The sequence below is a fragment of the Lontra canadensis genome, unplaced genomic scaffold (genome assembly GCF_010015895.1).
Source record: "Lontra canadensis isolate GAN:19392208 unplaced genomic scaffold, GSC_riverotter_1.0 scaffold39, whole genome shotgun sequence".
Classification (NCBI taxonomy): domain Eukaryota; kingdom Metazoa; phylum Chordata; class Mammalia; order Carnivora; family Mustelidae; genus Lontra; species Lontra canadensis.
Window position 1 is genome coordinate 422896 of NW_022631033.1, and position 71217 is coordinate 494112.

Sequence of the window (71217 nt, forward strand, 5' to 3'; positions counted from 1 at the left end):
TGGCGTTTCTCTTATTTTGTTAAACTGAGATATAATGCGCATATCAAATACTCTCCCCTTTTTATTTTTTATTTATTTCTTAGACTTTATTTATTTATTAGACAGACAGTGAGCACAAGCAGGCAGAGTGGCAGGCAGAGGGAGAGGGAGAAGCAGGCTCCCCACCGAGCAAGGAGCCCGATGTGGGACTGGATCCCAGGCCCTGGGATTATGACCTGAGCTGAACACAGCTGCTTAACACACAGAGCCACACGGAGCCACCCGGGCACCCCTCCCCGCTTTTAAAAAAGATTTTATTTGTTTGACGCAGAGAGAGAGAGACAGTGAGCACAAGCAGGAGGAGAGGCAGGCAGAGGGAGAAGCCCACTCCACACTGAGCGTGGGGCCCAACTCAGGCTCAATCCCAGGACTCTGAGATCATGACCTGAGCCGAAGGCAGATGTTTCACCGTGGGAGCAACCCAGGTGCCCCTCAGTTATTGTTAAAAAGTTGCCCATTGCCTCTTGTATTTCCCATAGAATTGCAGATATATTATTATTGTAGAATTATCATGGGTACTATAATTTTTCGTGTGTCCCCACTAATGTTTGAAGTCTTTGAAAGGAGGGTAGATGCGTTTTTTGCATTTCTGTTTTTGTTTCATAAATGTCTTATCCCACATCCACAGGAGCAAATGCAGCAACTAGTACAAAAGATATTTTCAGTGAATGTTTGTTTTTGCTTGGTTGAATGAATAAAAGACAGATATAGAAGTAGTTCCAGAAGACTCATATAGAGCTCCTAGCTGGCTCAGTTGGTTAAGCGGCTGCCTCCGGATCAGGTCATGATCCTGGAGTCTTGGGATCAAGTCCCACATAGGGCTTCTCTGCTTGGCAGGGAGTCTGCTTCCTGATCTTCCCCCTCTCATGCTCTCTCCCTCTGAAACAAATAAATTCTTAAAAAAAAAAAAAAAAGCTCACATATTTAAGGACTCATATATTTGAATATGAACATTATTTGCAAAGGGTTTGCATATAAACATTCAAGTTACTTTGAGTAGATTAAAACTATCAATAAAGTGGAAATAATATCTGTTGTGTTTTAATAAATGAGAATTTGAATGTTTATGCAATTTATTAGGGTTGATTATTTTCTGAATCTCAGGATTGGTATAAGTGAATTAAATATACATACATTTTACATTGACTAAGGTAGAACATTCTTGTAAAAACATTAGGAATCTGGAATGTGATCTTTATTTTTTTAAAGAGATTTATTTACTTATTTGACAGGGAGAGTGAGAGCCCAAGCAGGGGGTAGGAACAGAGGGAGGGGAGAAGCAGATTCCTTACTAAGCAGGGAGCCAAATGTAGGGCTGGATCCCAGGACCCTGAAATCATGACCTGAGCCAAAGTCAGATGCTTACCTGACTGAGCCCCGCAGGTGCCCCAGATCTTTATATTTTTAAAAAATTTTATTTTAAGTTCTCTCTACACCCAATATGCGGCTCAAACGCATGCCTCCAGATAAGGAGTTTCACGCTTGGGGCGCCTGGCTGGCTCAGTCAGTACAGTGTATGACCCTTGTCTATGGGCTGTGAGTTCAAGGCCCACACTGGGTGCAGAGAGGACTTAAAAAAACAAAACTGAGAAAAAAATTGCATGCTTTACTGATTGAGCCAGCCAGGCACCCAACTGTGATCTTTATTACAATTTAATGCCAAAGTATTTTTCACCTTGAGAAAACATTTATAAAGTTAAAAGAGAAATTTATCTAGAGAAAAGTATGTCAAGAAGGAAATCCTCCGAGAACCATTTCTAGTATCTGAACGTGTTTCATATGTGTTATCCACACAGGTTGTCTGGGACGTCAGCATATCCTTAACATGTCCCACTCCTGAACTTCCAGGAGCTTAAGATTTTTATGATTATTCCAGGAATAGCTGACTTTTTCATTTTCTTAAAGAAAAGAAGCTACTTTCTTAGTATGCCGAAAGCATCTGGGACTTAGTGAGCACTGCCCACCTGATGTAGGTGTTGCCTTATGTTTGTCTATACAGCATAGGAACTATCCAATGCAATACACCGTTCTCACGGCTGGTGGTCAGAGAACTCCTGAAGAGTTTAAAAACTTGTGCCATGTCACCTTTGTCTATGAAAACTGTGCTTTACACATCAAACAATGCATGTTAGTCATGTTACTTACCACTGCTTCACGTCTGTGGTCAAAATTAGGATCTACAATTCCATTTTATTGCCCAAGGTCTGTTATTTTTCCTAAATGTAATTAGCAGATATTAATGAAAGATCGCCGAGCACAATGGTCAAGAAAGAATTCTTGACATTTTATGGTGCAAAAAGGTGGTCTTATTAAAGCACGGGGACAGGACCATGGGCAGAACTGAAACTGAACTTGTGAGGGGAGCCCGATTATGTATTATATACGGCTTTCTATCCTATGGAGGCGAAGGTGATGTTACGGCTCTGGAAATGGAATCTGTAGGTTCTGGGAGGTCTGGCTACTATTAAGACTGTGTTTTTCTTGTAAATCATTAGACCGTTTCAGGTTATAGTGGAGTTTCATGTCCTGCATTACTGTAATTGGTGTGTTTAGATGTGGGGGTCCAGGAGCAAAGGGTCAGGATGGAATTCTTGAGATGTTTTCAGTGCCCAGAAGGTGGTTTTGATGAAGAAGGCAAGCTGAGGACAAAGCAGAAGCTGACCCCCCGGAGGTGGCATCTGTGTGACATTCCTCAGGCACTCCTGCCCACATGAAGCTAAGGGAAGGGTCAACACAAATGGTTACCGGACAGAGATCACAACCCTGCAGGACACGAGTCTCCATCAGCTTACCAACAGCCGTGATTTACAGGACGGAGTTCTGACAGAGAGCCTGACTTCCAGAGACCCACAGCTCCACTTCCTGCAGCCCCACCACCCTTCCCTCCAGAGTGATGTGGGAAACAGGCAGAGGGACTGTAAATAAAATCAAATGTTCTTGGAACCTGCACCCCACTGACAGTACTTAGAAATATGCAGAGTATAACAATCGTCCAGGAAGCTCCCCACTGTCTCCCCGTTAATGCCCCGCTAAGGAGAAAACCATCCTTGGGTTGACAACATCAGGCCTCCACGAGTTCCTAGGTCTTCGTTAGCATATCAAAGTCCTTTTGGACAATCTCCCTCTGTCCTTCCCTCCCCCAACTCCCAAGTAATCAGTCAGTCCTCAGAAACCAGGGGCATGGGGGAGGGAAGAGGCTCTTTGTGGCCATGGGTTCTGTCCCTGCGCCTTAATAAACAAACCACCTTTTTGCATGAAAAGAAGGCTCCAGAATTTTCTTGGCCATCATTGGCCCAGGACCCCAATCGTCCAAAACCACATCAGTTTCAGTAACGCATGGGGACAGGACACGCGGCCGGGGAGCGGCCAGCGCCGTGGGGGGAGGGGGGGCGTTGCGAGGAGCGACTGAGGAGGGAGTTGGGGGAGGTAAAGGCCAGGGACGTTTCCAAAAGGACGTGCTGTGCTGAAGAGGAGGCAGGGCTCCTGGGGCCCGGCTCTCGTCGAGCGCAGGCTGTTCTCCCTCCGGCGAGGCACCCACACGCAGACCAGGGCGCTTCCTCCGGGAGGGTCTGTCCTCCCCGCCCACAGCGCCGGGCCGGGGCGGCAGGCCGTGGGCCGCTCCCCCACAGGGTCTCTGCGCTGCGCACCCCGCCAGGACGGTTTCCACACACACCGACGTCCCCGCGGAGAAAGCCATTCCGGGCTTCAAGCGCGTCCGTGCACGTGCTTCCAGCCCCTGCGGGGCTCTAGGAGGTCGCCCTGCGCCGGCGGAACCCGCTTTCCGCAAGCCGGGGGTCACGGGCGTCCAGACGGGCTGGGGGCTGCGGCCGCGGCCCGCCGGCCCGGGGGAGCGCCTGCGAGCGACAGCGGAGGCGGACGCGGGTTGGGAGGGGAAGGAACCCGCGGGAAGGACGGCTCGGTGCGGGCGGAGCCGCGCTCGGGGCCGGGGTCGGCTGAAGCTCCGCGCGCGGCCCCGGAAATTCCACCTCCGCGGGGCGAAGGTCACATTCCTGACCCGCGCCCCCCGCCCCCAGCAGGCTCCGCCAGAGCCGGCCTCCCGCCGCTGGGGCTCTGCACCCCCGCCCTCCGCCGTGCCCGTCCGCGCCCCCCGCCCACACCCGGCTCCCGACCCCGCTCGAGCCTCCCCTGCGCGTCCCGACCCCGCCCTACCCCCAGCCCTCCTCCCCGTTCCTGCCGGGGTCCCCCCGCCCACAACGGGATCCCGACCCCGCCCGAGGCGCCCACTCCCGCCCGCACCCCCGCCCTCCTCCGCAGGCCCTCCTCCGTTCCCGCGAGGATCCTTCCGCCCACACCCTGGTCCCGACCCGCCCGCACGGGGAGACCCACGTCCAGCCCGCTGAGCGGCGGGCGGGGAGGAACGAGTCCCCGTAAAGCGGCCCCGTGGAGCGCGACGAGCCGGGCGCGGACGCCCCGGAGCGAGGCTCTCCCCGCCCCCAGCCGTGGCGGAGACGGGGTAGCTCCCCGCCCCGCCCGCGCAGCGGCCGCCTCCGAAGGCGCATGCGTCCTTCTCGGACCGGACCGTGCGGGTTCGCGCGCCGCCTGCCGGCCGCCGGGGGCCGCGCAGGAGCTCTGAGCCCTCGTGTGGTCTGGCGCCCCCTCCTGGTCTCTGTGTGCCAGGCGGAACTTCCGGCCTCGGTTTGGAGCGCAGGCTCCCCGCCCGGCGCCGACCGCAGCGCCGGGAGTCGCCAAGAATCGGAGCAGGAACCCGGTTTGGGAAGGTCGGCTGCTGCCTACGCACTAATAGTAAACGACCGGAACTTGGACACTGAAAAATGGTATTTTTTTTAGAGATTTTATTTATTTGACAGAGATCACAAGCAGGCAGAGAGGCAGAGAGAGAGGAGGAAGCAGGCCCCCCGCTGAGCAGAGAGCCCGATGCGGGGCTCGATCCCAGGACTCTGGGATCATGACCCAGCCGAAGGCAGAGGCTTAACCCGCTAAGCCACCCAGGCGCCCCTCAATACTCTTAAAGTGACAACTCTTCCGAAATGATGCACGGATTCGCTTCATCCCCACCAACACCGAGCAGGGCGGGCGCGGACCCGCGTGCACAGCCCCGGCGGAGGGACAGCGCGGGAGGCGCCACGCGCCGCGCCGGACGCTTAGAGAAGCAGAGTAACCGGGCGTCGGGGACCACAGTGCCCAGGCAGCGGTCCTGGCGGAGGACTGGACGCAGGGGACTAGAGCGCAGTGGGTCCCCCAGAGCCGCACGGGGGACGGGGGGAGGTGACCGTGGACACCAGCTCCAGGAGCCGCACGGACATGCGTTCCCGTTGAACAGACCGCGGCTTACGGTGCAAACCGTGACGATTCTGGAAGAAACCAGACAAGAAGATGTGTAGGAGCAGGACGCCTGGGTGGCTCAGTGTGTTAAACCTCTGCCTTCAGCTCAGGTCATGGTCCCAGGGTCCTGGGATCGAGCCCCGCACTGGGCTCTCTGCTCAGCAGGGAGCCTGCTTCTCCCCCTCTCTCTCTGCCTACTTGTGATCTCTGCCTGTCAAATAAATAAATAAAATCTTTTAATTAAAAAAAAATCTACAGGACTGCGGGTGTGCTGACAGTTTTATTTACAGCAACAAAAGCCAACCTACGCAAGACAAAAACCTGACAACATGGATTTTAGTAACATTTAAAAATGTGGATTTTGTACCCGTCAGTATAAATTTGTCAGAACCCCAGCAACAGTGACCCCTCAGGTCAGCCACGAGCTCCAGGTGGTATTGGTGGGTCCCTGTAGGTTCGCACGTTCCAGAGGAACTGTCTGGGTGACAACGGGGAAGCTGCGCATGTGTGGGAAATCGCCGCACAGCTCTCTCAAGGCGGGGGCGGGAGAAGGGCCAGGCACTTGGAGGGGCTGGGAGCGGGGCGCAGGCAGACTCGGAAAGGGGCCTGAAGGGACTGGGGGCGGTGTGTGGAGACCAAGACCTGCACCGAGAGAGTCAGGGTCTGCAGAAAGAGCAGTTCCCGGAGTGGGTACTGAGCACAAGAAGGTAGCCTGTGCTCGTGGAAATCCCACTGGGTTGCGTGACCAGACGAGGAGATCCAGGCACCAAGCAGCAGCTGTTGTAGGAGCTAAGGAGGTCCATGGTCACAGGGCATCTGCCCCTGAGCAAATGCAAGGTTGGGACGATGATACCCTCACAACCATTACTCAGAAAGCACTTCTTTACAACTCCAGGCTGAACTTGCTAGAAAAGGCCATCTTATGCATCTTCCCTTTAAAAAAAAAAAAATGCAATTATTGTATTCTGAAAGACCAGTTCAGTAAAATCAGGTCATGCAAAAGACAAGATGCCCCTCCTTCTCACATCAGAGTCACCTCAAGACAGTGAAGCTCTCCAGGAATCTTGAGGAACTTTTCAGTCTTTCTGGGTAACCTGCCCCTCACAGGGATAACAGGTGCTCTGCACACGGGACCCAAAGACTTCTCTCTCTCTCTCTCTCTCTCTCTCTCTCACACACACACACACACACACACACGGCTCCACCCAACACTTGCGTAAATGATTTAAAGTCTTGGCTTGACGTCTCATCTTCAGTATTGTCCTGCAGAACACGGGGTTTCTGGCCTCTGGACTGGTGTTACTTACTGAATTATGTATATGTTACATCTCTTGCAAAGGGAATTTAACGCAGTTAATTGTCATGATTTACATGCAAGATTTCCGAGGCTGCCTAGGGACCTTCCTCCCCAGCACTCCTCAAACTCAACACAGTTCAGGACCCCATGGACCTCATTCTGCTTGCTCTGTTTTCTGTGCGTCTCGTGGAGATCTGCCACAACCAGAGTGCTGGACGCAGCAGGCGACACGAAGGAGCCGAGGGAGTGCCGTGCATGTGATCATTCAGCTACCAGCGGCCAACACGGAGGGTTAAGGCTCAGATACTCTGACCCAGCCGTCTGCCCCCCATGACTTGGGTTCTGAACCCACTTCTTTCTGGGGGGGTTGTGTCTTGTGTCTACTGATGTCTCGGCTCCCTTCCCCAGTCACTGTGGAGTGTCAGGACTTCTTACCGATACAATAGTTTTATACACTTTCAAACTTCTGAGGGAAAGTTTTGTGTTTTCCTGAGGCCCCGCAGGATATGGGAGCCAGAACAAGCAGTGAGAGCTCTGTCTGATCCCAGAGACCACGTCACCCTCTGGGTGTCACCCTCCCCAGGTGTCCTTTGGACCACCTGCCAAAGCCTGGCCTCTTCATCCTTTGACCAGTGACCCGAACCCCCATGGCCCACTGCCAGGGGCTCTTACTCTCCTGCTCTGCTGGGAAGCTCCAGTCTCTGAGCAGCCTTTCCCTTCTGTGTAATGTTGGGTTTCCTTCCACTTCCCTCCCCTGGCCGAACCTCAGCCCGAGTTCAGTCCCCCCTGCACACTCCCCGAAAGTCCACGTCCCCTCACTGACGAGCCCACCGGCTCCCAGTGGCCACTGGTGCTGACCCTCAGCGTTCTGCTGGTCCTTTCTCTCGCTTTGGATGCTAGGTGACAATCTTGACCCCATGGAAGCAATCAGAGCAGGAATCCCTGGGCCCCCCCACTCTCGTGGGCCAGCTTCCGGTCCCTTCCCTGCTCACCACCCCAGAGGCCTCCAGACTCCACTGTTCACCGAATGCTTTACTGTTTTCTCTTTATCAGGTCATCCCTGTCTACGGGCGTGTGGGTCACTCCACCCAGGAGAACCCTGCCAGCCCTCTGTGGGTTCTGCACTCCCTGTCAGCGACTGTCCCATAGATGGGCCGTCTGTACTTGGTGTCTACTCCCCCCCTTTGCTCTGAATCCGATGGAATCAATTGTCCCTCCCACAGACAGGGTCTCGGCCTGGGGACCTCCACATCTGAGTGTGCGGCACAGCCAGCATTGGACCTGGCCATCTGTCCGTCGTGGGGGAAATCCCTTATGTCCCTGGTCTTTGGAACACAGCCTTCTTTGTCTTTGTCCTTTGGCAGCTGGCTCTCCCTGGGGCTCCTGGGGCGTCCCCTGACTTTGGATCTGCAACTCCCACAGCCTCCCCATCCCGTAAAGGGGAGCCCGGGCCTGTGGCAGGGTTTCTTCCCATGCAGACTCATCTTCATCCTGTGAAGGAACCTTGCAAGCCTGTGCAGACCCCCTGAGGCCGGACAGGGCACCGGCTGCTCTCACCGGATTCCTGACCTCCGCCTCTGACCTCTAGCCTGTGATCCAGCAGTGGTAGCGGAGAGCGGCTCTTTAAAAACTGGTCCCACTGTGTCTCCCCTTGACTCAAAACCCTTCCATGGCTTCGGTGTCAGCATCAAAGCTTTAATCCCGGGAACCACATGGGCCCCGCAGGACCTGGTCCTGACTACCTGTGGGTGCCCTCCGGGTCTAGCCGTCAGTAGGCACCGGGGATGCCTTCTGCACACTTTCCCAAGCCTCCCCTCTGCCTGCAGAGCTCTCCTCCCAGCGATGCCGGGTCCGCACACATGTCCAGGCCTGCAGGCCCCGAGGGGCGGCCAAGGGGTCACCTGCCCCTTCCCAATGCAGGACACTCCCATCCCTGCTTTCCTTCACTCGTGGGCACGGAGATTCCTGACACCCTGCACACCTCCTCATCCATAATCCATCCCCTGACCTCAGCATGGGCCCACAGGGCTGTGCGCAGTTCTCTGGTCCCGGGATCCGACGCCGCACTGAGAGGGGCGCGGGGGAACACAGGGGAGGACAGAGGCCAGCGCCAGGAAGGACGGCATTTGGCTCTGCAGGGGGGACCCTCTGAGCAGCCAACCAAGGGCTCCCCGAAGCCGCCCACTGGAGGGGAGGAGGCGGGCAGTGCTTCTCACCTGTGCATCCGGGGCGCATGAGTGGGGTGGTGGGGGCTGGGCAGTGACACCCCCAGGACACTGGCGGGGGCCTGCTCGGGGCGGCTGCCACAGGCGCACTGCATTAGCCAGGCTCTTCGGAGAACAAGAACCAAGTGGTCCAGGGAGGTCCCTCCTGAGGGACGAGGGAATGCCCTCCACAGGCCACGGGCCCAGCCAAAACTCTGTGGTCCCTAGCTGGATCCAGAGAACCGCCAATCGGAGACCCCATGTCTGAGGGCTCCCGGGGAACACCCTGCTCCTGCAGGACAAATTCAGCCGCCCCCGCCCTCCTGTCCTCCGTGGGCCCTCGGTGGTTGTGGGATGCCAGACTCTGTCCTAGTCGCCGGAGCACAGGAGCCGCTTTACTCCCCTCCCCACCCCTGCGCTGGGGTCCCTGTCCATGTCCACAGAAGAGGACACAATCTGCTAAGTGACTGGCTCCAGACGATTAGGTTTACAAGTGTCATCTGTCAGAAACAACACTGGACCCTCTCTCTCGCCAAAATTTCTGCTTTTTCCACCTGCGACAGACTCACACCGGGAACACCGCTGGTACGAATCAGCCCTCGTGTCCTGAGTGACTCCGGTGAGGCCCAGCAGAGACACCCGCTCCCTGCTCCGGCCTCTGTCCTCACGGTGCGATGCCAGTCCTCCAAGGCTGGGGGGCAGCCGGTCCTCCCAGGGCCTCGAAGGGACCGTCCCGATTTCCTCACACCTGCTGCAACGCTGGGACCTGGAGCAGGCTCAGAACACCCCTGAGCTCGCAGACACCTGGTGCGGCGGTCCTGCCGAAGGACAGGAAGATGCGGTCTGTCCTGCCTGAAGGAATCCGCCCCATATAGAATCTGAGGCGCAGGATGTCAGGTGTGAGCTGCGGCCCCTGTCCCAGAGGACTTCCACGCACTTGCTTCTGTTTCAGTGTACTTGGTTACATACTCAGCCTTGAGTTCTCTGGGGTGTTTTGTTTTGTTTTAAAGATTGTATTTATTTATTTATTTATTTGTTGAGAGAGAGAGAGATCACAATTAGGCAGAGAGGCAGGCAGAGAGAGAAGCAGGCTCCCCGCTGAGCAAGGAGCACAATGGGGACTCCATCCCAAGACCCTGAGATCATGACCTGAGCCGAAGGCAGTGGCTTAACCAACTGAGCCACCCAGGCACAACTGCTGAATCACAGCATTTGGACGCTCTGTTGTGCCTTATGAAAATGCTGTGATTCAGCAGTTGTGGATCTTATATAAGAATTGTGAGCATATTATTTAGGCTCTAATAAACCACTCAGAACAAATTAAACTTCAAATGAAAAGGTTTAATTTTTAAAATTTCAAAAATGTATTCTATTTTTTTTTTAAGATTTATTTATTTGACAGACAGAGATCACAAGTAGGCAGAGAGGCAGGCAGAGAGAGGGGGATGCAGGCTTCCCGCTGAGCAGAGATTCCCAATGCAGGGCTCGATCCCAGGACCCTGAGATCATGACCTGAGCCGAAGGCAGAGCCTTAACCCACTGATCGACCCAGGTATTCCCCCCGCCCTTTTTTTTTTTTTTTGAAGATTTTGTTTATTTATTTGAGAGAGAGAGATAACGAGAGAGAGCACAAGCAGGGGGAGCAGCAGGCAGAGGGAGAAGCAGATTCCCTGCCAAGCAGGGATCCCGACTCGGGACTCAATCCCAGGACACTGAGATCCTAACCTGAGCTGAAGGTAGATGCTTCACCACCTGAGCCACCCAGGGGCCCAAAAATGTATTCTATTTTCTAAATTGGTCCAGTGGGTTAAACATGGACACGCAGCAGACAAGGGGGAGATAGAGGAGCCGCACCTGACCTTCGCACTCAGCATTCACCTGAAACGGAAGCTGCGCAGTCATCCCTCCTCTGACCCTACCTCATCTTCCCGGAACAACACACACGAGAGGTGAGCAGTCGGCCAGTGGGAAGCGGGGGCTCCTTCCAAATGGCTGAGTTCTTCCTGAGACTTGGCTGCCTCTTCTGGCTCATCTGTCTCCTTCCCCTTCATCAGGGCCGTGTGGTAGCAGAACTACAGGCCCAGAGGGGACGGAGCCGCACGAGGCGATCGGCGCTGCACGGGGTGCTCGTCCGGATCTTCAGCCCCGGCTCTCTCCACAGGCGTTAGAAGAACACAGATCGAGTGTGGACTGTGCTCCTCCCTGTGCCAGCCACCATGGCAGAGCCCGCGCCTGGTTTGAGAATCCCTCCTCAGCCCCTTCGTCGGCTGCCACCTGTGGGGACACCGCCTGTGGGCATACTTGTTTGGTTCTGGAACCTTCCCACATTCCAGCCATGGCCCCCGATCTGCACGACCCCCACATGACTGAAACGGAACACCGGGATCCTTCCTGTCAGTGCTGTCACCCGCCGGGGAAGGAACAGCGTGCCCACACGCAGCGTTGAACCTGCCGGGCAACAACATGGATGCCCTGTGGTCCCCATGAAACATCAGTCCGTGCCCCGCCAGCTGCACACGTGTCTGTGGCCCCTGCACCAGGACACATGGCCCCTCCAGTGCAGGGACAGGGGGATAGATAGCCTGTCCCCTGGTGGGAAGCTGTGCTTGGCTTGGCCGCATGGACAACCTTATGTGGACTTGGAACTATGGTCACCGGATGTCAAAGCCATGTGAGATGTAGAGACAGGGGTCAAGCCCTCACCAGACCGCGTCCTCCCTTTTCTGTCCCCACTCTCGAGGGGCACGTCTCTGCTGTGGGGTCCTGCAGGCTCTGCTGCTATTTCTGTCTTGGCCGCCTTCCCGCCACCTGGCAGACCGCAAGCGGCTTAAAGCGGGGTGGGGGTTGTTTGCTTCACAACATGAAGCTGAGTGTACAGTTCAGAGCTCCTGTCCCTTCCCCCCGCTTGTCCCTCATGACTGTCTTGCACATGGTCACACAGCACACACTGACGTAGAGTGCACGGATTCTATACGTGAGAAAGCAAATGGAGGGTCTACATGAGTTTCGACCCAGGCGGGAGCCACAAATGTAGGTAAAGGAGAGAATATAGGCCTTGTCTTGCCAGCTCCCTTGGGCAGCAGGCCATGTCCCAGGCTGTTTCCTGACGTGGCACCCCGTGGACCCGGCTCCACTGTGCTGCGGGGGGAAGGCAGCTCCTCCAGCCGGGTGGGGAACGGCCTCCCAGACAGCCTGTGATGCACGGGGCCTTCATACACTTCCAACGAGAAACCCCCTTCCCACGACTCCCCGGCCAGGCCGGCAAGTTCCCTGCGGAATGGTAGCTCCCTCCCCTGGACAAGGATGCAAGGAGGGATGACAACTCAATTTTGGCAGATGCTTCCAGAAATTTTAGAGCCAAATTTGCAGCCCTCACTGTGAGGTTTATCCCTATCCTTACCTACTTTTCCTTCCCTCTTACTTTTTTTAAATTGTTTTTCATTTTTTTAAGTAAACTCTATGCCCCTCGTGGGGCTTGGGCTCACCACCCTGAGATCAAGAGGTACCCGCTCTCAGTCTCACTCCTTGCCCGCAGGTGGAGGATGGCCGGCTTCGTGCCCAGCAGGGGCCGTGCTCTGTTCCGGTGGCACCGCGAGCCCCGGAGCCCACAGCAAGGAAGGGTCACGTGCCAGGGGGCGCGCAGGGGACGGAGGACTGGTCGGTGGCGGCCCTGCTGGCCAGCGCGCAGGGACAGGGGCGACGAGGGCCGCCTCTCCGCTCCGCTTCACGTCCTCAGCCCAAGCAGCGCACCGCCCCCCTCCGCCCCTGCCCGCCCCGTCTGGACCCCGGGAAGGTGGCCTGCGCCGGCGGCGCCGCGACCTCCGCCACGCGGGGACCCCGAGCTTCCTCACGGGACAGCTCCGTTGGCGAAGGTTCAGAGACAGTAAGGCCTGGAGGGGCGACGCGTCGGTTCTGTCGCGACCCGTCAGCGAACCACCGACGACGACCACGCCCCGACGGGACCTGTGCGCGGCGCGGCCCGGAGCACCCCGAGATGCGGTCCCCACGGAGGCCCGGCCCACGCTGACCGCGCCTTCCTCCTGGGAGCAGCATAGCGGGGCGGCGTCTGGGAGGCGGAGAGCAGGGCCGGGAGACGCGCGGCAAGCGCGGGGGCTTCTCCGCTTCCAGCTCCCACCGGGCTGTCGGTGCGCGAAGATGGGGGACCCCCGGGCCGCACAGGTGTGCAGTCAGCATCCTTGCCTGTCTGGCCCGAGCAGCTCTTCTACCCCAGGACCCGCTGCAGGCACCACGGGGGAACCGCGGGCGGAGCGCCGTGGTCTGCACGTCGAGGGCCCCACACGCATCGGGCAAGCTTTCGGCCCAAGGTGATGGTCCTGGGGGGGCCTCGGGAGGTGATGAGGTCGTGCGGCGGCGCCCACAGATGGGATTAGGGTCCTCATGAGCAGAGACGGGGTGCTCGGCCCTCTCTTCCTCCGCTCTCTGCCCTGTGAGGTCCTGAAGGCGTCTGCAAACACCAGGCCGGCCTGCACTTGGATCTCGGATATGTGGCCTCTGGGACCGTCGGAAAGGGGCTTGTGTAAGCCATCCCGTCCAGCTGGACTAAGACACCTGCCCCTTCGGCCTTGGGGTTTTGGGGAGACAAATATAGCGTAAAAGCTGAGAAAATCTTTGAGCCAGGTGGGAATAACACCAGCCAGCCCACGAAGGATACATTCAGAGAAGAGTCGATGTACTCAGGATGGGGACATCTAGGGATGGCCCCCAACTGATGGCTGCCCGCGAGCCCTGGGGAGGCAGCTGACCTGGATCCAGAAGTGGCTTCAGTGTAGAAGATTCACAGAACCCCAAGAGTTGGTAAATGAAAAAAAAAGAACGAGAACATCCGGCTCTCCATTTTTGACACTTTGGGCAGACAGCCGTCTTCTGGGGGGGCCCCAGGTCAGACAGCACTAGATGCCAGCAGCTCCCCTCTCTCCACCGTGACAACCAGAATTCCACAGACATCACCCAAGCGCCCAGGCCCCCCGCTGCCCCCGGGGCTGTGACGGCAGCTGGTATCCCACCCTGGGGGCAGCAGGAAATGCAATAGGGACACTTTGGCAGAAAGTCAGATCTGTCTGTGTCTCATTGGGAGCTGTGGGCGTGGAGCGGTGGGTGTGGCACTGTGTGGGTGGGAGCGTGGGGTCTGCCGGTGTCCCTCCCTCCTGCTGTGTGTTTGTGATTGCTGAGCCCATGAGAGCCCAGGGGCCATGGTGACTCCTGCAGACAGGACTGCGCGTGGTGAGCTCCTGTCATAGCCGGGCCGGTGCTGAGGGTCCTCTGTGCACTTTCCCCTCTGCACCAACGTATGCAAGCCAGCATCATGCCTGTGTACCCAGGCAGGGACTTCGGTGCAGACGGGTAGAGGTTGTCTCCCCAAAGCACTGAAGGACACAGCCCAGATTCAAGCTCAGGTCTCGTCCTTCCCTGAGGCCGGGCTGTGACGGGGACCTGCACTGGTCCCTGCTGGCGGAGAGGAAGGAGGAAATAAGCCAGAGCAGGCAGAGAGCCCACGTGGGGGTAGGGGAGGCTCGGGGAGGGCAGGCAGTGGGAGGCCCCCTCCCAAACAGTGTGATCCAAACAAGCCCAGCAGACTCTCAGACAGGATTCTCATGCGGAGGCCTGCAGACTAGGGGGGGGGGGGGGGGAGAGGTCATTCAGTTGTGGGAAAATGTCCACGCGGTTCCTTCTCAAAGCCAGGCGCTTCTCATTTGTCAGCTGGGGTCCCGGCAGGCAAGTGCCCCTGGCAAAAGATTCATTTTTCATGCAGACTCCAGGCTTTTCCCAACATTTAAATCTTTCTCCAGCCCTTGGATCATAAGGCCTCATGGCAGGCCTTGGAGAGAGGGTCAGCACAGATGGGGGTGAGGACAGCAAGGGGAGCTGATCTGCTGCTGTTTACACAGCAAATTATATTTTTAAATAATGTCTCATAGCAGATTAAGTCTGAACAAATCATTCTTTCAGGCCAGTGAGCACTTTAAAGGATTATTAAGTCCGAAGGGGCTCCAGATGGCCCTGCGGTCCGGGTCAGGAGAACACACTCCCCCGGGCAGCTGCGCACATCCCAGTCTGGGCTGCGGCGCGGCCGGAAACCAGCACCCACACGTTTGCCAGCTCCCCAGGCTGGTCAGTCCCCATCTGCTGCCGTGCCTTCTTTCTCTAGGCAAGGCAACGAGAGCTTATTTAAAGCCAACAGCATGCACTCAGACCAGCAATTTTTGTTTTGTTTCATTTTTTTCTTTAACTAGAAATAACTGCAGGAGTTTGGGGCTTGGTTTTTCTATAGGAGTCGGACAGTCCAGCGGCTGGTCTTGTGAGCAAGTGCAAACCCGGCCCGTCCACGGAAACTAAGCATGTTCCCCAGTGAGGCTCCCTTGGGGTCCAGCATTGCAAGGGTTCAGGAGAGAGTGTGTCCCCAACAGCAACCTCAGGAGGAGGGACAGCCCGCTCCGAGGCGGGTCATGAATCTGGGGGCCAGGGGTGTCTGCGAGCAGTCCACAGGCGTTTGGGGTATTTGCCTCTCAGCTCCCACGGCACCAGCTGACTCAGCGGGCTTCTGCCCACAGCCCCAGGCCTCCCGTTTCTCATGTTGTTGACAAATGGTCCCAGGCTCAGGAAGGCCGCCTGGAGCCTCAGGTGCACTTTCTAACCCCCACACATGTAAAAGCACCGAAGGGCAATCTGTCCTTGCACTAGCGAGGCTCTGTAAGCTTTTTCTCAATAAAAACAAAAAAAGGAAATACTCTCCTGTCGGAGGGGTATCCATAGGAAGTTGCCCTGGGGTAACCGCAGGGCAGTGCCAAGGGTGGACGGTGGGCCCTCAGGGACTGTCCTCGAACCGGAAGGTGCCTTGTGAACAGCTGGGCAAGGTACCTCTGTCACCAGGGAGCGCCTGGCAGCCGGGGCAAGACGGTGAGCAGCCGGTGGTGAGCACGCGAGGACCCATGGAGTGTGCGGTCCAGGGCTCCTGAGAGGCAGACCCCACTCGGGGGAATGGAGAAACGGAAGGTCTGTGACCAGGACCTTCCTGGCAAAGGAGAAGGCATGAGCGGGGCTCCCAAGAAGGGAGGCGGCTGGTCCTCTTTGCAGTTCAGAGAGAAGCTTGGAAAGGCTGGAAGTCTGGGTGAGGCAGAGCTGGGGAGGTGCAGAGCGGCGGGCTGGATCACGCGTCTGGAGATTGGAGGGACAGACCTCATTCACCCCCAAGACCACCTGCCTCCATGTGGAGGGTGTGCTGGGCGCAGAGGGAAGACCACTGAGGCTCTGGCCACGGCTCCGCCGACCCGCGAGGCAGGGACGGATCACACATCAGGGCGTGCTCTTGGGCGGGAGATTCCGCAAGAGGCAGGGAGGAGAGGGAACTCTGGAGGGGTAGAGCCCACGTGGAGCTCACCCGTGCACCTCACATGCCAGGAGCTGGGGTGCGTCCGGCCCAGCTGTGAGGACAGGGTGCTTGTCTGGAAGACCCCCAGGTATTTGGCCCCTCCTGGGGGGAAGGGTACGTGGGCCTCCGCTCCTGTCCTGCATGTGGAGGTGTGAACAGGTGCGAAGGAGGGGGAGGGGGACCGGGAAGGAGGGGGAGAAGGGGAGAGGAGGAGGTAGTGGAGGGGGAGGGGAGCCCCAGTGGAGCCCCCCTCCACACCCTCCCTGTGCATGTTTCTGTGGGACGCCCAGGGGACTGTGGACGGTGCACGGAGCCAGATGCAGTCCTGGCCTCCACGGAGACATGGAGAGCTGAGCTGTCACCACATACGCAATACGGTGCTGTTAACCAGGTCTGGGCACTGACTCACCCAGCATGACAGGGGCTCTGCCCCCTTGGCCCAGCACCTCACCGTCCCCGCCTCCCGCCTCGTGCCGCTGCTCACCGCCGTCCACCTGCTGGCAAAAGTTTCTGGAGCTGAAGCCGCCGCGTTTGCCGTGGTGAGTCTGGGGGACTCTCTCCGCTGAGGCCTTGGCAAGGTGGAGGCTGTCCAGCTTGGGGTCAGGACTGCGTTCCTCCCACACACTGCAGCTCGGCAGCGGCCAGTCCCTTCATGCTCTCACTTGGATCTGTCCACGGCTTCGTGCCCATCTGTTTTGTCCTGTGGAAATCTACAGGCACGTGCAGAAGTAGAGCGCGATTTGCCCAACAGCCGGTTTGGGCAGTGATGGCGCCCGGCGAGTCTGGTCTGTCCTCACCGCCCCGTCCCTGCCCCTGCGGCCTCTCAGGGCAATTCCCGGTAGGGCACGATGTCGCCCACCCTGAGCATCGCTGAAGGGAGGGAACGCTCTGCAAATGTAATCGCTGCTCTAGGCGGAGTGAACAGGGATTGCCGAGCAAAGGGAGGCACCCAGCAGAGTCCTGCTGAGCTGCCGTGCGGCACAAGTGACCGGTGTCCCCTGGGGGCTGAGCCTTAAGGACCCACAGACTCCTGTTTGCCCCTTGTCGGCCTGACACCACCGGGGCCAGCATGGCCAGGGAGGGACCATTTGGGAACGGAGAAAGGAACAGCTCAAGGGCCTCAGACACCCCTGGTGTCCCCCGGTTGTCCGGCTCACGGGCCTCAGAGGCCCCTGGGTGTCCCCCTGGGTCTCCAGGTGCTGTGGGAGGGCCACACCTGGCTGGAAGGGTCTCCTGGGCAGTTCAGCCCCCGAAGACACCTTTGTCTCCAAACCAGCCGGCTGTGCCTGGCCCGGAAAGGGAAGCAAAGAGCGCGCTGATATTTCAGGCAGTAAGTTTACGGTGGCATTGTTTCACATCAGCAGAGGGGCAAAATCGTCCTCGATTCCTCAGATGGCTCAGAATTAGACTTTTTTGTTCAGTTCGGAGGGTCCCAGCTATGATGAGTTGGTATGTCTGGTGGGTCGCCTAGTCTGAAAGTCCCGGCCCCATCTCTGTCCTCCCCGCAGGGTGCCCTGCTCTCTCCCCAGCGTCTGCCTCTAGTCTCCTACTGACAGCATGCCTGCGGGGTCATTCCGGGACTGCACCATGTCCTGTGTAGATGTGGAAATTGGATGAGACTCAGGTTCCCACCCGATTTCTTGCCAAGTGAGGAAAGACAAATGTGGATGGCTGGATGCTCCTTTCTGTCCGTTTGGGGACTCAGGAGGAAACGGGCTCAGCTGGGCCCACTGCCTGTGGAAGCTGGAGGGTCTTGGGGACCCCACCTGTTCCCAGGCCCCGTAACAGACTGAAAGCTTGTGTCCCCAAGTTCTCCTTGGAATCCTGCATCTGTGTGTGTGGGGGGGTCCTTTGGGAAAGGAGGTCCTGAGGCCAGCCAGGCCTCGGTCAGTGCCCTTCACAAAGGCTGGAGGCCAGCTCCAGGGGGCATCTGACACCCACACAGGTGCTCCCCTGTGTGAGCGCATGTGTACCCTCGTCTGCGTGACGGTCCTGGGAGGTGGGCTCCTGGGTCCTGGGAGGAGGTTCTCTGGTGGCAGGGGGTCAGGTCCCAGGAGTTTCTTGTTGGGGAGGGAGCTTGCGAGTTGCTGCTATGTGGGGTTTGGGTGCTTCCGAGCTGGGGTCCCTTGGGCGAAGCTCTGTCTTCACTGCCCTGATCTGCCTCCCCTCGCCCTCCGGGTGGTCTCCCTACGCTTCCCTCTACGAGGCCGCCAGGGGCTCAGGGCCCTTTCCCATGCCCCTCATGGATGCCTCCGGCTGTGGTGGCTGGACCCTGACCTGCCTGCCCCCCGGGGCTCATGTGAGCACTCTGCCCTCCCGGTTCAAGGTGGGGATTGTCGGGGGGTGGTCAGTTTTGCTGCTCAGTCCAGTGTGTGTCTGTTTCTGGGAAATAAACGCCACCCACTGCCTCCATCTTCCCTGAATCTTCCTTGAACCCAGAATTCCCTCTCTAAGGAAACGTGGGCCAAAGTTGAGTAGAGAAAAGATCAGGTGCGTGTCGTGTCCACCTCTCTGCGCAGGCTCCAGCTGGGATATATTCCTGGGCGTGGGTGGAAAAGCATCACAGGGTCGCACCCGGCGATCACGCACACATGGGTTCAGTGTGCCTCCCTGGGCCCCGAGTTCTCTGCAAGTCCGATCTCCAGAGTTTCCGGGCTGCGGGCTACTCTGGGGGTTAGGGAATAATTTCCTGGCCAGAGCTAATGTGGAGCAAATGGACCTCTACCCCCTGCAGAGTAGGATATGGACATGCAGCCAGGGTCAGCGTTCACCACCAAGGGACCGGAAGCTGGAAAGCAGTTTGGAAGGAAATGCACGACTTAGGTTTCCATCGTGGCTGTGAAAAGTTACCAACCACGACTGGCTTAAAACGACCAGATTTTTTTCCAGTGCCAGCGATCAGAATCCTGGAATGAGGGCCAGTTCCTCCAGGGGCTCCAGGGAGGGTCTGTCCTCACCGCTGTCCACCTTCTAGAGGCGGTGGTGTTGCTCGGCTGGTGCCCCTCCTTCTTCAGAGCCAGCAGCACACTGCTGTCTCCCTTCTCTGGACTCTGTTCCCTTGCACTCGGAGCCTCCTGCCTCCCACTTACATGGACCCGGTGGTGGCCCTGGGCCAGGCAGATACTGTGGCCTCAGCCACCAGCGATCCTGAGAGAGAGCCTGTGGCCGGGGGTGTGTGAAGCATGGGACTCTGGCCAAGGTGGGGGCCCGGGGTCAGAGCAGAACGCCCTCAGCCCCACTCCTGCATCTGTGTCAGGCACTGAGCACCTTGTCCTTGCCTGTGGGATCGCAGAAGCAGAACTCAGAGGGCATGGTGTGGGCAGGGCAGGCGCGTGGTCCCCACAGAGCCATGGAGCCACGGCACCAGCCTGGCCCGTCCTGCAAGGGGGCTGCTTCGGAGCCCCTTCTCATGTGACTGCTGTGTAGGGCAGGGCTCGGGGTAAACAGGCTGCACTTGGAATAAGGGCCAGGTTTCCGGTTCCGACTGGTCCTTGGGGTCCCCCGGGAGGTGAGAGCTGGTTCCCTGCCCTGCTGGTCCTGCTGAGCTGTGGTCTGGGCCACCCACGAGGCCAACTGGAATTTGCCCCGGGGATCATTTCTGTTCAACACTGTTCACTGTTTTCAGCCTGCTTGTCTTACACAGCTCACAAAATTTTACAGAATCTGTTGCTTTATTGTGTGAAGAACCCAGATTGGCTTCCGCCACTTGGCGATGTGCACTTCAGGTTCCTCCGTGGCTTCCGTGTCCTGCTAGCTCATTTCTTTCTGGCCGAATCCTTTCCCTTACCTGTCCACCTACGGAAGGACGGATTGGCTACTTCCAACTTTTGGCAATTACGAATAAAGCTGCTGCAAACACTCACTGCAGGTTTTGTGTGGACGTGTTTTCCACCCCTTTGGGTAAATACAAAAGAGCATCATTGCTGGATTGTAAGGTGAAGAGCACATTTAGTTTTGTAAAAAAGCAACAAACTGTCCACCAAAGTGTCTGCATCGTTCCACACCCTGCCGGCTGAGCGTGGGGGCTCCCGCGGCCCACCCCCTCGCCAGCGTGGTGTGGTTGGTGTGGGGCGCTTGGGCTCTTCTCGTGGGTCAGTGGTGTCTCATTGTTGCTTTAATGTGCATTCCCTGATAACTGTGATGTGGAGCATCTTTTCCTATGCTTGTCATCTTTATGAATTTTAATTTAGTTTCCAGCGTTCCTAGGGGGGGAAAAGAGACAGTTTTTGGTTTGAGTTTTCTGGCAAATTGAAGAGGTAGCACTTACGTGTTCACATGACAGATGGTGTGGCTTGGGAACGAATGTGGGTGTGTGAGACCCCGCAAACATCTGGATAAGGGATTTCCATAAAGAGACAGCACACTGAGCTCCAAGTATTTTGACTTTAGCTAATCAGGAGGAGCTCCCCGAGGTTAGAGAGGTCGCGTGCTCTTATTTTAACCACAGGCAAAAGGAAGCTTCCTGCAGACTATCTGTAATAAAGAACTGGCGTATTGAGTGAAATGTGTTCCCTCCCTTTAACAGAACATCCTGCATTGAGAAGTAGAAATGTGTGTGTGTACGCAAGGACACCACTCCTCCAGATTTGTTCAAACTGGTCCAATCTGTTTCTTCTTTTTTGTTGTTTTTTAAAATATTTTACTGATTCATTTGACAGAGCGAGCAAGAGAGGGAGCACAAGCAGGCCAGTGGCAGAGAGAGAGGGAGAAGCAGGCTCCCCGCGGAGCAGGGAACCGGATGCAGGGCCCCATCCCAGGACCCTGGGAACATGACCCCAGCCGCAGGCAGAGGCCTCACTGACTGAGCCCCCAGGCGCCTATCAACACTGTGTCAGTTCAAGTCAAATGCTGGTTCGGAAGGATTTCTGGTGTCACGTGTCATCTACAGTCTAATGATCCAAGCTGATTGAACTTGAGTAAGAATTAATTTCTTTTTATATCATGTTTCCTTGTTGAAAGAAGAATTTTTTTTTAAAGATTTATTTATTTATTTGACAGAGATCACAAGTAGGCAGAGAGGCAGGTGGGGGGGGGGAGCAGGCTCCCTGCTGAGCAGAGAGCCCGATGTGGGGTTCGATCCCAGGACTCTGAGATCATGACCCCAGCCGAAGGCAGAAGTTTTAACCCACTGAGCCACCCGGGCGCCCCGAAAGAAGTATTTTTTAGAAGAAAGAAGGGAAATGCCACCCGTTTCGATATAAAATGTGAAATGGACGGGGCGCCTGGGTGGCTCATTGGCGTCTGACTCTCGATTTTGGCTCAGGCCTGATCTCAGCGGGTGGGACTGAGCGGGACGTGGGGCTCCCCCCGGCCGTGGGGTCTGCTCCGGATTCGCTCCCTCCTGCTCCCCAACACCGTGTTTGCTTAGTGAACGGTTCTCCCACCGACAGACACGGAAATGCGTGTTTCTTGCTCCGCACCCGCAGGACCGACGGGGCTGACCTAGCGTCTTGGCGTAGCCCGCGGTGGAGCAGCAGCGCGTCCCCCTGGGTCGGCCTGTCTCCGGCCTCGGACGCCGGGCTCTGACGCGCTCCGCCCGCGGCTTCCCCCCGCTCCCCCGTAAGTCCGCGAGCCCGCGCGGTCGGTCCGCCCTGCGCACTCGCTTCTAGGCCCCCGGCGCGACCGCCAGGATCTTCCGCGGCAGCAGCGGGAACAGGCCCGGGCCTGTGTCCACGCAGCTCTGTCCGCCGCCTTCGGCCTCAGACTGCTCCTGGGGGCTGCAGCACGGGCGCTTGTCCGACCTGGACGCATGTCCGACCTGGACGCAGCGCCCCGCGACCCGGACCTGGCTCAGGACACAGATCCTCGGCGCCCTCCGTGCCCGGCCCTGTCTCCGAGGCCCGCACCCCGGGGAGGACGAAGCCAGGACGAAACCAGGTGCTGGAGCGCGCGGAGCCTGCTCTCCCCCGCGGAGCCAGAACCGCGCCGCGAGGACTGACAGGTGGGCGCAGGGCCACGTCGCCGGCGGGGCGCGACCCGAGGAGGAGGGGGCAGGGCGTGGGGGCGGCGAGGGCGCGCGGGATGGGAGGGACGATCCCCGGTGTGCGCGGGGGTTAGAGAACCGGGAACCGCAGAGCCCACCGGGCCCCGGACCGACGTCCGCTCTATAAAGTGCGCGCGCCCTTGCGCCGGGGACGCGCAGAAGCACCGCGGGCACCGGACGGAGGTGACAGCGGGCGGATGCCGCGCGCAGCGGGGTCCCCGCGGGAGCTCGGTCTGCACCGCCCCCACCCCTGCTCCCTGAGCGGATCCGAGGGGCCGCGACGCCCGCGCGGGAAGGGGAGGGAGGGGACGCGCAGGCGCAGAGACTAGCCACCCTCCTGCGCGGCGACCGCGGTTGCCGGGGTAACCGAGACGCGGGCAGCGACGCCGCCAGGCGGGTGCGGTGTTCGGACGGGGGCGGGGCGGGGGCTAGTATTGGGGCCGACGGGCGAGGGCGGAAAGGCCGTCCGCGGGGAGGTCGGAGGCACAGCAGGGCACAGCAGCGGTCCTGAGCACGGTGGTGTTTACTTTCTAGAAGCACCTCGGCGCCTGTGTAGACGGTGGGTGCAGGGAGACCGCAGGGGAGTCAGGGGCCGGGGCGCCAACCTCCAGGAACAGACGACTGGACTCAGACCTGGGGAAGGGGTGGGGGACTGAGAAGTGGTCAGATTTGGGATCTCGGTGAAGGAAGAGTCAACAAGATTTGCTGCTGGACTGAATGTCCCCCCAGAAATCGGACTTAACAGAAAGTTCCTAAGGCGAGGGCCTCACCAGTGGCTGATTTCTCCTGCACAGAGCAGGGGCAGGAAGGCCCCGTGAAGATGTCCAGTAGGACCCTGGACCCTGAGCCCAGGGCACCGTGCTGAACCTACAGACGTGGGCCTCAGTCCGCGCGGTGTTGCGATGGATGCAATCACCCGAGGAGGGACAAGGGCTGAGTGCTGGGGTTCTCCAGTGTGTATGGCAGGAAGAGAGCAAGCGTCCAGCCCATGAGCCAAGGACACAGAAGGAGAACCAGAGAGGTGTGGTGTCTTGGAAGCCAAGTGGGAAAAAAAGTTTAGGGGAAAATCATTTAAAAAATGGATGCTGAAAGGTTAGCCGAAGCATCCCAATACCCTGGTGAGGAGGAGGCTATGGGCTGAGGCTGCCGTTGAGTTTTGCCCATGGGAAGTTGGCTGAGACTTTGTCAACAGTGCTTTCATGCGGGAACCGGGATGGAAGCCTGGTTGCTTCTGGAGAGAGCATAGGGGAGTGTGTGCAGGCCTCCTGGAGAGTCTGCAACAAACGGGAGCAGGAAAGTGAGCGGAGTTTGGAGGGAGGTGTGTGATCTCAGTGAGTAATGCCAGGTTTTTGTTTAATTTCTGCTTTAATTTGGACAGAGATCAGCATGTCTGCATAGAGATGGGTTGATCCAACAGAAAGAAAACAGTAAAGCCCTGGGGTTAGGGAAAGGCCTGCTGTAGATTCTCTTTAGTAAATGCAGGAATCTGCTCATCATCCCTTCTTCGGGGTTCTCACTGCTCTCTGGTTTGCCCCTCCTTCGAGCTGCTGACAGGCATCCGCGTAGGCTGTATTCAGACACCGTGCCTCCTTCTCGTCTCCTTCCCCAGATGGACTTGGGCTCTTCAGCACTTGGCACGAGCCTGGATGGCAGGGGCCAGCCTCAGACACACTTACCTCTATGTGCCTCCGCCTCGCTAGCACAGAGCTGTGTCTTGGACATTACTGCGGGCCTCGGCTCCAGAGTCATTTGGAGGAACATGTCCCTCGATAGCGGGGCATGCAGATCAACTCCGAATTCCCTGTCCGAGGGGAAGGAGGAGCGGGACCCAGGGCAGCCTTCCCAGTGGCAAGCCCCCCTCCCTGCCGAGACCTGCTGGCTGGGGTCTGGTTTCCTTAGCCCGACGCTGCCCTGGCTGCATGCAGACCATGGTCCTTGCACTCGGTGCCAAGAGGGTGGCTTGGAAAAGCAAACTCTGGAGAGAAAGTCAAAGTCGACTTCAAAGGAACTGGTGGTCTGTGCAGATGTGTTTTTCCCAGCGGACAGCCTCGAGAGGACCAAAAGGCCTCGATGGCGTCCCGTCTGCAGCTGACTGCCAAGAGGGGAGTTGTGCCAGACTATCCGCAGAGCCAGCTGGCCACCCAGACCACGTTCCCGGTCCAGCCTCAAGGGGACACTGGATGCTCATTTCTTTGTGCTTTTGAGGATTTGAAGGAAGGATGTTCTAATATTAGAGTCAGAAATGGTAAGAAGACATTTCAACAGCAGGCTTTTTACCTGCTGTTAAACTAGGAAGAGATCCATTGAAGGGAGATGTTTCCAAGAGAAGGAACTAGAGGGTAAGCTGATTCAGGATGGATTTAAGTAGCATATCAGAAACAAACAAAAACCAGAGGAAGGCAAACACAAATTGACTTTAAGTGACAAAGTGACAAGCAGAATGAGTGTCCTTCAACACGCCTAAGATTTGGAAACAAAAGCAAGTTGCTCTGCGTGTACATGAATTACGTTTGCGTCTTTTGCTTCTTGTCTGACCACGTCCCATCTCCGTCCGGCTGTGAGTCCTGGCGTTTCCTCAATGGAGGGGTCTGCAAAGGACACAGCTCCTGAACAGAAGCCTCTGTAATCCGCATGTATCCATGGAAACAACCCAGGAATTCGAATACTAATATTAAAATGAAATTGAATATTAATATTAAGCATATGTCCTTCTTCCCTCTTCTTCCCGCTCCCTAGCCCTGTCCCCAGGCACCACCTGCGGTGCCCCAGCACATGCATGCGCACGTGCAACACACATGCAGGCACACACTTGCACACACGCAGGCACACCACACATACACATGCACACACGCACGCACATGTGCACACACAGGCATACCGCACAACACAACACATATGTACACACATGTGTGCGTACACACTTGCACATATGTAGGCACACTGCACAACACACCACACATGTACACACAGGTGCACACATGCACACACGCACACTTGCACACACAGGTGCACACACGCACACTTGCACACATGCAGGAGGCAGGTGCATCTGGATACTGTTAGGGTGGCACCCCAGGTGCCAAGCCACTCCGTCCCTCCCGGGGTGATAGGTCAGCCCGCACATAAACACCCTTCTGAGTCTCAGGACCCCAGGTTGTAAATCTCATCAAAAATGTGCATCCACACACAGGCATCCAAGTTCAGCCTTTCTATCTCAGCTTGTCTGCTGCTAGAGGTTGGCACTGGCACACTCATTTCTAAAAGGCTGAGCTGTGCACAGTGTTAGGGACTGAATTAATGTACTGAGACCCTAACCCTCAAAAACTCAGTATGGGACTGGGTTTGGAAGTAGGGCCTTTATTTTATTTTTTTATTTTCTTTCTTTATTTTTTTTTTAAAGATTTTATTTATTTGACAGACAGAGATCACAAGTAGGCAGAGAGGCAGGCAGAGAGAGAGGAGGAAGCAGGCTCCCTGCTGTGCAGGGAGCCCGATGTGGGGCTCGATCCCAGGACCCTGAGATCATGACCTGAGCCAAAGGCAGAAGCTTAACCCACTGAGCCACCCAGGCGCCCCTCTCTTTATTTTTTTAAGAAGATTTTACATGTTTATTTGTCAGAGAGAGAGAGAGAGGGAGGGAGGGAGCACAAGCAAGGGGAGTGGCAGCAGGTCTCTGGGATCGTGACCTGAGCTAAAGGTAGATGCTTCACCCCCTAAGCTCCCCCAGGTGTCCTATGGAAGGGGGGGCCTTCAAATGGGTGCTTAGGGTAAACGGAGGCTGCCAGCGGTGGCACCAATCCAGCAGGGCCAGTGTCCTAGTAACAGGAGGAGGGGAGGACCCAGGATATACCATGTCTGCAGGGCAGGGAGAGGCCTTGGGAGGAACTGGCCAGGCCCAGAGCTCAGGCTTCCTGCCTGCAGGAGAGAGGGGCGGGTCCTGTTTGTGCCCTGTCTGTGCTCAGTGGTGGCAGCAGGGTGACTCAGATGGGCTGTGAAATCAGAACATCCTTACCGTGTCTTCTGTCTTCATTTTTCTACCTTACATTTCAGACTCCCTCCATCCCCCGTGCAGAGAGGGCGAGCAGGCAAGACAGTGCTGAGTGCTCTTGTGAACGGCGGGCAGGCAGCGTCTGTTCTCCTGGCTCCGGGGTCCCCAGGACATGCCACTTCCCAGTGACCGCCGAGGGCCTCCGCCCCGCCCAAAGCTGTCCTCCCAGGCTCCGTGACCGCTGCGTGCTTACGGGGGTTCAGTTACTCTGGCTGTTCCGTTGGAGTTGTCGTAGCCTAAAAATAAAGCCATCTGTCCACTAGGAAACACACTGGTCACTTTCATCTGCACACAGTCACAAGGAGCCCAAAGGAAATGTGAAAGTGAGTGAGCCTATCGCCGTTGGTGACCGGAGGGTTAGTCCTACCAGGCGTGTGCTGGCTGGCCCTCAAACTCTTCCGAGAAACAGGGAAGCTGGCATCGTCCTTTGGATTTCACAGCTGTGGGACCGGCCTTGAGGAGGCCAACAGCTTGCAAGGTGACGCAGGGAAGACAGAACAACCCATACTTCCCTGTGCCAGGCACCAGGTTGGTTCTCACCCCTGGCCTGGCAGAGACAGCACATGTCACACATTACACGTCTTCCAGCCAGGATGAGTCCTGAAGGTCATCCACAGACAGGACACGCACACGTGAGCAGGAGGGCCTTGTCAGAGAAGAGAGACGCATGCTGTCACCAGGTGCTGGCAAGCGGGTCCCGCAGACACCTGTGTGGAAGAGGCTGGGAGTGTGCTGAGGTGTTGGAACCCGGTTCTGTAGAAACAACAGGATGAGGAGGGAGGCCCAGAGTGGTAGATGTGCAGGGCAGGAGGAACCCAGGGTGGCTGGGTGGGTGGGCAGGATGGTGAGGATGCCAGTCAGGAAGTCCCAGTAGGAGACAAGGTTGTGGCAGAGCACAGCTGGAGGAAGAAGTGCTAGAGTGCTCCATGCGCAAAGCCGCAGGAAACATGCAGTTGAATCAGGTCCATTTTTAGCAGGTCTCCTAGCAATTACGCAGGTGTCATCCCAGAAAAAAATCAGTTATTTGAAGGGATCTTAGGTGAAAAGACAAAATAGCTCTCATGCCATCATTACCACTGTGGATTTTTTTAGGAAGCTCTTTATCCTGCAGTTAGAAAGCTTTTTCCCCTCGCCCTTGCTTCTGACTCGAAAGCCCCATCTGTGCGGATGGGGGTTATGCATGTTCTGTGCCGGGAGAATACACGGCATGAATAGGGCCAGCAATTTTAGGGCTGAGATGACGGTCTGCAGAAGGAGGCTTCTGTACAACCCAACCGGGCCGGTCAGGTGGTGTTCAGAACGGATGCCAGAAACAGCCTGTTGCTAGTGCCATCAGCTGCCACGTGCCCCTTTTCTCAAAAGCTTAGGGAAAGAGAGAGGCCTGCAGAGCCCCAAACCATCCTCTTCAGTCTAAGGTGCTTGTGCATGAGACCCAGACCACACCAGGAGGGAAGGGTTCCAGGACACGAGATGTGCCCGGCTGGAGCCATACAAACGGGTTCCCTGAATGAGACAGTGACCTTGTGTCCCAGCGTGAGCATGCCAAGAGGCGGGCCTCTCACCTGTGCAGCCTCTAGAACAGTCCTCCCCTCTCTGAGCACCTCCGCCAAGGGAGGCCATCCTTGGTCTGCTTGCTGCTGAGCCACGCGGGCCCCAGGCGTGGCGGAGGGAGGTGAGGGCTGCTGTCCCTCCGCGGGACACCCGGGCCCGCCCAGCAGCCCATTGCACAAGCGAGGACACAGAGCCTGTGTGCATGAACTGTGATGGCCACCCTCACCTGGGGGACAATATGCGTCCAGTTCTCCTCAGGGAAGATGTTCCCGCCACCCTGGTCACGCACCCACTGGAAATAGGTCCCCGTGTGTGTAGGGTGAGTTGGGGCCCAGCTCCTCACCCCGGAGGAACACAGAGACCACTCAACACCAGCGTCCCTCCTCCACCCCCATCCCTGCCACACACGTCCTGTGTTCCAGGCAAGTGATCCGGACTCATTCACAAAGATTACTGCCTCCCCCGAAGTCAAGGCCTCTGCTTACAGGGTGTACGGAATGTCATGTTCTTGTGACAGACTTGTGGAGGGCTAGGTGTCTGCCTTCCTCCGTTCACAGGCTGAGGCCCTGCTCACGGACCCTGAGCTCCTCTTCCTACATCCTCAACGCCTCCATCCCAGCCCGGACTCAGAGCTGCTGCGCACGGGCTTCCGGCTCTAGGACTGGCCCCACCCGTGGCCCTCCCTTCTGTCTGGTTCATCTCCGCCTTCCCCATTCCACAGGGAGCACCGCGGTAGAGGGAGAGCCTCGTGCGTCTGGGTGTTGTACACCACAGCGCTGGCACAGAGTGCGATTGCTAAGTTTGCTTGTTCTTTTTCCAAGAAAAGAAGAGTTCGGGAGGCACAGGGCTAATGGGTGACACGTGTTAGGAAACGCTAAGTGCAACGATCCTGGTGAACTGGTGGATGGCCCTCTCCCCCTCCCCTGCTTCCTACTTAGACCCGACAACCATAGGGACACCTGCTTCCTCTGCCTGTCCAGCCTCCCCTTGTTCTCCAAAGCACGAACTTGGGTGACTGGGTGACGTCTGCGCATGTGACTGGGACGGGGCTTCCCCACCTTGTGTTTTAGGGGAGGCACAGACGCTAGATCCACCCCAGGAGGGCTCTCCACTTCCTGACCCTTGAGAGTGGCTCAAGATGGGCAGCTAAACCTAGCAAGACCAGTATGTGTTATATCCAAATTTGTTAGAATCATTGAGGGAAATCCCCTCTTATTCTTTTCTTAAATTTTTTCTTTTTCTAATTTTTTAAAAAGATTTTTATTTATTTGACAGAAAGAGAGGTCACAAGCAGGCAGAAAGGCAGGTGGCAGGGCGGGAGCAGGGGAAGCAGGCCTCCTGTCGAGCAGAGAGCCCGATGCGGGGCTCAATCCCAGGACCCGGAGATCGTGACCTGAGCCAAAGGCAGAGGCCTTAAACCACTGAGCCACCCAGGTGTCCTTTTTTTAAATTTTTATAATTTTTTATTGTATTTATGTTAGTCACCATACAGTACATCATTAGTTTTGATGCGGTGTTACAAGATTTATTGTTTGTGTATAACAAACACCCAGTGCTCCATGTAGTCTATGCCCTCCTTAACGCCCACCACCAGGCCAACCCATCCACTCTCCTCCCTCCCCTCTGAAACCCTCGTTTGTTTCCCGGACTCCATAGCCTCTCATGGTTTCGTCTCCCTCCCTGGTTTCCTCCCCTTCATTTTTCTCTTCCTTTTCCTAATATCCTCCCTGCTATTCCTTATGTTCCACAAATAAGTGAAACCATATGGTAATTGACTTTCTCTGCTTGACTTATTTCATTCAACATAATCCCCTCCAGTCCCGTCCATGTTGGTGCAAATGGTGGATGTTCATCCTTTCTGATGGCGGAGTCATATTCCATTGTGTATATGGAATCCCCTCTTTTTCTGATGTCCTACATGCAAACTGTCACAAGAGCCCCGAGCTTCGGGCGTCATTGTTGCTGCCATGTGAAGAAAACCATCTTAGAAATGAGGCCATGTGAGGCCAAATGAGGTCAAAGATAGGGACACATTTCCAGATGATACAGAGCACCTGGATCCAGCCATGCCTGATGCTCACATCTGGACTTTCAGATGACATAGCCTGAGCTATTTTGAGTTGGGCTTCAGCCCGTTGCAAGATAAGCTGTCCCAACTCTCTGCTGATGGGTCTCCCTATCAGAACAGAATCGCTGCAGCAGTAGTGTGCTAATGGCAGATGAGAAGCCGAGAGGAGAGAGTGGAGTCCTTGAACCAAGGGGGCAATGACAAAGGAGCTGGCCATGGTCATGGCCCCCTGGGCTCAGGAACCTCTGGGCCTGAGGGTTCTGTTCCTCTTCTGGTTTTGCCCCATGGCCTATTTCAGCTGGGAGAACGTGGAAGGTGCGGTTTCCAGAATAGCAGCTGGTTTGTCTCCTGTTGGCTGTAGCTGGCTGACATGCGGTGCACTGCTGAAACTCAGACCCAGCTGGTACCATTCTGCGGAGCTGGGACGTCATCCAGACCTCACATGCACTGACACATGTATGTGTGTATATGGGCATGTGTGGGTATGTGTGTAATCATGTGTGTTCTAAATCTCTCAGCCTCTTTCTGGATTTCTGTCTCTCTACCTCTGTCTCTGTCTCGATAAAGGACAATTTCATTTTTTTTTTTAAGTTTATTTTTTAAAGTCTTTTCTATACCCAACGTGGGGCTTGAACTTACAATCCCAATGGAGTGTCACACGCTCCTCCAATGGAGCTGGCCAGGCGCCCCTGAAAGACCGTTTCTTGTTTCCAGATCTCCTTCTGGCCGGTGGTTTGCGCTTCCCAAGGCCTGTGGGTACCTGATGTGCCTCCGTCCAGGCCCAGGGCTCGCTCTGCCTGGTTCTCCCCATACTTTCAATGTAACACAGACAAGAAATAGCTCTTTGCTCGGTGAATTCTCCTTGTGGAAAGATTAGGAACTCTCACAGAGGGTTGGGAGAGGTATGGGGCCCCCTTAACCTATCCAAGTTGGAGAATGTTCTGGGGAGTAGGGTGTGACAGGGGCCCTGTGCATAGCATGTGCTTTCCAGGGGGCTCCCAGGAAGGGCAGCACAGCCATAGCACCACGACTGAGCACACCGGGGTGCGGGGTGCATGGACAGGCGCGGCGGGGGAAGTCCAGTGGAGAAGGGCGTCCAGGGAGCAGAGTGAACAAGGGGCAAGGGGAGAACGGGGGTGTGGCAAGCCACTCAGCGGCAGCGAGGGGGCAGACAGTGGGCTCCCATGTCCTTGGTGGGGGGACCGAATTTGTACCTAAGGGTCATCTGACATGTCAGACCGGTCCTCAGCATCCGGCAAAAAAGGAGGCAGAGAAGTTTCCAGTGTCGTTCCCGGCTTCCTTCTGATTTCTGGTGAGTCCCATGGGGTATTTTGCCTGGCGGGGAAGTTTTTTCCCGATAAATCCTTTGTAGTAAACAGCATGCAGGAGGTCCCCTGCACCCGAGACAAAGCGGAGTCCCAGATCCAGACCACGCGTTCCTGCGGGCATGGGAGCGCTGCTCGCTGTCCACAGTGCACTTGCCTTGCTGATTCCTGGAGAGAAGAGGTCATTAGGCCTTCGTCTTTCTCTCCGAAGCCACGTAATCCTAGAAATCAACATCCCTGAGGGACTAAGACAACTTGTCAGCTCCTCTGATCACTCCCGGAGGCTCCGAAGAAAAGCGTGCGCGCGCCCAGGAAGACTGGAGCTGCGGAGGCCATGGTGGGGGGACTCACGGACAGCAGCCTGGGCCAGTTACCTGACGAAAGCTTTAGGCAAACAAACTTGTCAATCAAGATGCATGGGGACCATTGACCTCTGACCTAGGAATCTCAGTTTTTAGGAAAGTAGACTAAGAGAATATTTACACCCGAAGATATTCGTAAGTGTCATCTATAATGGGAGAGTTACCGAACACGTCTCAGTTCAAAATGATGAATGAGTTAAATGTATATAAATGCAGTGAAATGCTACTTGGTCATTAAAATTGTCTCAAAAAAGTTGTATCAACCGGCGGAATGTTGAACAGAGGGGAATGCAGCATTCCACGCGACAGGTAGCCCAGCGACTGCTTCCTCCGGGGACGCATGAGCGCTGCACAGGGAAAAACCAGAAAAAAACCACCAACTCTACTTATTTCTGAGTTACATGTATGTTAGAGTTATGGGTATAGGTTATTTGAATTTTCTTCCTGTACTTTGCTGTATTTTCCTAAATTTTATTGAGACCGTATTACTTTTTTAATCAGATTTTTTTTTTTTACTTGAACGCGTCATTAACTACTGAAAATTTCAAATTTCTCAACTTAAGCCAGTCATTTTATTGACACCTTCGCATTTGTTTTTCTGTTCTGGTTAACGCAGCTGGTAACGTTGGGTTGAACGAACTCTAAAATCCTTTCGGACATGATGCTCTGGTACACATGTACTAGTGAAAACATCACCATGGTGAGCCGAGCACCGTTTCAACGTTCACACAGTTGCCATTTTCTTTGGTGATGAGAGCACCTGAGACGTCCCGTCTCAGCACATTTCCCCTGTTCAATACCATACTGTTCACTGAGTCACCGCACTGTGCACGGGGTCCCCGAACGTGCATGAGAACTGGGACGAGCCCTCCCTGCGCCCCCGGCCCGGGCCCAGCAACCCCCAGCAACGTCTGCGCTCTGCTTCTGAGAGGCCTCCTTTTCCGGATTCCACATGTAAGTGACAACACACGGCGTCCTTCTCTGTCCAGCTTGCGTCACTCACCATCATCTTTCCGGTCCTTCCCTGTTGTCGCAACTGGTAGGATCTCCATCTTCCGATGTGTGTGTGTGTCACATTTCCTTCATCCAACGACAGACTCGGGCCGTTTCACACCGTGGCTGTTGTGAATAATGCAGCAATGACCGTGGGCGTCCAGGGATCCTTCCGGGTGGGGACCTCATTTCCTCTGGACCAACAGTGGGAAGAGGGATTGCTGGACCACACGGCAGCTCTGTACTTAGTCTGACGGACCTCCACGCGGCTCTCCTGAGGGGCCGCCCAGCTCTCGTTCCCACCAGCAGTGTGAGAGGCTCCCCTTTCCCTGCATCCTTTCTTGTGCTGACGGGTGTGGGGGGTGGTTCTGAGCTGCGTTTCCCTGATGGGTACGATGTTGAGCCTCTTTCATACCTGTTCGTCATCTGTGTGTTTTCTGTGGAAGAATGTCTGTTTAGATCCACTGCTCATTTTTAAAAAGATTTTATTTTTTTATTTGACACACATAGAGGGGCTATAAGGAGGAAGGAGGAGACAGTGCTCAAGGAGGGTCTCCCCCCGGCTGCTAGTGCTCAAGGAGGGTCTCCCCCCGGCTGCTCCCCTGACGCCATGGTCCTGCCGCTCCTGGCCCGCCCTCCAAGACCACATGTGCCAACTGTCTATCTGCTCTGTACTCACCTTCCCACCGCCGGTTTTACCCTGGGGTTTATTCCCCTCAGCCCACCCAGACTTCCATCTCTTATCTTCCTGTTCTCCACAGTTTGTCTGCTTCTGCCCTGAAGCCATGAGCCCCTCTCTGGTCTCCCAGGTGCCACGTGTAGGGTCACCCCCCACCCCAGACAGCATCTTCCCTGGGTCCTCACATGGGGAAGGGGCTGGGGGCTCCCTGGGGTCCCTTTCCAAGGGCTCTGATCTGACTAACGGGCTCCAGCTTCATGTCCTCCCCTCCCCTCCAAGGCCCCTCCACCGCATCACCGCAGCATGGCCTTTGGAGGACCGACCAACAGCTCATGGCAATGTGTCCGGGACCCTCTATTTCTTTCTCAGTAGCGTCCAGACTCAGTCCTGTGGTCTGTACAGCTTCCCTGGATGGTTCTCAGCCTGTGGTTGTGAGGCTGAAGGGTTTTCCATCTTGGTCATTGTCTGGAGGAACCTCCATTGAGCTGTGCGACCGGGGACGGTTGGCTGGCTTCTCTGGGCCTCTCTTCCTTGGCCATAAAGTGAGAGGCTCAGACAGGAGCCTCACTGCTCTGCCCTCTGAGCCTCCTCCTGATGTTCTAATGTCACCGAAAACATCGGACAAGGTGTCCCTTCTGGGAGAGGAAGGAAACAGCAGACCAGCAGGTCGCCTCGGCCCAGCCTTCCCGGTGCGACGAGGACTGCAAGTTCTCACACAGGCATCCAGCGGACATGGCAACGGGTGAAGCCCAAAGTGGGGAGAACCTGTCGCAGGAAGAGAAGAGCTGCCCGGAGTCAGGGACGGCAGAGGACTGTCAGGATATGCAGAGCACTTTACCAAGCTCCTTCCTGTGATGGTTTCCAAAAAGGTTTGGCTTTTTCCCCTAATGAAACAATCGTGTTGAGAGAGCTTTACTTTGTTTGGGTTTTGACCCATAATATCTCCCAAAATGAATCAGAATGGTAGAATCAGATATATTGCCAACGAGTTATATGTAAGCACCTGGCTTTAAAATTTGTCATGAACAGAAAGCCCTCAGCTGGGTCCGTGTCCATGTGGACACCCTCTCCAGGCAGGCTTCCGGGAGCTGCACACAGGGTGGTGGGCCCGCCCATGGACAGAGACAGAGCAGTGAGGAATGCTGCCTCTCCGGACCCGTCCCAGGTGTGTGGTGGGCTCATGGATGTGGGCGAGTAGGGGGAGCTTCTGGGAGCAGAGAGTAGTCGGAGGGGCCCTGGGGTGAGACGATGGCGTTGGCCTCACTTCCAGGTGTGGGATGTGACCTGCAGCGCGGTGTAGCCAACTGTCCTGGTCCGCGTCCTTGCAAGTTGCTCCGAACGTCAATCCGCAGTGCTTTCATTGCCAAAGCAGAACAGAGGTGACACTGACCCCGGGACCTGACCCCAGTGTGCATGAATGCACACCCCCACGCTGCCTGCCCAGAATATACCCCCTATCTGTCGACCACACCTCCGGGTGCCTGGGGCTCTGTCGGTGCAGCATCTGCCTTTGGCTCAGGTCATGATCCCCGGCTCCCGGGACCAGCCGGACTGGGGCTTCCGGCTCAGATGGGAGTCTGCCTCTCCCTTTGTCCCTCCCCCTGTTTGTGTTCCCGCTCTCTCAAGTAGATAAACAAAATCTTTAAAAATAATCATACCTCAAGAAAGCTAACCAAACCCTTACAGAACAGTCGGTTTTATCTTTACCTTACTCTGCCCGGGGAGGGTGGCAGGGGTGTCAGCCGGGGAACGGGAAGCACCGGGCTTCCTGCCCCGCCCGCTCACCCCCCTGCAGGTGCAGCGGCTGTTAACAGGGCAGCATCTGTCCCAGCTGGTTTCCCGCTTAAGTCCCCTCCGGAGACCCCTTCTTCTTTACGAGGAGCACAGGCTAGGAGAGCACTGTCCAGGTGAAACCCTCTGAAAACTCGGGCAGGTGTCACAGGAGTGCGCACAGCCCGGGGTCTGGGACAGCACAGGCCGCCGGCTGACCCCGCACACACCCCCGCACACACGCGGTCCTCGCAGCGCCGCCGATCACCTGACCCGCCGCGGCGCGGGGGCCAGGAAAGATGGTCCGGGAGACTTCACCCCGCGCTTGGCTCTCCCGAGGGCGTCCGCGGCCCCTCGGGTCGGGGTTCGTCAGCAGCCGCCGGCCTCGGCCTCGCCTGCCCTCTCGCCCTCACAGAGCTGCTTCTGCGGGGGGAGCCCTGGGGATGGGCGCTCGCACCTGCCCCTCTGCACCCGCCGCTGCGCGGGGACCCCGTGAGGACGCCGCACCCCATAGCGGGGACAGGGGCTCCGGGGCACAGGGACACCGCCCGAGACGCGCGCGCACGAGCAGGGCCCGCTGCCCCGACCGCTGCCTGACCTCGGCGTGCCCCGGGGCCCTCGCGACGTGCGGCGTTCCCGGCGCCAGGTCAGCCCACGGGCGCTCTGGACGGTCCACGCGGACCCCGAGCGCGGGTGTAGCCCGGCCTCCCGCTCCGACGGCGTCTCCACCACGGCTGGTCACCGGCGGGAACGTGTCCCCGCAGCACGTTCGGACGCTCGGGTGCGAACCCCCCCGACCCGCAGGGCGGGCTCCGACCGCGTCCCTCGCTCGCAGGACAGCGTGGCTGCTTCACGGGCCGGAGTCCCACGGCCGCAACGGGCCGCGGTCGGCAGAGGGGGCGGCAGAGGGAGCCCCGAGCCCGCCCCGCGGCTGCAGGTGCGGGCCATTCCCCGCGCAGCCCGGCCGTGCCCGCCTGGACTCTCCCCCGCATCGCGCGTCCCGGCCGGGTTCGGTGTCCTCCTCGTCTGCCGGGGACGCCAGGAAGACGCAGCAGGGCCCCAGGGTCAGGGCCGCACACGCGACAGCCTGAACCCCGGCGGACTGTCCAGTGAGCAGGCGCCGCGCCCTCCGCCTTACAGCAGCTGTTCCTGCTCGCGGGGTCCCTTCGGGATACAGCGCCGTCAGGTGCCCGGGTCTGCTGCCGCTGCAGGCCCCGCTAACATCGCCAGGAGGTACACCGTCTTCCCCCACCAGAACCGAAAGGTTCTTGCACTGCAGGGCGCGGGGTGGCTGAGCACAGCACCTGGTGACTCCGGGACCTGGTGACTCTGGGACCCGGTGACCCCCGCACCCGGTGACTCCTGTGTTATGCCCCAATAATGGGTCGGTGATTAAAGGAGCACTACTGATACAAAGCGAAGGTCAAGCAAAGCTTTATTTCATGCCAAGCATCAAGAATCAAACTGACTGGCCAGGGCCGAGCCTCTTACAGAGAGGGCGACCCCGCTCTCCTTTACGGACTAGCTTTTAAGGGCAAAGGCCATGCGGTTGGGCCTGGCCATGCACAGGTGGCCAGTGAAATTGTAACACACAGAGAAAGCTGCACAGTGATGCTAGGTCACACACGGGTGACCAACTGAATTATAATTTACCCTATAGTAGACATTTGACCCAGCCTATTACCTTGGTCAGAATTGGCGCCCAAAAGGCTCCCAAAGGGCGGGGCCCATACTCTGGTAGCTAGGGAGACAGTAGGCAACCCCTCACTGATGGATGTCTCCACCTGGCCTGACCCATCCTTGTATCTGTGCTTTGTTACCTGAGGCTAGTTTCTGGGACTTGTTTTTAAGTAAATCCCCTGGGGGAAGGGGAGCAGGGACAGTTTAAGGGTTAAACAACAATGGAATGGAAGCCTCTGGTTAAATAGGTCCTTACATCCTGCACCCGGGGGTCCGCATTTTCCCCGCCTCTCCTGGGTCCTGAACACCCTCCCCAACCCGCTGCCTCCCGCAGCCGCCAGCCTGTTCTCTATGTGCAGCTGGCCTTTGTGTGCAGAGCCCGCGTGTAAGGGAGATGTTGTGCTCGTAATTTCCTGACCCATGGCGCCCGCTCACCGTTAACATCCCGTTGTGCACATCCTGTCCCTTCTCCTGAACGTGGCGCGGCTGCTTGCAAACCTTGGTACGGGGATAACGCTGCTGTCGACATAGTGGTGCACATATCTTCTCAGATCCTTGTTTCCGTTTTCTCTGGGTAAATGCCCACCAGGGGAGGGATGGATCATACAGTAACTGTCTTCTCAGACTCTTGAGGACCCTCCATGCTGTTCTCCAGAGTGGCCGCACCAGCTCGCATCCCCACCAACAGTGCCCGAGGGCTGCCCTTTCTCCGCATCCTCCTAGCATCTGTCCTCCCCTGACTTGCTGGTTTTAGCCTTTCTGACCGGTGTGAGGGGGTATCTCACTGAGGTTTTGATCTGTATCTCCCCATAAGGGGTGTTGAGCATCGCTCCATGTGTCCTTGGACCACGTGTTCTTCGGAGACAGGTCTGTTCAGACCCTCGGGTTTAAATCAGATTGCTTTTGCCCCTGACAGTCGTCGGAGCTGTTTGCCTATTAGCCCCTCCCTGGATAGGTCATTTGCAAATGTTTTCTCCCATGGGGTAGGTTGGGTTTTCATTTTGTTGATGGTTTCCTTTCTTGTGGAAAAGCTTTTTATTTTGGTGTAGACCCAATAGTTTATTTTTGCTTCTGTTTCCTTTGCTTTGGGGCCAACCCTAAGCTTGCTCTTTATGGAGCGGCAGGAAACAGTTCTGTGCTCACTATCAGAGGACACATGCAAACGTTTCACTTCTTTCTACTTACAAAGGGCGATTTGGTGACTGGCTCTGCCGCATTATTCTAGTGTTCCTGCTGAGAGTTCTTTGTGTGCTGGTGGTTTTATCCCAGCCTGCATCTGTGATGACCACAGTTAAAATCCTCACAGCATGCCTTTGGCAAATTGTGGTTGCATATTCGAAGTTTGAATAAACTTCGAAGTGTGTGTTTATCAGACATACCAGCAAGATCAGTTCTGGCCCCAGAGCACTTATAATCTCTCAATCTCATTCTAAAAAGGCGCATTTTCTAAGTGAAACAAAGTAAGAGTCCATTTGGGGTCCCTGATCTGCCAGAAGTTTGCTGCTGTGGGGAAATGGGCTGCCTTCTGGTTCAGGGGGGGGGGGGGGGGGGGGGGGGGGAGCGTGTCTGGCCTTGCTGCCCCAAGCGACCCCTGCGTGAGCACGCGAACACTGAGCGCTTCTTGTTCAGGCAAAAGCAGACCAGATTCTGACCTGCTCCAGCCCCTGCTGACGTCCTGCCTTCTCTTTGCTTTATTCTTTGATCTCTAATGCAGCATTGGTGACAATTATTTGCAATTACCTATTTCTTAAATATACACATAATAGTTTAAATTGCAAATGTCTGCTTCTGGGAATCCACTTAAGTACAGTTGTATAGGTTATTGTTACTTTAATCATGGATTTATCAAACTGGAAAAATATCACACTTCATTTAGTCTTAAATTGCTTTTTGATCACTTACCACTAAATTCTCTTGCTTGAAGGCTTAGGGACAGGTCAGGAGAGGGGAAGGGGGAGAGGAGAGGAGCAGGGGCTGGAGAACCGCCAGGTGGAGGCAGGCAGGTCCTGGCCAGGTGGCCAGCCTGGTACAGGGCGCCTCCAGGAAAACCTAAATAATGCAGGGCACGGTCCCAGCACATGCTTCCCCTAAATTAAGATTCTCCTAGTTTTAGAATTTAGATGACCTGAGGATCATCTGTGTTGAATCCCAACGTCCTGTACATTACAGATAAGGAAAACAGGACAGAGGTTGGTGTCTGGAGGAAGGTGTGTGGCCACTGGGAGGCCAGGAAGGAGCCGGGACCCACCTCTCCACACCGGCACTTCCTGTGCCCCGGGGCCTCTGTGATTATGTAGCAATCCCTCGTGGGTGTGTCCTGGGTCATTCACCACAGAGCTGATGGTCTTTCGTTTGTGACTTGGGAATTTTAAGTGGTAAACAATTTTTTTTTAAACGGACATAATTATTTAATGAGACAGGAAAATCACATGTTATGAAACAGGCTGGTTACAAGTAGGGGTGAAGAATGACTTCACTTCTGACAGAAAATTTTAGAAGTATGTATACAAAACCCCTGATGGCTATGTATGAAAATACTGAGTTTTTACTCTTGCTCTGTGATTAGAGTCTTCCCTTTGTTTTTGTGTATTTTTTGAGGCATGATTATTTCTAAAACAAAAACAAAAACAAAAACACAAGTTACTGAATGTCTTAGGTGAAGCATTCTTAAGTGTCGGGAGTCCAACAGTCAAGGCCTGAATCCAAGGACAGGTCCGGCCAGGGGATAAGGGTCGAGCCCAGATACAGAGGATCACTTTTTTTTTTTTTTTTTTAAACTACTGGGATGTGTTTGTGTTAGGCTGTTTGCTCCACATTTGATGTTCTCAGTGTACTTGCATTTAACAGGAGTCTATGAATATTAACTAGCACAACAGCAAAACAATGCCAGCAACTTTGGTTCCAAATTGATCAAAATGTAATAACCATTTTGTAGCTATAAAATGCACTGGAAATAAAACCGGACATACTAAACACTCTGGAAGTCAGGAGTTCTACCACAAAACCCCACGTGAGGAAACCCCCGTCTTTGCTGCTCTCTTTGGCCGCTGTTCATTCTCAGTCTTCATCATAAACCTATTTTTGTTTCACAGACCTGGAAGGGGCAATGTTTCTTCAAAAAATGTTTTGCCTCCCTGAGTACTCTGCAGAGCTGGAAGGGTTCACCAATATCCAAACCACTTGGAACAAAGCTGAATGAGCTGTGTCATCATTATGTGCCTTTTGCAAAAAGATTTTCACTAAGTTCTTAAAGGGAGAGCAGCAGATTATTACCCATATATTGGTGTAAATGAAGCTCAAAAATCTCAGGTTCCCACTGTTTCCAGCAAAGGGTGCTTTATTCAAGTAACAATGACAAATAAGCCACACTTTGAGCTCTCACAAAAAATGGGAAAGGCTCACTGCTTTCCAATCTGGCACTTCCAAAAACCAGCGCCACCATTAATGAAACGTGCTTTCTAGCCACAGCGGCATTCTCAGGGGAGGTCAAGAACGCTGGTGAAGGTCCAAGAAACAATCAAAACCAAAAAAAGAAAAGCAAAAAAACTGGGATCATCTTCTGCATCACCACCCCCAGTGCACCAGGTCACTGCCTTCTAAGGCAGGCTGCACGGGGTAGTGGACATTAAGGAGGGCATATGATGTCATGAGCAGTGGGTGTATAGAAGACTACTGAATCACCTAACTCCACCTCTGAAACCAATAATATATTTTCTGTTAATTACTTGATTTTAAATTAAAAAAAAAATACCTTGCCCCCCAAAACAATAAGTTGGAGGCAAAAGATTTAAAATACTCTGTTGTCCAACAAAATCCAAAGATCCCTTGCTTTGCTCTTGAACAACCTAGAAAAACTGAACTCTGTTTTCCATGCCCACATGAGAGTGGAATCTCCTGGAAGTACCAGTGCCCGGAGCTTGCAACCCACATCAACTCATACGGCTGTTCCATCGGTCCCAGTCCTGCAGTCACAATTCCTTGGTAGAGAAAGGTGAAAAAGATCCGTTTCAGGACAAAGCTATTCGAGACGAAAGGAAGGCGTGTCTTCAGTGGGAGAACTGCCGGCTGCCGGAGGACTTCTTGCTAATGTGTTTGAAGATTTTGGACTTCTCGATGTTCTTGGTTTTCTGGTGGCAGAAGCCACCGCCACCTCCTCTCTTTTTAAGCCGTCGTTGCTGTTCACAAAAGGAGGCACCTTGAGACCAAATGACAGAGCGACCTGAGGCAAATTTAAGTTATTAACATTGAAGATCTGTTTCAGAGAATGGGAATCATATGCTTGAGTATAGGACTTCTACGCTTCCTGAGCTGACTTATGAAGGAAGTAGTTCTTTGCAATCAATTTTTCAAGCTGAGCTGAATGTCAGAAATTTTGGATCAGGAAAACTCAAATTCACTTAACGGAACCCTGGATTGCTTGAAGTAACGAAGGAAACCCAATTCTTCAGGGCGCAAAATGAGCAAGTTGCGCCCTCTCCCGCTTAGGCCTCTGGCTGTTCTTCCCACACGATGAGTGTGTTCCGTGGGGTCGTCTGGAGGGTTCCACTGAGCAGCGCAGTCGACCTTGCTGCCGCAGAGGTCGGTGCAGAGCAGCGTCCCCAAATCTGCAGAACCCGAGGAACGTGGCCGCCCGCTCACTGCGCTTCTGCCTTCCCTGAATGACCAGGACGGGCAGATGGATGCAGCTCCCCCATCGTAGTGTATTTCATGGTCGTACGGGATGGAAAGACCATCAGCTTCTTCTTCCGGTTCTCCTCAAGGAGTGTGAAGAGCAGGAGGGTCTCTTTTCCGAGGACAAACAACACAGCCCCGCTCAAGACCGTCCTCTGCTGCGTTGGCTTTATGGCGGCCAACACCAACGTACAATGGCTCCTTTTTCAAAGAAACCCTTGCCAAGTCCTCAGCTTTTTGAGTTTGTGTGGCAGAAAAGAGCATGGTTTGCCTGTGTGTTGGCAGAAGTTTAATAATTAGTTTTAATTCCTCTCCAAACCCGACCTCCAAGATACGATGGGCCTCGTCACTGAGCAGACACTGCAGGTTTTTAGACACAAACGCTGCGGTATTCTGCACGTGCTCCGGGGGTCGGCCTGCGGTGGCCGCCAGGACGTTGATGCCATTACCGACTCTGGTGTTCCGGCCGACGTGCTGCGGCCGCCCGTCCTCAACGGCGGGTGTGAACATGGTGCGTCGTTAGCCCCGTAAGGACACCGAAAGTCTGCGTGGCCCGTCCCCTCGTAGGTGGGAGGGTGAGAACCCCAGTTGCGTTCCTAGGCGTGAACTTAACCTGACAAGGACTTCGACGGCCGGATGGGAAATGCCAGCGCTTCGCCCCTGCCTGGTTCTGTGGCCGTGCGGAGGTCCCTGCCTTCCAGGAGCTTCTGATGCTTTCACGCTGAATTTCAGTCGTGTGTACAACCCATTTCTTTTCTTGCCCTCAGAGCGTTCTCGTTGACAAGATCCACGAGAGAAGCCAATGAAGTGTCCCCCCAGCCTCCTGTCCGTCCTGGGGTGGGCGGGCACTTCGCGTCCTCCTCTGGATCATCTGGCTTCTCCACCCTGTTCCGTCTCTCGGGGAGCTCGGTCCCTCCAGAGCCCCCTTTGTCTTCAGTCTTCACGGTTTTGGTATCACGCACGCCCAGCATCACCACCATTTTTCTCTTTTTCTTCTTCTTTTTTGGTTCTGAATTGGGAGGCGGTATTGCCGCTTCTCCATTGATTTTTATGGTAAATTTCTTTTCTTCCTTCCTTCCTTCCTTCCTTCCTTTCTTTCTTTCTTTCTTTCTTTCTTTCTTTTTTAACGTGTGCAGTTTCCACTGTTTCTTTAGTTCTCTCTCCATTCTGGGCTTCTGACCAGCCCGCACTCAGACTGCTTCAGGGATGTTGTAACCCTCCCACCTCTGCTCCTGACGTGACTTCCTTCCTCTCCATCGCATGTTCGTACCTCAGGCGTAAACAAATGTTTAACCGGAACTGACTGAAGACTACCCTCAAGATGTCACTCTCACGCCCTCAGGTCACAGCCCGGCCACATGGGAGGTCCACACTGTGTCGGCTTTGATGTGTGCCCTTCCCAGCGGGAGTCAGGTTTGAACAGTGCCCGTCTCTACTAGTATTACACTTGAAAAAAAGTCCTGCAAAAGCTACCCTATTCATCAAAAGAAAGAAAAATAGGGCGTCAGTGAAGCGTCTGCCTTCAGCTCAGGTCAGGATCCCGGGGTCCTGGGATCGAGTCCTGCATCGGGCTCCCTGCTCACTGGAGCCTGCTTCCCCCTCTGCCGCTCCCCCTGCTTGTGTTCCCGCTGTCTCTCTCCCTCTGACAAAGAGCACAAGTGGGAGCGGCCCCCCAGCAGGCATACCCGCAGGCACACCGGCCCAGTCTTCACGGCATTTCCTGGACTCCCTTCCCACGGCCCCTGAGCTGACACAAGGTCAACAAGTGGATGGGCTCACGGGAGTCTTCATCGGAACCCGACTGAGGTGTGGAGAGCCGGTGAGGGAGGCGCTCACGGCTGGAGTGGGACTTGTAAGCCATGGTGTTCTGGAGAGGGAGGAGGAGGTCCCTTCCCAGTCCTAGCGGCCAGCCCCTCATTCCACTGGGAACAGCACGTCCATGAGCAGGTGGGGCCCGGGCTGTGGTTTGGGGAATCCCCGCGGAGGCTCACGAGAGTCTGAATCTTCATGATTCTCCACAGTTTTATTAGCTCATAGGCTTTTATGCAGTCTTTCTGCCTAAATCAGCAAAGGTTGATTCCATTCTCTAGAACTGGCCTCTCAAAATACTGTAATCCTGACCAAAATGGCATTTTCCTGGAGGGCAGCTGGGGGCACAGGATGGGACAGATAAGCTACAGCTGGACTTTGTGCCACCCTGAGTGCGGGGGAAGAGGTCGGGGTGGGGAAGGAAAGCTGTGGAGAGCTTTTCTGCTCTAGGATCTCTGGTTAGCAGAGCAAGTCACCAGCTGGGTAGGACCGTGTGTTGTCTACACCTGCGGCTGGCCAGTGGGCTATTAGGAGCCCCCTTAGAGTGGACACATTGGGATTGCGTGTCTCCGTCAGGCCAGCCACACTCCAGCACTGGCCGGTCCCCCATGGGTCAGGGCTGCTGCCATGGACAGCACGCAGAGGGCCACCCAGTACCCCCACCTAGGAGCTCGCAACACAGTTTCCTCCAGACACAGACTCGCCGCACAAGGCCGGCAGCTCTCGTCTGAGACAGACCCTGAGATCCTGCAGGAGTTCCTCTCCGCCGTGCGTCCCGTGGGGCACCCCGCCACCCAGCCAAGGCTCCTCTCTGCTGTGTGTTATGTAGACAGAAGCACCTTTCACTGATGTGTAAACTTCTGGCTCACATTTCTGTAATAGGTAAGTCTTCTGTCAGTTAAGCGCTTGTCAATTTGCAGCAGCCGTGGGTGCGGAGAGCGTGTTCCGGGTCCCATGTGCTCTGCATGGAGGTGTGTGTGTTAGGGCCAATTTAATGTTAAAACCTGTTTAACTATTAGGGCCTGCTTAGCCGGAGCAACTCCATATTGCCCAGGTAGCCATATTGTTGTTTACATCCACGGACTTCATTCCGGGGATAAACGCCCCCGTAGTTCCTGGTATGGTTCCGGGTATCGATTCCGGGAGTAAACGCCTTAACAATAGAAGCCACGTACATTGGGTCTGCGGTTCTGCCCTATAAAACCAGCCTGTGAGATCGGGAGGGGGTCGCTCTCCTCGGAGGCAGCCCTGGCCGGTCAGTCTGACTTCTAATGCTTGGCATAGAATAAAGCTTCACATAACTTTCACTTTGTCTCAGTCTCGTTCCTTTGATAACGGACCCCAACGGTGTGCACAGTGGGGTGTTAGGATCCACGGGAGTTGGGGGCCGAGGGATAAAGCAGGGAGCCAGAACGTATTCCTAACCTGGTGGCCTGAGATCTTGCTGGAAATGAGCATCTCTACCCCAATGTGAGGCTGAGGTTCTGTACACAGACAGCGGCCAGGGCGACCCTCCGGACCTGTCCCAGGACAGCAGCTTACTCACTTGCAGAGCCCAACCTGCAGGCGAGTGTGGGACTTCCCAGCCACCGGAGGCTCAGAGCCTGTTGCCACCGAGGTGTGGGGAGGGCGCTGCTGGGCTGCCCCTCTGAGCACCGGGTTTTCAGGTGAATGTTCTGAAAGTGGGTTTTTAAATAACATCTGAGCAGAGACACGCAGCTGAGAGGTCCATCAACGTTGAGAAAGAGGTGTTGCCCAGAGAGCAGGAGAAAGTTCAGCCACAAAGATTTTTAGTTGAAGTCATAGGAGTTGGTGTGTTTCTAAAGCAAAACACAAAGTAATGAAATTTCAAGGCTGAAGGTTCTACACCGAAAAATAGAAGAAGTAAAGATAGAGATGGGTACCACCAAGAGAGAGACAAGCACGCGGGCACCACAGCACGTGATTTCATTGTTTGAAGAACAGTCTTGCACATCTAATACATACCTCACAGCTACATGTTGAGATGGGGAGGAAGAACGATCGGGTTTCCTGTAAACGTGGTAGGTTGAACAGAAGCATTTTTGTATGTATCCTTCAAAACCTCCCTAAAATTAAGGCACGATCTCTGGAAAATACAGCTGATAAAAATAATAGTGACTCAGCACCGGCAGCCAAATTTTGGAAGCTGGGCAGTAGACAGGAGTCATGGGATTATTAGCAGACAGGACAGAGCGGGCCGACAAGCATCAGGAGCCCAGCACAGAGGAGACACAGGGCAGGGCCCTTGGGGGTGGGCGCCGGGCAGAGGGGGGCCAGCTCCCACAGGAGCATGTGGGGCCCAGCACAGCCGATCTGCAGAGGGCTGTCCCATGCAGGGCAGCGGCACACCGAGCTCTGTCTGAACCAGCCCGGCCCGAGGGACCGCAGGACATCCGTTTAGCGGGATACTAAAACGGGGCCGCGGCTGTGGCCGTCGCCTTGCTTGGCAAACTTGACATCCGGAACCAGTAGCAGGACTTTCAGTCACGTACCCATAGGGAGGGTTAAATCATCAGCTGTGGGAGCTTTTTCAAGACCTCCTTGGGGAGACGTAAATGGTCACAAGTACATCCCACCTACTGAGGGTAATTTTAAGGAAATGACTCAGTAGCTCAGGAGTCCCTGGGAGCTGGGGTCCAGAGACTGATGAGTGAAACACGCCTGCAGCATCTAAAGCTATGGGTAATGCAGAGAGAGGAGCAGAGCAGGAAAAAATAGGTAAAAATCAAAATTAGGGAAGAGTTGTCTTTCCACCAGAGCAGAGCCGAGGGCTGAAGCTGCCTCGTAAAGTGGGGGACGGCTCCCACGGGAGCGCTGGCTCCAGGGTTGAGGGTGCTGGTGCGTCCCAGTGCCCAGGACTGTCCCAGCAGCCGGCACCCAGCCCTTTGTGATGGCCTGTTCTGAGGGTCTGCCTGCCCAGAGCACTGAGAGTCTGCAGAACCCACCCAGTAAGGGACACTGTCCTCCCTCCCTCCTTCTCCTCCCTCCCAGCCTGGACCGTCAGGGTCCGTGTAGCTACAGTCACTGGGGAAAGTGAGCCCAGGGAAGGAGATGCCGTCCCGCATCTGCCCCACCGTGGACCTTGGCAGGGACAGTGAGAAATCCTCAATTTAAGTCAAAATCAGAATCGTATTTTTTATGAAGAAGTGGGTAATTTCCATCACTGAACTGAAACTGTGCTTATGACTTAAAGTGACAGAAGAACTTGTTTTAACTTAAAAGGGAGCAGAAAAGCCCTAGGTCTGTGTTTTGTTTTGTTTTGTTTTGTTTTGTTTTATCCAAGCCAGAGAAGCTCTTCCCACAACAAGTAAACTTAGTTTACTTCTAATGACGTCCCACAAACCTGCTTGCCCAAGACCTGCCCCAGACCAGCTCTGTGACTCTGGTCACTCATGTGGGGAGAGTGTGTGACCCCACCCTCCCAGCCCGGGGAGGACAGACAGGCAGACACAGGACAGACAGATGAGGAGCACAGACACTTCAAGAGAGCAGGAGGTCATAGAAAGTGAACTTGCAGTTAACAGAAAGAGTCAGGAATTACAAAATCTGATACAAACTCTTGAATTCCGTAAAAGCTGTGCTGAGGAAGTCGACACACCTCGCAGAAAGGCAACAAGAAAGCGACCCTAAACGTGGGGAAAAGGATGAGGACACTGGAGGGTCTGTTCACAAGCTTCAACATCAGTGAGTTCAAGGGAGAAAACGGAGGACGAAGGCAGCAAATAATTCAAGAAAATTTCCCCGAACGGTTTCCAGATGGGAAGCGCTGGCCCAGAGGCGAAGACAGGCCTGGACTGCGGGCTGGAGGGGGCACGGGTGACGGACAGGACCACAGGCTGACAGCAGCTGTGAGGAAGGCACCTGTTGACCCCAGCAAGGTGTCCTCTGGGAAAGGGACTTACGTCTCAGGTCTAACATCGTACGTTCAATATTGATCTAAAAATTACGCTACACTTACCTGGGGAGGATGGGGAGGTCTGTGCTTGGTCAGAAGAAGGGAGAAAGAGTAAGAAAAATCCTTCCAGCGTGGAAAGCCATCGGTAATAGCTAACAAAAAATCAGCAGCGGAGCCGTGTTCGTGAATCTGCAGACGAACCTTCAAACGCAGCTGGAATCTGGAAGCGCTGGTCTCCAGGCCGAGGGCAGGGAGCAGCCCTGCCGACCGCTGGGCTGGTTGTTACAAAAGCCTTCTGGGCTGATCTGACTTCTGAATCTTCACAGGCTGTAACTAAACATTATTACAAGTGTTTAGAGCATGTTGAAGCCAGTCGTGCGCACAACAAATTCTCAGGGACAAGGGAAACCGAGGAACGAGCTGAGAGTTTTGGCGCTTGAGGGAGGAGCAGCGTCCCTGACATGGCAGGTGTCTCGTGCGCACCGGGTTGGCTCAGGTCTCCATCCCTCACGAGGTGAGCGCCGCCGTCAGCAGCCGGCTAGAACCATCCCGTAGCCCGGCCAAGGCCACAGCTAACTCCTGAGTCCAGCGTCCACACGGCCGGGCTCGTCCCGCCCGCTGCGGGCCTGGTGGCCACGGGGAGCCCAGCCAACCAAGGGCGAGCCTCTGGCCAGCGTGTGCTCTGACGTGAAGAGACTGCGGACTCCTCCCTTGATGGCCAGTGTTCCCTTGGGCCCAGGAGGAGGGAGGAGGTCGTGTCACTGCCACACAGATTCCAGAATCCTAAGTCCACGAACTCGGCTCTCCCTTTGTATGATCTGTTATATTTTGCTTCAATTCAAGCCATTTCTTGTGTAAACAGAAATCGAAAATATTTGCTCACAACCTCTTGTGACATTTCTTTATATGACGCAGAGAGAAACCCTTGTTCAAGATTAATCCATGTTGTCTGCAGGCTGCAGGCACCCCTCTCCCTCCAGGATTCCCTCCGGAGCACCTGACAGCTCTCCCAGCCCCTGTCTGGCCAGGAACCCTCCAGCAAGGGCTTTCGGGGCTTCCTGCCCCCTGGGACGCAGACGCACTGAAGGTTTCCTCTGCGGGTTCTCACATAAGGGCCCTCCCGTCTTTCCAGGGAAGACCTCGTTCTCCGTTCACTCCTGGTGTTGCTGGTGCCTTTGACTCTGAATATTCCACACGGGTTTTAGCCTCCTGACCTGTGGGAAGGTCCTACCCGCCTGTGCAGCCTTCACCAGGACGTTGTTTTGTTCTCAGATTTCTGTCCGCTCAGGGCTTACTTCTGCACGTGGCGCGAGGGGCAGGCCACTTTCCCTTCTTGTGTTTTCGCTTCTCTTTTCTGCGTCGTTGTCCACTGCCCGTTGCCATTCACGAATCTCCCGTCGGCCTCGGCCGGTGAGATGCCACCTTCTCCAGAGACTAAATTCCCACGTGCGCTTTGTTTGTTTCCGTGACTTTCTATTCCAGTTCCTTTCTGTGACCGTCACCTGGGCCACAACCGGTGAGGCAGGTCTCCTGTTTCTCTGCCTTGTTGGTGTTGCCTGGTTTGGGGTTCTTCTCCCATGTGAGCTTCTTCGGCCCCAGGCTGTGTCCTGGTGGGTCTCGACACGACTGCCCAAGGCACTGGGATCACCAGCCTTTCAGCAGCTCCTTCCCTGTGTAATTAGAAGAGCCTTATGTTTTCTAAAGGAGTCTGGGCGTTTCCTTAGTGTTTAAAACTAGGGGCGCCTGCGTGGCTCAGTCAGAGAAACCTCTGCCTTCAGTTCAGGTCACGATCTTCAGGGTCCTGGGATCGAGCCCCGCATCGGGCTCTCTGCTCAGCAGGGAGCCTGCTTCCTCTCTCTCTGCCTGCCTCTCTGCCTACTTGTGATCTCTGTCAAATAAATAAATAAAATCTTAAAAAAGAAGAAAGAAATGTATAAAGGAGGATGGGGCAGGCCTCAGTAAGCCGGTCGGCTGTCTGTGGATGGTTCATGCTTCACATGTCCAGGCCTTCAGAGTGTAGGCACACGCGGAGGGTCCGGTCCCAGCCTGCACCCGCCTCCATCCTTCCTTGGGGACGCGCAGCCACACAGATGCGTGCAATGCTTTCCTAGATCCTTGCTCATCCGTGACCTACAGGAGCACGAACACGTCAGGAGACCGAGTCTGAGCTGGGACAGGCTAGTGTCCCCTAGGAAGAGGGACACACCTACCAGGAGACAGTAAAGTGTGGCCCACGCTCTGGAAGGGAGGCTCTGTTCTTGCCGCCATACTGTGCCCGTGTGACGTCCTCCAAGTTGCAAACTCCAGTGACAGCAAAGCAGAGCTGTGGCTAACCTAGGAAGCTGTGCCAACGGCATCTTTGATGGGCAGCTCTAGAACATGCCAGCCCCTTGTGAAACCCGCCTCCGGTTATAACATCAGCGACGCCAATCCCACCCTGGCCTCAGGCCTTGTGGCCTTGGAGGGGTGTGTGAATGAGGTGCTGCTGCCTATCACCATGTTGGGACCTTGGTGGAACTTACAGGGGACGGTCACCGCACCCGACGACGCGGGTGATCCCCAAAGTAGTTGTGCTGATGAAAGAGCTCTAGAACACGCTGCGCACATGTCGGGACAGAAGGCGTGTCGCTGGTTGTCTGGGCGCAGCGGGAGTGTGGGACTGCCGAGAGCACGAGGAGACGGGGCGGCAGGTGTGTTCGTTTCCGTGACTGTGGCAGTAATTGCACAAGTGAGTGTGTGTGTCCGGTCTCCGCACCCTGATGTGCACACAGATATGTGCAGCATGTCGTGCGTCAGTCACAGTGACAGACAGACAGCAGGACGAGAGGGCAGAACGACAGAAGGAGATTGTCTGAAGTCCCAGACGGTGAGGACAGCAGGGAGACTGCAGGGCCGTCCCTCTGCCCCAGTGTTTCTGGAGGGGTCGTCGGTCTGTCTTTGTGGAGGAGAAGGCAGAGCCTTGGCTGTGGTCACACCGAGCTTCGGCAGGTTGTGCTGCCCCCGAGCCAACGCTCAGAGCCCATGGCCTCCGGGCTGCGGTGGTGCCAGCCCCCCAGCACTGGGACGGGAGGCTGCCGGGCAAGGAGTTGTGCCGGGTGTCCGTGAACAGACATTCCTGCTCACACAGACTCCCCATACTTCTAAAGAAGCTCCCTATCTCTGCAGGGGTGTACTGGCCGTAACAGAGAGGTAGCTGTTGTTAGCGAGGCTGTCCTATCTGGTCTTCGTTTTGTTCTACACAATTTTTAAAAATGACTAAGAGAAATTTTATTTTTTTCTTCACATTTGGATAATTCTAACTTGAAAGGTAGTTTCACCTTTTGAAATGGAAACACTGATCCCTATCCAAGTCTTAATAATGGTGACGGAAAATTCTTAATGGTGTGTCCTCCCCAGCATCATGGGTCTTCCTGGAGGGATTCATTGCAGTCCATCATGAAGCAGGTGGGATCTCGTTATTTTTAGACATTGAAGGAGTCTTAAAGCTGTGGCCCCTGCATGCATTAAACAAAGAAACCCGATGGTCCTGCTACCCCAACCTATTGTACCCGCGACTCCTCCCGGCAGGCGGCAGCGGAGACCCGCGGCCGCTCCCACCCACACCCTTGCTCATGCGGGAAATGCACTCGAGCCAGGCAAAGGCAAGACCGGGCTCTGTTCACGTTAAAGCCGTCTGCGGGGAACGTGTCAAATAACGAGGAAACAGCTTCATTGTAAGGTCGAACATCAGCTTTTCATGGTGTTACCTTCAGCCAAAGCAACCGAACAAGAAACTAGTTATCTTTCAGAACCTACGAAGATGATCCGTTTCCTGCTCTGTGTTGTGGACGGGATAAGAAGCGATGCGTCGAGTATGAAGAACCATGAGTTTCGTGTTGCAGCATTTCCGGGAGCGTTTGCGTGGGGATCGCGCTGGGCTCGTTAGGAAGCCTGCTGCCCCAGGAGATGCAATCTGGTTCCTCAGACTCTTAAACACAGTCTCTGTGAAATGCGACGATGAGTGAGGCCCAGCCCTGGTGGGAGGGAACCTTGCAGGTCCCCGCAGAGATTATGATAACGGAAGGCTTGTCGAAGCAAGCTTGACAATGAAACGCATGGTCCATCCAAACCCGGGTCCTGGGCAGCATGGGACAGAGGAGACCATGTTTAAAATGGACTTTGAAGGTGTCAGGTTGAGTCTCATAAAATCGCCTGTGTCTGAGCATCGTGGTCCACAAGAAGATTTCCAGATGTCATCGGCTCCAGCCCATTGGCAGGGAGGTGGAAGGAAGGGTAGGTGAGGAAGCTGTAGAGATGCCCCCGGCAGGATAGGGGGCTCCCCAGTGAAGACGCGGGGCTCCCCAGTGAGCACGGGGGGCTCCCCAGTGAGGATGTGGTGAGTCCAGAGCTGCGTCTTTTGGAAACCCACCTGACAACCCAGTGATTGGAGTGAGGCTGGGCATCAGGAAAGAGATCATTCAGAATTTACTTCCATAGCCTGGGCTTAGAGCGAAACGGGCTTATTGGCAAGGTGAAGAGGAAGCAGATGGCTGGAGACATGGGGAGGGTCCGCTCTTACGAAGAAGGTATTTATCAAACACCGGAATGTGCCCATCCCTGGGCAGCCTACTAAGGATCGAGCAGTGGCTCCAGCGCCACGACTGAGGCACAGGAGGTAAACGGGATCCCGAGGGTCATGAGACAGAACGCCATCCCAAAGAGAGGAGACAGGGTGAGGGCCCAGGAGGAGGTCCAGTGACAGGTCCTGGAGGACGACCATGTGTACGTGACAGAAGAGGGAAGCGGTGGCCGCAGCAGGTCGAAGGAGCTGTGGTAAGAGGAGGTGGAGCTGTGGAGCCCCCCGGGAGGAGAGGCGTGGGCGGGGGCCTTGCCCACGGCAGAGGGATTAAGGAGAACTCATCAGAGTTGTCTGTTCTGCTGTATGCCCTATGACCTTGGAGAGTCCTCATTGTTTCCTTCATATGTAAAATTATATGAGTGCACAAGAAGCGTTCTCAGCACCCTTTGCCTAAAATCACTAGATTTCTCTGACCATTGAACACAAGCGATCAAGTTAAGTAGATGTGAGACTGATTTTCCCCCCAGTTAACCCTGAAGGCTTGGTGCACGTGTGTGTGTGTTTAGAGCACTGGACACGAGACCCATCCTCTCATGTGTTTCAGTGCGCAGCATTGTGAAGCGCACTGCCCACCCCTCCAGGTGGTTCGTCTCTGGTTTTCAGATACCAGCTGAGCAGCGGCCTCTCTCCAGCCCTCCACGAGCCCTATGCACCCATCTACTCTCTCTAGGAGAAGGATGGCTCTTGGTACTCCTGTAGATGGAATTGCGCTGTACTTGTACTTCTGTGGCTGACTTATTTCATTTCCCGTGACATCCTCCAGATTCGTCCATGTTGTCTCATGTGGGAGGATTTCGCCTTCTTAAGCCCGAATCACGTTCCGTTGTAGCCAGGGACTACGTTTTCTTACCTATTCATCTGCTGATGGGCATTTAGGTTCTGTATTTTGGCTACTGTGAATAAAGCTACCATTATTATGGGAGTTCAAATATCTCTTTGAGATCCTGATTTTAATTCTTTTAATTTTTGTGGGATCGCTGGATCATGTGGTCTTTCTACTGTTAGTTTTTTGAGGACGCTGCATACTTGTTTTCACAGTGGCTGCTCCACAGTGTAAAAGTGTTCCTGCGATCTCTCTGCATCCTTGCCAACGCTTACTACTTTTTGTTTTCTGGACCACAGCCATCCTAACAGGTGTGAGGCCACACCTCACTGTGCTTCTGATTTGCACCTCCCTGCAGGTGGGTGAGGTTGAGCACCTTTCCATGTGTCTATTGGCGTCGCACGTCCTCTGTAGAGAAGCGTCAGTTCAAGTCCTTTGCCCATGTTTGAGTTGGTTTATTTCCTTCCACAGTTTGGACACTGGCCTCTTAGGTTTACGAATGGCAAACATTTTCTTCTGTTCTAGAGACTGCTTTTCACTCTGTCCATTACTTACATTTCTGTGCAGAAACTTTAGCTTGAAGTAATGCTGTGTGTCTGTTTTTGGTTTTGTTCCTCGAGCCTCTAATGTTATAACCAAGAAATCACTGCCCAGACCAACATCGCCAAGATTTCCCCCTCTGTTTTCTGCTAGGAGTTTTACAGCTTCAGATCTCACGTTTACGTCTTTAATCTCCTTTGAGTTTAGTTCTGTGTGTGATGTGAGGTAAGGGTGAAGTTTCATTCTTTTGCACATGGATGTTTTCCCAGCACCGCTCACTGATGACACTCTCCTGTCCCCACTGGAGATCCCTGGCACACTTGTTGTTGGTCAGTTGGCCATGTTTGCGTGGCTTTGTTTCCTAGCTCCCTATTCTATGGCACTGGTCCAAGTGTCTGTTGGACATATTGTTTTGAAGACTAGATTTGCAATATATTCTGAAATCAGGAACTGTGGTGCCTTCAGTTTTGTTCTTTCTCAAGATTTCTTTGGCTTTGTAGAGTTTTCTTTGGTTCCACATTCGTTTTAAGCATTTTTAAAAATTATTTTTATTAAAAAAAACCATTGGTGTTTTGATAAGGATTGCATTGACTGTGTAGATCACTTTAGGTAGGATGGACATCTTTAACAATACTGTCTCCCAAGCCATGAACATGCGATGTCTTTTATTTATGTCTTTTTTTTAGATTAAAGATTTTGTTTATTTGACACACAGAGAGAGAGACAGAGATCACAAGTAGGCAGAGAGGCAGCAGAGGGAGAGGGGGAAGCTGGCTCCCTGCTGAACAGAGAGCCCGATGGGGGCTCAATCCCAGGACCCTGGGATCATGACCTGAGCCGAAGGCAGACGCCCAATCCACTGAGCCACCCAGGCACCCCTATTTATGTCTTTTTAATCTTTTTTTTTTTTTTTGAGCAATATTTTCGTAGTACTCAGTATACAAGTCTTTTTCCTCCTTGGTTAATTTTATTCCTAAGTATTTCATTCTTTTTGATGCTATTGTAAATGGAATTATTTTCTTAAATTCCTTTGAAGATAGTTGGTTATTAGTGTATAGAAATGCAACTGATTTTTTAAATGTTGCATTTATATCCTGCAGGTTTACCGAATTTATTAGATTCAAGTATTTTTTGTGGTGTCTTCAGGGTTTTATACATATAAAGTCATTTGTCTGCAGACAGGGGTAACTTTACTTCTTTATTTTTTTTTAAGATTTTATTTATTTGACAGACAGAGATCACAAGTAGGCAGAGAGAGATAAAGAGAGAGGGAGAAGCAGGCTCCCTGCTGAACAGAGAGCCCGATGTGGGGCTCAATCCCAGGACCCTGAGATCATGACCTGAGTTGAAGGCAGAGGCTTTAACCCACTGAGCCGCCCAGCTGCCCTGGGATAACTTTACTTCTAACTTTCCAATTTGGATGCCTCCTGTTTTTCTTTTCTTTTTCTTTCTTTCTTTTTTTTTTAAGATTTTATTTATTTATTTGACAGACAGAGATCACAAGTAGGCAGAGAGGCAGGCAGAGAGGAGGAAGCAGACTCCCCTCTGAGCAGAGAGCCCGATGTGGGGCTTGATCCCAGGACCTTGAGATCATGACCAGAGCCGAAGGCAGAGGCTTAACCCACTGAGCCACCCAGGTGCCCCGAATAATCCTTTTAATGTACTGTTGAATCCTATTGGCTAGTATTTTGGTGAGAATTTTCACATCTGTGTTCATCAGGGATATTGGTCTGTAATTCTCTTTTTTGATGGGATCTTTGTCTGGTTTTGGGATCAAGGTAATGCTGGCCTCATAAAATGAGTTTGGAAGTTTTCCTTCCATTTCTATTTTTTGGAACAGTTTCAGTTCCAATTCAGCTCAGTTTAATTCTTCTTTAAATGTTTGGTTGAATTCCCCTGGGAAGCCATCTTGCCCTGGGCTCTTGTTTGTTGGGAAATTTTTGATGACTGCTTCAATCTCCTTATTGTTTATGGGTCTGTTCAGGTTTTGTATTTCTTCCTGGTTCAGTTGTGGTAGTTTACATGTCTCTAGGAATGCATCCATTTCTTCCAGATTGTCAAATTTGCTGGTGTGTAGTTGCTCATAATATGTTCTTAAAATTGTCTGTATTTCTTTGGTGTTGGTTGTTATCTCTCCTCTTTCATTCATGATTTTATTTATTTGGGTCCTTTCTCTTTTCTTTTTGATAAGTCTGGCCAGAGGTTTATCAATCTTATTAATTCTTTCAAAGAACCAGCTCCTAGTTTCATTGATTTGTTCTATTGTTGTTGTTGTTGTTGTTGTTTGTTTTTATGTTTGTTTGTTTGTTTCAATTTCATTGATCTCTGCTCTGATTTTTGTTATTTCTCTTCTTGTGCTGTGTTTAGGCTTTCTTTGTTGTTCTTTCTCCAGCTCCGTTAGGTGTAGGGTTAAGTTGTGTATTTGAGACTTTTCTTGTTTCTTGAGAAAGGCTTATTTCACTATATGTTTTCCTCTCAGTACCGCCTTTGCTGTGTCCCACAGATTTTAAACCATTGTGTTTTCATTATCATTTGCCTCCATGAATTTTTTCAATTCTCCTTTAATTTCCTGGTTGACCCATTCATTCTTTAGTAGGATGCTCTTTAGCCTCTATGTATTTGAGTTCTTCCCAATTTTCCTGTTGTGGTTGAGTTCTAGCTTCAGAGCATTGTGGTCTGAAAATATGCAGGGAATGATCCCAATCTTTTGGTCCCAGTTGAGACCTGATTTGTGACCCAGGATGTGATCTATTCTGGAAAATGTTCCATGTGCACTAGAGAAGAATGTGTATTCTGTTCCTTCGGGATGGAATGTTTTGAATACATCTGTGATATCCATCTGGTCCAGTGTGTCATTTAAGGCCTTTGTTTCCTTGTTGATCTTTTGCTTGGATGATCTGTCCATTTCAGTGAGGGGGTGTTAATGTCCCCTACTATTATTGTATTATTGTCGATGTGTTTCCTTGATTTTGTTATTAATTGGTTTATATAGTTGGCTGTTCTCATGTTAGGGGCATAGATACTTAAAATTGTTAGATCTTCTTGTTGGACAGACACTTTGAATATTATATGGTGTTCTTCCTCATCTCTTATTATAGTCTTTGGCTTAAAATCTAATTGATCTGATGTAAGGATTGCCACCCCAGCTTTCTTTTGATGTCCATTAGCATGGTAAATTGTTTTCCACCCCCTCACTTTAAAGCTGGAGGTGTCTTTGGGTCTAAAATGAGTTTCCTGTAGATAGCATATTGATGGGTTTTGTTTTTTTTATCCATTCTGATACTCTGTGTCTTTTGATTGGGGCATTTAGCCCATTAACATTCAGGGTAACTATTAAGAGATATGAATTTAGTGCCATTGTATTGCCTATAAGGTAACTATTACTGTATATTGTCTCTCTTCATTTCTGGTCTACTACTTTTAGGTTCCCTCTGAACTCTAGATCTGACATATTACCAATGTCCGTATTGATTAGGTCCCTAGCCTTCAGTACTGCCTCTTGTTCTTTTTTTTTTGTGGTGAGTTTTTCCACCTTGTCATTTTATCCAGATAAGAATAAATGAAGGAGCGAATAAAATACTAAAAGGGTGGCAAAGACCCCAGGAAAATGTGCTTTAACCAAATCAGAAGAGATCCCAAATCATGGGGGGAAGAAAGGGGGTAAAAAAAAGTTCAGAAAAAAAATTTAAAAAGGAAAAATAAAGAAAAAATATAAAAAAGAAAATATATATATTAGAGTGGTGAATAGAACAGAGTCACCCACTTAATTTTGGGAGTATTTTGGTCTCTTAGAAGAAACTACCTCCCAAAATTTTAAAGAATGAAAAACTTACGTGTGTATACACACACACACACACACACACACACACACAAAATAAGAGTAAACGCGATGAAGGGATGGAATGTGACTATAAAGGTGAAAAAAATTTTTTTTTAATTTCTAAAAAAGGAGTTGGTAAGATAAGTTGGTTGGGGGAATAAAGAAAAAGAAAGTGGAGAGAATTTGCTGAGGCTGGAGACTAGAGCAAAGCCCTGTGCTAGATTTAGGGTATATTGTGATCTATTAGAAGAAGTTGTATCCTGGGGCACCTGGGTGGCTCAGTGCGTTAAAACCTCTGCTTTCGGCTCAGGTCATGATCCTGGTCAGGTCCTAGGATTGAGCCCCACATCGGGCTCTCTGCTCAGTGGGGAGCCTGCTTCCTCCTCTTTCTCTGCCTGCCTCTCTGCCTCCTTGTGATCTCTGTCTGTCAAATAAATAAATAAAATATTTAAAAAAAAAAAAAGAAGAAGATGAAGTTGTATCCCAAATTTTTTTTAGAAGAAAAAACTCTATGTGTATACAAAAAATAAGGTTGGATACAATGAAGGATAAACTATGACTATAAAAATGAGGGTTCAAAAAAAGATTTTTTAAAATGAAAGGTATTGTTAACATAAACTAGTTAAAAAACATTAAAAGAGGAAAGGGTAAAAGTTTAAAAAAATTTTAGCAGAAGAAAAAAATAAAATAAAAAAAAATTAATTAACTTTGCAAGACTGATGAATCATGGGGAGAAAGCCATGAATTCTATGCGTTGCTTTCCCCGCAGGAGTTCCTCTGTTCCCCTTGGTCAGTGAGCTCCGTCTGGCTGGATGGTGTTGCCGATCTCCTGCCGGAGGGGCCTGTTGCCCTGATTCTCAAGTGTCTTTGCCGGAGGTGGGATTGCGCCCCCCTTGCCAGGGGCCGGGCTAAGTCACCTGCTTGGTTCGCTCTCGGGGCTTTTGTTCCCTGAGCGCTTTCCGTAGAGTCCAGAGGACGGGAACGAAGATGGCGGCTGCCCAGTCTCTGGCCGGAGGAGCCGAGATCTTGGGGCTGCTCCTCAGTGCGCCCTCGGAGATGAGCCGTCAGTCCCTCCCGTCTCCCTGGTCTCCGGCCGCGCTCCGAGCTCCCCCGGCCTGTGACCAAGCATCTCTGTCTCTGGCGCGGCCCTGTTTTGAGTCTCCGAACCCCGCAGATCCCTGAGCTCTTCGGGGGGGGGGTCTCCCCAGATCTGTCACTTGTGGGGTCCCTGCTCACAGAGCAGTGACCTGTGCCATGGATCACGATAAGGTAAGCCCTAGCGGAGAGCTCAGTCCTCGGCTCCGTCTCTGCCGCTGGCTTCCCCGCTCCAATCCCTGCGATTTCTGCTGCACTCAGACACCCCGATCCTTCTGTGACCCCGTGGGACCTGAGACCACGCTGTCCCCGCGTGGGCTTCACCCCGGTTTAGCCTCTGGAGGAATGTCACTCAGTGGAGCGGACTTTTAAAAGTTCAGATTTTGTGCTCCGTTGTGCCGCCGCTTGCCGGGAGCTGGCCCCTCCCCCCACGGTCCATCATCCCGTGGCTTCCGATTCACTTCTCCGCCAGTCCTACCTTCCAGAAAGTGGTCAATTTTTTGTTTCTAGAACTGCTGCTCTTCTCTTCAGTCCCCTGTTGGGTTTGTAGGTGTTCGGAGTGGTTTGATAACTAATACCTGTCTAGCTGATCTCCTGCGACCTGATGTCATCTCAGCCTGCTACTCCCTCCAATTATTACTATTACTAGGTGAATGGGAGGCAAGGTCAAGAGGTAGTTCCAGGAAAAAACACTGGGTAGAATTCAGAAAATATGAATTATAGTCCAGGTACGTTAGATTCTGGCCGTGAGAAATTTAAAATATTTTATTTTTTTAAAAGATTTTATTCATTTATTTGACAGACAGAGATCACAAGTAGACAGAGAGGCAGGCAGAGAGAGAGGGGGAAGCAGGCTCCCCGCTGAGCAGAGAGCCCGATGTGGGGCTCGATCCCAGGACCCTGAGATCATGACCCGAGCCGAAGGCAGAGGATTTAACCCACTGAGCCACCCAGGCACCCCTAAAATATTTTAATACGGTCAAAATAATGTAATAATTTATTAATTTAATAATTCAGTAGTAATTTATATATAATTTGGGTAAAAGAGCTGTGAGTTTTGTTATTTCCAGTATCTCCATGGTTCTTGAATCAGGACATGTCACATTTAATCTGTATGATGATTTCAGTTTCAGTACATGTTCTATGATAACTGTCACTTGCTTTAGCTCGTTCCCACTGACAATGAATGGAACACTTTGGCACAATATGAAAACGAAGCATTCATTCTGCATGTCACCAGTCATCGTGGCGGCAGCTTTATGTCATGAAACTTTCAGTGCTGCTTTGAAGGATTCAGCTGTGTCCAAATGTCTTTATGTTATACCATCTGTGAAATTGTGCATTTCAAAGACAGTATAACATAAATTTGTTATGCTGAAAGAGGGAATTTCAGCGTCAACAGGAAGTGTGCTCTGAGAATTTAAAATGTTTCTGGGTCTGTTCAGGCTTCTTGCATAAGGAGCCAAAGTAGGCTGGAGGGATGAAATCACCTTTGGGGACAGGAGTTGAGAGGGTCTGCCTTTTGCCTAGGAGCTGAGAAGACCCCCTTGGCAGCTTTGGGCATGTGGAGAGATGATGTCCCTGGAGGAGACTGTGCTGTGCCCCAGATCCCCTTGTGTGACAGCATCCTTGGGACAGACATCAACAGGAGAGCCTAAGGAAGGAGAAAAGGACATGGTAGCTGTGTCAGGAAGCCTGAGGTGTCCCTTTGCCGTACCCTTGCTGTAACAAGGTGGAGGAGGCTTAGGGAGTACCCCCTTGCCGATGAGAGCTCTAGGTACACAGATGGGCCTCATCACCAGCCATATGTTCCCTCTTGGGAGGCCCTCTGCCCTTTTCATCCCAAACCTTGCAACCTGGAGAAGCACATGGGAAGCTGGGCTAAGCAGTCCCTTCCCTGCTAAAGGGAAGTGGATGCAGAGCCATTTGGGGCAGTGTCAGCTGAGTGTGAGCATCTGTTCTATGATCCACAGGAAACGGAAGATGAGCCATGAGCCGGGAGGGCAGTGGGAGGAATGGCCAAGTGCCGTGAGCAAGGAAGTACCTTAAGGAAGGTTTTCCATGTTGTTGTAGACACGAGGCCTCTCTACGGGGTTTCCTATCGGATATGTCAGTGCATATGAGACTTGACCTACCAAAAACATTGCTTCAGAGCAGTGGGACAGAGTGAGCTGTTGGACAGTTTGTAGACTGCAGTCAGCCATTGGGAAACAAGGTATGTTGAACTCCGTTTCACTCTTCACAGCAGAGTTAATTCCAGGTCGACAAATGATTTCATTTGAAATAGTGAAAGTACATTAAGAAAACATGACAGAATTGGTTTTGTAATTGTGGGGTAGACAAATTATTTATAAACAATCCAAACGAAAACTGTGGAGAATAATATGACAAATTTGACCACATAAAAATTCTAAATGTCTGCATTGTTTTTTAAAAGACAAAATTGAAAATTTAAGTTGAAAGTTAAAAGTTGAAAGTTGAAAGTTAAAAGTTGAAATTTAAACAAAGGTAGAATATAATGCAAAACTGACAAAAACTGTTTTAAGACATATGACAGAAAAATGCCCAATTACATTAATATGCAAATGGCATATTATAAAGGGCATAAATCAATAAAGAAAAGGAAAAAGAAATCAAGATAGGCAATTCCATAAAAAAATTAAATGATCAGTGAGCATATGAAAAGAGGAAGTTTAAGTGGTAATAAAAATGGAATGAAATAAAAAATGAGATTTCAATAAAACATACAACTGAAGTCATGGAAAAATAACCGCTTTCAATATTCATGAATCAATCAGTGTGATACACCACACTAATGAAAGAAAGAACAAGAACCATGTGATCCCCTCAACAGATGCAGAAAAAACATTTGACAAAGTACAGCATCCGTTCTTTTTTTTTTAAGCTTTTTCTTTATTTATTTGTCAGAGAGAGAGATCACAAGCTGGGGGAGCAGCAGACAGAGGGAGAGGGAGAAAGAGACTCCCTGTTGAGCAGGGAGCCCAATGCGGGGCTTGATCCCAGGACCCTGGGATCATGACCTGAGCTGAAGGCAGACGCTTTACTGACTGAGCCACCAGGAGCCCTGACATCCATTCTTGATAAATATTCTCAACAAAGTAGGGACAGAGGGAACATACCTCAACATCGTAAAGGCCATCTGTGAAGCCCCACAGTTAATATCATCCTGAGAACTGAGCAACGCGGAGAGCTTTTCCCCTAAGTCCAGGAACAGGACAAGAACGCCCACTGTCACCACTGTTGTTCAACATGGTACTAGAAGTCCTAGCCTCCACAGTCAGACAAGAAAAATAAATAAAAGGCATCCTAATCAGCAAAGAAGTCAAACTCTTTCTTTCCACAGATGACATACTCTATGTAGAAAACTCAAAAGATCCCACCAAAATTGCTAGAATACATGATTTCAGCGAAGTCGCGGGATATGAAATCAATGTGCAGAAATCTGTTCATTTCTGTTCACCAATAATGATGCAGCAGGAAGAGACATCAAGGAATTGCTCCCATTCACTGTGGCACGAAAAACCATAAGATACGTAGCAATGACCTAACCACAGAGGTCAAGGATCTGTCCTGTGCAAACTACAGAACACTCAGGAGAGAAATGGAGGAGGACGTGAGGAAACGGAGAACAGCCCATGCTCACACCTTGTGACCGTGTCTGTGATGCCCAAGGCGGTCGGCAGGCTCAACGCAGTCCCTGCCAGAACGCCGGATACATAGATGCTTCTGCTGGTCATAGGCCGCCATCCGCGGCGTTCCCCCTCTTAAACGAGGCATCTAAACCGGTAACAGTTACCAAAGTAGACGCCGGGATGGAGGTCACGGGGCGGGGGTTGGGGGGCGCCGGCCGGTGTTCGTGGAGGTCACGGTGGGGGGCGCCGGGTGGTGTTGGTGGTGACAGTCCCACAGGAGGGCTTGCGTCCGGAGACGACAAGCGCATGACTTGGTGTCCGCAGCTGACGGCCGTCGTGTTCTTTGGCCTTTGTTAGGGGCTGGATGTCTTGGTAATTACTATGAACAAAAGAAAGAACAAGGGACACTTTCGGAGGCGACGCTATGCTTGTTACCTGGGCTGTGGTGACGCTGACTCACTGAGTTGCACACGTAAGCCGTGCGCAGGGCTTTCATTCTGGATCAGCTCGCCAGTCACACCTCAAAAACACCGGGCAGTAGCCCGCGTTTATTCTCATCGGCCGCGCACACTCTGATTGGTCAGCGCCCGTTGTTCGGACACCGGCTGTTCCTCCTAACACTTGGGTCACATACGTAGTGTGTTAGTCACTTCGGACCACCATTATAATAAAGTGCCACAGGCTGGGTGGCTTGAAAAAACAGAAGTTTCTCTTCTCCTTGTTCTGGAAACTGGGAAGGTCAAGTTGAAGGTACTGGCCGATTTGGTTCCTGGGGGTGGGGGCTCTCCTCCTGGCTGGCGATGCCGTCTTCTCTCTGTGTCCCCACAGACGGGTCTCACCCTCGTCTTAGAAAGGCGCCTATCTTGGGCCTTATTTCACTTTTGTTATCTGCTCGCAGGCCTTGTCTCCAAATGTGGTCCCCTCGGGGTTAGGGTTTCAGCATGAGGATTTAGTGGTGCACGAACACGCAGTCTCTCGCAGGCAGTGGGTGGTTCAGGGTGGACAGAAGGAAGGGACGGAGGCAAGACCACCAGAGGTTACGAGCCCCGGTGGTGGGGGGACCACTCCGCTGTTCGGTTTCTGTCATTCTTTACTAAATTTGTTGCTATGATCGTGTTCCTTTCCCAACTGAAAACCAGCTTCAAGAGGCAGATTGAACTGTTTGGAGTTGAAGTGATCCGCTGCTTGAGATTGGCCTTAAGAAGACTGCACTGAAAGAAATGGGGGAGAAAAATGGGTGAAACAAATATGGCAAAACGACTGGCGAAGCCCACAGGTGATGGGAATGGACGGGTTCTTTGTGTGCTTTATGTTTAGGCCTGAAAAAAATTCCAAAGGAAAAGATTAATTTAACGTGCCGATACACACCACGACACAGGTGGATGTTGGAAATATCCTGCTGAGGGAAAGAAGCCAGACTCAGGAGACCATGTATTTCAGGATCCCGTGTTCATGAAGCATCCGGGACAGGCAAATTCCCAGGACCAGGAAGCGGGTCTGTGGCTGCAGGAGCCGGGGGTGCGGAAGGAGTGACTGTTCGCGGGGCCAGAGGCTCCCCTTGGAGAAATGACAGTGTTCCTGAACCAGACAGCGTGACAGGTGCGTGAGGACGCTAAATGCTACACTTTACAACACTTAAATGAGAAATGCCAGCGTTTGTATATATTACCACAATTAAAAAGTCAATTTAATGAGAAATTGTACGATGCTATTTCAGCTCAGCTAACAAGGCATGCAAGGGTGTGCTCTGTCTCGGAGAGGACACTCCCCTGCCAGGCACGGTGTGTTCTGTCGAACATTGGACTGACCTGGGCAGCCCGAGAAAGCACTTCTCAGAGTTAACGGAAGGTAGTAAATTCCATGCTAATTAGCAGTTGATTTGCAATTTATACGGCATCTATTCTCATGAAGAAATCGAGCACTCATGAGAGACACATGTAAATGTGACCATAATGTGCACATAATTGTCAATGTTTTTATAGTGATTTTTATTTTTTTATTTTCTATTTTTTATTATGTCATGTTAGTCACCATAGAGTACATCATTAGTTTTTGATGCAGTGTTTCATGATTCATTGTTTGTGTGTAACATCCAGTGCTCCATGCAGTCCGTGCCCTCCTTAATACCCACCACAGGCTCACCCAAGCCCTACTCCCTGCCCTCTAAAACCCTCAGTTTGTTTCCCAGACTCCATAGCCTCTCATGGTTCGTCTCCCTCTCTGATTTCTTCCAAGTTTTCTCTCCCTTCCCCTACAATCCTCTGTGTTTTCCTTTAAATTCCACACATGAGTGAAACCATATGATAATTGACTCTCTCTGCTTGACTTATTTCACTCAGCATCATCTCTTCCAGTCCCGTCCATGTTGGTACAAAAGTTGGGTTTTCATCCTCTCTGATGGAGGCATAATACTCCATAGTGTATATGGACCACATCTTCCTTATCCATTCGTCCGTTGAAGGGCATCTTGGTTCTTTCCACAGTTTGGCGACCGTGGCCATTGCTGCTATAAACATTGGGGTACAGATGGCCCTTCTTTTCACTACATCTGTATCTTTGGGGTTAATACCCAGTAGTGCAATTGCAGGGCCATAGGGAAGCTCTATTTTTTTAAAAGATTTTATTTATTTATTGGGAAGCTCTATTTTTAATTTGTTGAGGAATCTCCACACTGTTTTCCAGAGTGGCTGCACCAACTTGCTTTCCCTTTGTGGTGATTTAAAAATGAGCTTTGTACGATTGTTGTGTAGGAACTAGAACTTTCTTGAATGTTCTCACTACTTTTATTTGCAAGTTCATGTGTATGAAAACATGAGAATACCCAGAGGCCAGCCTGTGTTGCATGTTTGTTTGCAGCTAACCTGAAGCAGGAACCTTAGTAAGAAAACAGTGTGGAAGCTCAGGTGTGCATCTGACTGTTCCAGGTAGGAATAACACCTGGGGAGAAGGGCACGACCAGACCTCACATAGCACACACACCGTGTTTGCGGAGGGCTCTTGGGATTGCACCACCCCGTGCTCTGGTCTCTGGTATTACACACCTTTGAATCATGGCTGCAGAAGCTTTGTGATCTGTGTGGTGCATCTCAGGGCACACAGGTGGCACACGCAAACCTCAGGGTGACGCGGGGTACGGGACAGCCACCGAGGCTGAGCTGGGCTGCTGACCCCATCCACGGCCGTGCGAGCCGTCAGGAGACGTCACGGTCGCTGGTGGTGAGGGTTTTCTTTTAAACTGTTAGCATAGCCAAATGTCAAAGTTTAAATAAAAGTAAACGTCTCTCATACATAAGAAACCTCTGCCTACCCACCCCCAGAACCCGCATGGGCAGCTAACGGGCACGGGGATTCCTGACACTGTGGGCTCTCCCTGCCAGAGCGCTCGCTACCTGCCAAAGGCATAAAATCCCAATACATTAAAATAGCAATCGTAAGTTGCAAGAAATAAGCAATTAGTGTTTCCTTTAAATGGCATTTTTGGATGCGCACATTCCCATTGTAGTCAAAGTCATTTGACCACATCTCAGAAATCCAGAGAGCAGTAATCTTTGTGCTTCTACCCAAAATGTGCATACGTGAGGTCCGTGTGTGAGGCACCGTGCACCACACGCCCCAGGTAGCCACGGAACTTGCCTGCTTGGGAAGAAGTTGCCGATGACATCCTCTCAGGCCTGAGCCGTGGGGTAGGGAGGCACAGGCTCCAGGCCAAGGAGCCAAACAAGAGGTGGCCTCAGGGACATGCCAGGAGGAGGCTGCTGTTGGCAACTCAGCCCCAGAGCTCGACGGACAAGCGAGGACGAGAGCGTGGGGCTCAGCAGGGTGGAGCCCAGGTCATGGGGACAAAGTCCGTGTCAAGGCCAGACCCCAGGAATAAAGCCTGTGGGGCAGCTCGCCCTAGTGGGCAAAGAGTTCGTCTCCGGCGTGAATGAATCTGGGCTGCGTTCAGGGACAGGTTCCCCGTTGGCAGGAAGACACCTGCCACTTTTCCATATTCACCTGCCAACCTAATCCATAGAAGAGTGTCCTCATGGTCCTACATGAGGCAGCTGTGAGGCTGTGGAAGGAGACGTCCCCAGGAAGGCTAATGTGGAGGCGTTCTCAGGAAGAGAGCAAAGCTTCCAAGCTTCCACCAAGAGGCCGTTCTTAGCCTGCTGCAGAGGGAATGGAGCAGGGAGTCCGGGGGGAGAGCACGTCACAAATCCAGGACAGCAGAACTGATGTCCATAGCAATCTGTCCCTCCGGAGTCTGCAGGCAGCAGACACAACACAAGCCATGAGCTATGAGCTAAAGCCACGAGCCATGGCCACAAACCACGAGCTACAGCCACAAGACATGAGCCACGGCCACGAGCCACAGGAATGGGAGACGGTGGCAACTGCTTCCCAGCTGGGCTCGCCAGGAGGCCCAAGGAGAAAGGGTCCCGGCCCAGACCCCCTTCCGCGGCCTGAGCTCTGTGACGTGAAGCAGGCACAGGTGATTCTGCCGGACAGAGCGTATCTGGCGGGTGCGCTGTCTATTGCTGGTGACAGAAACAAATGGTCAGATACCCCCACCATTCACAAGCGGTCCTCCGCGGGGACGCCCGAGTCTGCGGTTCCGCAGGAGACAAATAACAGGACGGGTCCCTAGTTCACGAGGGGGCCAACACCACGTTACAGGTCCAGAGATGCACGAGAACTGTGGAACATTCTGTCAACCCACGATATGCCCCATGCCTCTGACAGCACACGGGACCTTGGCGGCCATGTGGACAGCCGCTGAGACAGAGGAGAGATCAAAGCCGAGGCCAAGCAGGCCTTCAAGGTCGCTTGCTGCAAACTTAGTCCGACTGTGAGTGCTCAGACATGAACTGCGTCCAGAGAAGAAAACGCTCGTCCAGTGCCAAGTGACCTTACCCATTGGGAACATATTTTCGACCAAGTATCCATTGTTCTAAGAAACTCTCGTTACTCAAAGTTGTGTTCCTGCTGGAGAAAGGTTGTGCTGTCAGTGCTGAGGGAAAAACTCTTCCCCATCTCTCTTGCTCTGGAATGTGCCTTCTCCGTCACAGCAACACACTTCTGGAAGGAGCCATGGGCCGGGACTTGGAAGACGCCAGTGCAAAGCCACATCCCATCGTTTTCGAATGTGTTGCTGTGGAGAGAGTCGTTGCTCCGTCTCCTGGGAGGAGGAAGAACCTGCCGTGCCCACCACTGAGGGCAGCTGCAGGGTCGCTGGAATCCGAAAGGACCAGAGTATGTTAGGGATCCGGGACGGAACGTTGCTGTCGTCATCACTAGCCTAACGGCACACAGCGGAGGGCACTCTGTGTGAGCGCAGGGTCTTTACTGAAACATGACAATTTTAAATGTTTAAGAGACTCTGAAACGGAGCACGTCAGGATAACTTTGCCTGCTTTCCTGTCGTGTTATGGACGTCCCTCTCCTGGCTGCAAACGCACGAGACAAAGACAGCGGACAGAGAGTTCTGACTCGTTCCTCAGCTGCCCTGGCCACAACCCCATGACGTGCTCTCTGCAGATCGGTTCCTGGTGTCCGCTGGGTCGGGGCCACTTTCCCCACAACTCACGAGTGGCACTGGTGTGTGCTCACAGTCATTGCCGTGTGGCAACGGTGGGCGCGTGATGGGGAGTTGGGATTCCTGGGCACAGAGTTCCAGCTTTTTAAGATGAAAGGCTCTAGAGGTGGGTGGTGTTCACGTGACGGTATGGACGTGCTAACCTCCACTGGCTCGTACACGCAGACGCAGTTAAGACAGTCAACCTTACGTGTGTTTTACCACAAAAATGTTTAAAGACTTGCTCTGCTTTTTTTTTATTGAAAAAATGAAATGTCCTTCAATAATGCTTGCTTTAAGGTCAGAAGCAGGCATCTGCTGAAATCCTGTAAGCAGTGAGCGAGGGACTCAGACGCAGAGAAACAGTGTTCGCGGAGACGCTGCAGAGACAGCAGGCATTGTGCTGGGTGCTGTGCTTGCCCTCAGTCTAGGTGTGGGCCAAGTTCCAAGCACTGATGATGAGAAAGGAGTCAGACCCAGCTCCCGTCCCCAGGGCCCTTTCCCGCGGGCCCCGGAGGAAGACACACAAGCACTGGGAAGTCAGGGAGCGCTGGGGTCGGTGTCCTGAATGCCGGAGAATACGGAGGAACCGGGCCCACAAAATGCACCGAAGCGATTTACACACAACCAGACGGACGGTGCGGGACGCAGCTTCGACATTGGCGGGTGACGGCTCCGTCCGGGTGGCAGTGACCAGGTCTGTGGGGAGGCGCTGAGGCACCGCCAGCAGCTGCATCTGGGACCCGTGGCCACTCATGTCGCCCACATGGTGTCGGCACTGCACGCTGTTCTCCTGTGCAGGCCCTCCCAGGAGGGGACCGGTGCCCAGGTGGGACGTGGGGCCTCCTCTAAACAGCGTCCCTGGGGCACCTGGGAGGCTCAGTGGGTTAAAGCCTCTCCTTTGACTCGGGTCATGGTCTCAGGGTCCTGGGATCGAGCCCCACATTGGGCTCTCTTCTGGACAGGGAGCCTGCTTCCCCCTCTCTCTTCTGCCTGCTTCTCTGCTGACTTGTGATCTCTGTCTGATAAATAAATAAAATCTTTAAAAAAAATACAGCATCCCCATGGTATTCTGCCTCCTGGCGCTCACCCCAGCAGCTGACCCACTGCGGAGCCTGTGCCATCCTGGGCAGAGCTGAGACACCCCTGTTCAACCCGCCCCTCAGTAACTATGCTGCGTAGGCAGGTTTGGAAAATGTTTCTGGGGTGCACACCACAACAGAGAGAACCTTTGGGGTTTCTTTTCCAAAAATCTCAATTTTTGCAATTGCTTTTCTGAAAGATGTGGTCAGAGTGTCAGCTGCTGGGATGCACGTTTGCCTGGTTTTCTGAAATCCCCATGGTTGCCGTGTTTTTTTTTTTTTTTTAATAAAGATTTTATTTATTTATTTGACAGACAGAGATCACAAGTAGGCAGAGAGAGATAAAGAGAGAGGGAGAAGCAGCCTCCCTGCTGAGCAGAGAGTCTGATGTGGGACTGGATTCCAGGACCCTGAGATCATGATGTGAGCCGAAGGCAGAGACTTAACCACTGAGCCACCCAGGTGCCCTGCCATGGTTTTTTAGTAGATCGGGTGGGACATTGACCTATCATGTTTTTAAATAGCCGGGAAGACCTGTTCATCTCCCATGGAAAACAGGGTACATGTGTATGACCAGGACGTCGTAAAGATGTCACCATTGGCTTCTCCATGCCCCTACAAAGCTTAGGGAGTGAGTTCCCAAAATGCCTTCTCTCCAGCGACTGACCCCGTCAGTCAGACCCGTTGATAAGTTGTGTGAGGTCTGGGGGATAAAGCACGAGGGGCTTCTTAGACCGCTGCTTGACACTAAGGTCCCTCTGTCTCTCCCCAGTGAGCCCCTTGCCCACAGTGAAACAGGGCATGGGACCCTCGTTCGCTGTGTCTTTGTTCAGTAGCTGCTTCCATAGCTTTCGTGCTTCCAGTGAAACAGGTCGGCTTTCAGAAGAAATCCCACTTTCAAGTCCAGCCATCTCTCCCGTGAAGCACGTTCCTTGTCCGTGTAATTATGTCCCAGGAAGAGTTCAAATTAGGAAAGTCAGCAAATTAATAAAAGAGTCAGGAGAAACCTGCAAATTATTGGCACAGGCTGCCAAAGTCCTTGCCGACCTGTGGGGCTCCCAAGTGCCCTGTAACGTCGTGCTTCCCGCACACCAAGCTGAGGGGGGCCCGGGTTCTGTCACCACGTGGATCTGTGTGGGGCGCACACTCGGGGACAAGGAACAGGGCCTCCATTGCATTCACGTGATCAAAACGAGAGTACCTGCGCCCGTCCCAGGCCAGAGAGGAGCAGATCAGCTACAGACCAGCGAGAGCACACGGAGAGCGAGGGAATCACTTCCTACGCCCATGGGTGGAGGTGGACGTGGCCGCAGCTGGGGCAGGCGTGTTTGCGGACGGGGCTGGGGCTCTTCTGGCAGTGACACCCCCACGTCTCTCCCTCCGTGGTCGTGTGCGTGACCGGGGCATCGTGGAGAACATTTGTCATGAAGTGCGTTCGCTTTCCCAGGAACCTGGGCCTGGGATGTTTAGAGAGCAGCCTGGCCTCACACACCAATTTACAAGTGAGCAGCCCTTTGGGCAAAGGCCCAGCGCCGGCCGAATACCGAGGGGTCTCAAGGCCACTCAGTGGCAGCAGCAGCACCAACGTGTTGGAAAGGAGGCAGAGGTGCCACAAGCAGGACAGTGGACTGCTCGAGAGCTCGGAGCCACAGGATCTCCGCGAGGGCGAGCACAGCGTGGGGGCTCGGCTGTGCCTGCTCGGAAGACACGAGACGGGCAGGAGACACGGCGGGAGGAATGGTGTAGACAGAGGATCGGAGGCCTCCTGCTCACACCCTCTTGCCCCTGTAAAGGTCCTCACAGTGTTTCCTGTTGGCCTGGCTTTGGCCCTCAGGACGCGGCCTTGCGATGCCCCCACGGCCCTCTGCCCCCGCCCCAGGACTTCCCAGCCCCTCCTGTGAATCCCACAGAATCCGTACTTCGGCCAAGCTCTGGTTCATGAGGATGACACAGAAGCATTTACAAGCAAAATAAAACCTGAAGAAAAACGTATTTCAAGTCCTAACAGATGAAGGACGCAGGAGCAGACTGACCCGAGGATGACCTCACAGACCTGACATCAGTTCCAACCCCCTTCCATCTGTCCATCACTGACTGCGTCAGAGCACGCGTCGTCTCCGGAATTCAGTACTTTCTAACTTTCATGGATACCAGGGGCGCCTCAGGGGGAGTCAGCTAAGCGGCCGACTCTTGGTTTCGGCTCAGGTCGTGGTCTCAGGGTCGTGAGACGGAGCCCCACAGCCAGGCTCTGTGCTCAGCGGGGAGTCTGCTTGATGCTCTCTCTCCCTCTGCCCCTCCCGACGCCCGGCTTGTGTGTGCACGCTCTATCTCTCTAAATAAAAATAAATAAAATCTTAGAAGTTACAGATAGTGAGAAAAAGTACGAACCAAACGTCCAGGCTGCGCACTGTTGCGGGAAGGAGCCCCACACCTCTCCCTGCAGCCCTCCAGCTTGCTGCTCTTGGTGGCCATCGGCTGCCTTTCCGGGGGCACTTGTGTTTTCCTGTTTCTACCTCCTCCTCTGCGGACTGATGTCGTGCGGTCTTGTGGCTGTTGGGGTTTGCCATTACCTGCTTATACCTTAGGATTTGCAGAGGACCCTTGCGACTTAGTTTTATTAAAAATGTGTTGCCTTTTGCTCTCTAGTTGACCTAATTTTTTTTTAAAGATTGTATTTACTTATATGACAGAGAGGGAGAGGGAGCACAAGTAGGGGGAGTGGGAGAGGGAGAAGCAGACTTCCTGCTAAGCAGGGAGTCCAATGCGGGGCTCGATCCCAGGACCCTGGGCTCATGACCTAAGCTGAAGGCAGACACTTAATGACTGAGCCACCTAGGCGCCCCAGTTGCCCTATTTTTGTGCTGTGATCCAGAGATGACACATTTTGCTGCCTCAGTCAGCCACCATCCTGCTGCTCAGAAAATTTTGAGAGATTATGGGATT